Source organism: Suncus etruscus, chromosome 9 (assembly GCF_024139225.1).
Source record: "Suncus etruscus isolate mSunEtr1 chromosome 9, mSunEtr1.pri.cur, whole genome shotgun sequence".
Classification (NCBI taxonomy): Eukaryota; Metazoa; Chordata; class Mammalia; order Eulipotyphla; family Soricidae; genus Suncus; species Suncus etruscus.
The window spans coordinates 113,982,612-114,053,227 of NC_064856.1; the positions used below are offsets into that span (position 1 = coordinate 113,982,612).

Below are 70,616 nucleotides of genomic sequence, written 5' to 3' on the forward strand. Positions count from 1 at the left end.
GTGGGTAAAGTGACCCTTTTTTACCTCCTGCCCCTCAGAAATTTATTGAGCAAGAACTATGTACACTGATGTATTGTCCAAATGCCAAAGAGTAAATTAAGGGGCCGGCGAGGTGGCGCTAGAGTTAAGGTGTCTGCCTTGCAAGCGCTAGCCAAGGATCAGGACCTTGGTTCGATCCCCCGGCGTCCCATATGGTCCCCCCAAGCCAGGGGCAATTTCTGAGTGCTTAGCCAGGAGTAACCCCTGAGCATCAAATGGTGTGGCTCGAAAAACCAAAAAAAAAAAAAAAAAAAAAAAAAAAGAAAAGAAAAAGAAAAAAAACAGTAAATTAATAATTAAGCAAAGGAAACATTGGGTTATTTGAAATCAAAGCCAACGAGCTACAAGCAGTTTTAATTTTCTGACTTTAAAGGATCCGAACAAGTAAAAAAAAAAAGTGTAAAAAATATTGTGGTTAGCCTTTTTAGAGAATATTGTTAATTTTGTGAGTGTTTGATATTGTTGAGATAACAAATTTCTAACAGTCGTTAGCAGGTGTTAAATTGAATGTTGGTCATAAGATCTAAAATGCAGAAATGATTTAGATGTCTCTAATAGGTAAAATAGAGGACAATTTGTTCCTGTAAGATCTAAAAAAATCTAGCAACATTTTTCAAAATTAAAAGTTAAAAGTTTGAGTATCTGGATAAAATACACACTTCAGAATTAAAGTGAAGGGCCCGGAGAGATAGCACCGTGGCGTTTGCCTTGCAAGCAGCCAATACAGGACCAAAGGTGGTTGGTTCGAATCCCAGTGTCCCATATGGTCCCCCGTGCCTGCCAGGAGCTATTTCTGAGCAGACAGCCAGGAGTGACCGCTGAGCACCGCTGGGTGTGACCCAAAAACCAAAACCAAACAAACAAAAAGAATTGAAGTGAAATCAGTCTTATGGTGAAATAGTGTGAAGAATTCTCACACTACAAGTGTATCTGCACACAAGGTCGGTCTATGGGTCAGGCTGATATTTTAATCGTGTACTGTACACTATAAACTGTGTTGCTTTGAGTTATATTTGAGTTCCCAATTTGGCGGAGAACAGGAAATCTTTTCTCATTTTTTTAAAGACAAAAAAGCCGGAAATGCTACCCCTGCCAATACCATGTCACTCTTAACTGGCTGGCCAAACCGCACACCGCTGGGAGGGTCTGCAGAGGCAGCTAGGATGGAGGGGGCAGCTAAAGGAGGAGAAATGCACCTGGTGGTGAGGGCCTTTGGATAAAGCATAGTCTCTACTGAAAATTGGACAGACTGCCGGTGGATCCTTTCTCAGCTGTTACCCTGCAACCTATAGACCTGCCAGCCGAAGGGGATGAAGGCACCAGGCTGAGGCAAGAAAGGCCTCACCTCACACTAGGACTCTCTATTTTTTTGTTTTGGGGGGCCACACCTGATGACGCTCAGGGGTTACTCCGGCTATGTGCTCAGAAATCGCTCCTGGCTTGGGGGACCACATGGGATGCTGGGAGACTGAACTGCAGCCTGTCCTAGGCTAGCGCCGGCAAGGCAGATGCCTTACTGCTCCACACCAACGCTCTGGCCCCAGGACTCGCTATACCAACAATTGTAGCAAACGAACCCGAAGAAGTTTCCAGAAAAGGGGCCTCACTCCCTTCTCCCATCTAGGAAGCAGCTCGTGCAGGCTGGGCTGAAGCGGGTCTGGGCCTGCTGGGCACCACGAGGAGCACATGGACCCCGCACCCTGCCTTGCCACCCTCTCCCTGCACCATGCCACAGGTCCGGGCAGTTTCTTATGCTAATACTGAGCTGAAGAACTCCATGAAATAATGGGGTTCCCACTCAGCTCCTGGCAAAGGACTGTCATGGAATTCTAGCTGAGTTGTTAAGCAAGGGTGCCGACAAGCAACACAGTAAGTATAAGGCTGATAAAACAAAGTAAGCTGAACTGGGAAGGGGCATTTAAGAAAGAATTGCCATGATTCATATGCAAAGGTAGGGGAAATTTATTATTATCATGAGCCACAGTGGCTTTGATATTTAACTGTTTAACCGGTAAGGGCTGGGGTCACCAGCTGATCCTGGAAGACGGGTCACTGTGGCCTCACTGTGCTGGCCTGTTGTGTTCACAGGAGGTGGTTTCCTGATTCCACAGTCGTGGCAATTGCTGCCAACAGCTCCTGCCTGGTGGAACAAGAGCAGAAAGGAGGGATGACAGCCTCTCTGAGGCCGCACACCCAGGCACTGGGACCCCTGGAGAGGCTGCTGGGGAGGGAGGGGCACTCACTCATGCCGAATTCCAGGTTGCAGGGCTTCTACGCTGTCTCACTGCTGGTCTGGTCCTTTCGGACCCGTCTCGCAAAACCCGTTGACAACACATTGGCCTGGGCAGCGAGCGAGGGGACAGAGGGAGCCACATCTGATCATCTGAATCCCCGGTACGTGCCGCCCGATCCCTGAAAACTACTCCAGGAGGCCCCCTGGGCCCCAACCCTCTCCTAAGAACATCCCATCCTGAAATCCAAACGTGGCCCACAGATGGAGATGGGCCTCATCTCAAGCCACCACATCCTGCTTGTGGAGGTGGAGGTGCTGCAGTGGGTCCCCTGGGTGCATGGACACGAAGTCCCTGGACAGTGGGGTGGGGGACGTCTGCAGAGCCGAGGCCTCGCTTACCACCACCAGGCCCATGGGGGCACTCGGCATCATCCTCCACTTCTGTGTGTCCTTGGAGCCCGGAGGTTGTCCTCGCCCGCTTCAAGCAGAGGGACGAGCTTCAGCCCAGATCCAAGGGCGGGTCCGGCCTTATCGGGGTCCAGGCCGAAGGGGGACCGGCCCTTGCAGAGACCCACAGAGCAGGGGCGCCCACTCTCTCCAAGGCAGGTGCCCATTCCTCTCCGAGCCACTGTTGGGGGCGCAGAGGTGGGACTGGCTCCGGGCTGCAGGGCCTGGGGGTCGCCTGCCGGAACTGGGGTGCAGGACCACGGGCAGGCAGACAGACACATGCCCGCCCTGCTGCCCTGGGCCCCATTGCGGCCACCCCCTGGCCCGGCTCACCGGGGTCAGCAGCGCCATGTGCAGCTGCAGGACCAGGAGCAGGAACAGAAACAGGGCCCTGGAATACAACATCCTGCCATCCATCGAACGAGCCATCTGAACCATCTCAGCGCCGGAGGGTTTGGAACCCACTTCGCACCCGTTGGCGGTGGCGGGAACTGGCCTCAGAGGCGCGCTGGCCGCCTTTTATACCGGCCACGCCCCCTCGAAACGTTCAGCCAATCATGGCCCAGCACGGGTTCGGAGCACGCATGCGCCCTCAGTGCCCCAGATCAGTGACCCTGGGTCTCGCGAGATCGGCTGGCCGCCTTTTCTACTGGCCACGCCCTCCCCGAATGCTCGGCCAATTGTGGACCAGCGCTGGCTCTGATCACGCCCCCTCACGCCTCAGCCAGGAGAAGCACATGCGCCCTCAGTGCCCCACAGCAGACCCTGCCTCTGGTTGACATGGGATATGGGGTCACTCTGTACTTCTCTCCTATGGTATTCTTTTTTTTTATTTATTTTTTTTTTGGTTTTTGGGCCACACCCGTTTGACGCTCAGGGGTTACTCCTGGCTATGTGCTCAGAAATCGCCCCTGGCTTGGGGGGGCCATATGGGACGCCGGGGATCAAACCGCAGTCCGTTCCTTGGTAGCGCTTACAAGGCAGACACCTTATCTCCAGCACCACCTTCCCGGCCCCATCCTACGGTATTCTTGATTCAGACAAAGGTTGATAAAGAGGGGTGGGAGCCCCCACTTGAGCCCTTTCGAGGCACAGAGGGGAAGGGTGGCAAGGCCTCATCTGTGTGCAGGGTTTGGCCTAGCCACCAGGGCGCTGTGGCACCATGGCAAGAAGTCTTGGGGATATTGGGTTGGGGGGTTTCTCTTCTGGCTGTCCACAGTGACTCTGAATGGCAGGGACAGGGATGGGGACAGACAGGGTGTGCTTGTGTCCCAGATCTGCACCTGCTCCCCCCCCCCCCCCCCGGAGGTGTTCCTGGCCCTGAATGGGGCCTGAACTCAGGTAGCATCTTTCCACACAGAGAGGTGGAGCCCTCATGGAGTCCCCAGCAGCCAGGAAGTGGGTGCACCCACCCAGAGCCTCTCACCATAGAACCCAGATCTGGCTGTGAAGCTGCCACTGAGGAGAAAGTTGTCCTTGCGTTTCTGATGAGGAAGGATGACACGGGCAAGTGGAACACCTTTCAGCAAGGGGCTCCTGGTGACCATGTGGGGTGAGTTGTGGGGCCTTTCCTACCCCATGCCCTGGACTCCGGCACCCCCTGGGCGCCCCAACACACAGCCCGTCTTCTTCCCGGCTGCAGCCACCCTGTTCCTGGAGGGCTGGAAGCTGAAGAGGGCCCGAATGATTCTGAACTGGGGCCTTTACGACTGGGACAAGGTCCAGGTGAGGAAGAGATTCCCAGCTGTCCACGGAGAGGGCAGCCAGGACAGGGAAATGCACCAAGCAAAGCCTGTTATGTATGAAACATGTGTGTATGTATGTAAGTATGTATGTATGAGGCATGTGCCCATGTATGAGGCATGTGTCCTGTGAGGTGTGCACCCATCTGAGGCAAATATAATGAATTTGCCTGTGTATGAAATGTGTGCCTATGTAGGAGGCATGTGTCCATATATGAGGTATGTGTCCTGTGAGGCATGTGCTATATAGGATGCAAGTCCCTCCATTGAGTCATTTACCTATGTCTGAAATGTTTTCCTGTGAGGCCTGTGCTTGTCTGATTCATGTTTCCATGTGAGGCACATGCCTTGTATGATGCATGTACACCCACAGAGGTATGCACCTGTCTGAGGTGTGTATCTTGTGTTGAGGCACATCTGTGGCATGTTCCCATTTCTTAAGCATATATATCCTGTGCCTGAGCACATGACCATGTTTGTGGTATATGTGCCATACACGGAACATGTATCCCATATGTGAAGAATATGGCATGCATGATGCCAGTGACCTGTGTCACTGTCTGAACCTCCCTGCTGCCCTGCAGGAGGAAAAAACCCTGCCCTGACTACAAGTCGAGGAAACATGGACACTCATTCCTGTACAACTCCATCATCCTGCTGGTGGTTCTGTTCATGGTATGGTGGCTCCATCATTCTGCTGCTGGCAGGCAATGCTCATGGTACTGGGGACTCAGTCATCCTGCTGTTAGCTAAGCTCATAGTACTGGGGGATTCCATCATTCTGCTGATGACCCTGATGATTGTACTGGGGGCTCCATCATCCTGCTGTTAACTCTGCTCGGTGCAGGGTGGGGTCGGCCAACTAAGGCCCCATGTCCACCATGCCGGCAGATCTGCATCTTGATTGGCACGGCCTACGTCATGGTGGTCTACCGCATCATGGCTGCCGCCGCCTTTGGCTACTTGGCTTTGCCTTTCCTGGAGGACCAGGTGATCACGGCTGTGGTGGTGACCGGGGCCGTGGTGCACTACCTGATGATCATCATCATGACCAAGGTATGTGTGGGTCAATCAGTATGTAGCCCTGAAACTCTGTGAGTTAGGTGAGTGGCATGGAGGTCCCAGTTGGGGGAGTTTCGGGCTGGAGACAGATGGGAAGATGGGGGGCTGGCAGGGCCTAGACAGTCAGGAGGCAGCCGACCCATGCGTGTGTTTACAGAGGATTAGAGGACCTACTCAGAGAAGGAGAGGAAGTTCACCATCGAGTTCTTCACGCTGCAGTTCTGCGTCCATTTTTCCTCCCTCATCTATGTCGCCTTCATCTGGGCAGGTGAGGGCCACATCTGAAGGTAACTCCTGCTCTCATGACTTTGCAGGAAACTTGTGTGAGAACTAAAGAAACAAGACATGCGCACGAAGGTAGCGAATGTGAAGTGGGTATGCACAGCCAGATAGAAAAGCTGGTGTGGGGACCAGAGCAGTAGCATGGCAGGGAGGGCGTTTGCTTTGCACGTAGCATCGCATAAAGTCTCTCGAGCCTGTCAGGAATGATTTCTGAGCACAGAGCCAGGGATAACCCCTGAGCACCGCAGGTATGGCCCCAAAACTAAAACAAACAAGCAAACAAAAAAGAGGCTGACTGTCCCGGGGGGACCCTCACCCAGGCCATACTCCGCTTTCACCCTGAGAATCCCCATCTGACAGCTTCAGCCCAGGCTCCCCTTTTGATGAGAGTCAGGACTGGTCAGTTGCTTCCCCCAGGACCCTGTTGAGTGCATCACAACATGGCCCCGTGATCATGTGCATGTGCAGAGGGTGCGTGTGAGTGTGAAGGCATGTGTGTGAGCACAGGGTGCACACGTGTGCGTACAAATAGGAGGTGCCCATGTGTTCATGCGTGTGGTTACAGGTTGCATTGTGTGAATACAGTGCAGCTATGCCTCCATGTTTCCATGTGCTCCAGGTCATGCTGCGCACACAGCTATGGGCTGCGTGTGTGCGAGTGCCTGTGAGCTGCCACGTGTGCGCATCTGTGTGTCCCTGCCTGTGTGAGCCGCGTGTGTGGAGGTTGCACAGGGTAAGCCCTGCTGACAGTGTGCGGAGCCTCCTGCCTGCCTGTCCCTCCCCCCACTTCCCCCACCCCCACCTGTCAGTGCAGCCCCCAAGCTCACTTATCTCCCCAGGATCAACGGTTCCCCTGAGGATTCCGTATGCTTCAAGGGAATGTGGAAGCCAGAAGAGGTCAGTTTTCCCAGGATGCTTCAGGCACCCTTGGCCCTGAGCCTAACCTCTGCTCCCACCCGGCCTTATGCCTGACCCGTCGTCACTCAGCCCCCATCTCCTCAGGGTCTGGCATGGGCCCCCAAGGCCCCCACATTCAGGCCCTGTCTTGGACAAGCGGCCCTGTCTTGGACCAGCACCCCTGCTGCCCACCCCATGCCTGACCTCTCCCCTCACCTGACCTCTGCCCCATGCCTGTCCCCCCAGCCCATGCCTGACTGCGGTCCCCTCGCGCACCCCTGCCTTCCCGCAGTGCCACCTCAGTGGCTGCATGGTGGACCTTTTCACGCAGATGTTCATCATCATGGGCCTGAAGCAGACATTCAGCAACTTAGTCAGTCCCTGAAGCGTGAGGTCCCCCCCAGGGCTGCCCCACCTCCAGGCCCCGGCGCCCCCAGCCTGTCCCTGCAGCCCTGTCTCGCACCCCCCAGGAAGCTGTGCCTCAAGTGGCGTAAGTGTTGGCGTTCCTCGAGGGCCTCTCCAGGCCAAAGCCAACACCCTGTGCTGCAGGACTGGTGGCGGAACTTGCTCCTGAACCCCGTCAACACCTTCAGATTGTTCGACGAGTTCATGAAGATGAGTGAGTCCCATGGGGCGGAATGCAGGGCAGTGGGGGGCTAAGCATGGCCACTTCGGCCTGGTTGTCACTCCCCCTCCTCCAGTGATCCAGTATGGCTTTACCACCATCTTCGTGGCTGCCTTCCCTCTGGCCCCGCTCTTGGCCTGCCTCAGCAACATAGTGGAGATCCGCCTGGACGCCATCAAGATGGTCCGGCTGCACTGGCGCCTGGTGCCACGCAAGACCAAGGACATAGGTCAGGACCCACCGCACAGCCCAGCAAGAGGGCTCCACACAAGGGCAGGGGCGTGGGTGCTCTCAAAGGGACAGGCCACCTGTCAGGGACAGGGACGAGGTCTGGATAGGTTCTGAGTTCCAACAAGAGGCTGGGGACCCATCTTGGACCCCTCACTCGGTGCCAGACCCTGTAGCCCCTTTGGGTGAACCCTGAGAGGAGCAGGGTCAGAGCTGGAGGCCTTGCTGAAGGGTGTGGGGGGAAGACCAGATTATGAGGGAGACCCCAGCCTCGAGACTGTCCCGGGGTGAGGTCGTCAGGAAGTGGTGGTGTCCCAGGGCAGCCTGTTCCCCTCCCATGACTTAAAGCACCATGACCTGGGAGGTGGTCACTGTCCAGCAGCTAACCTGCGCATGGCTCAAGGGCAAGGCCTAGGCAGTGGGTGGTGGGGCGCCTGTGAGCAGGTGGGGAACATAAAGTCCCCGCTGCCTTCCTATGCTCACAGTGTGTCCAGGGCCGTGGCTGCAGGCGCTGGAGATCATCAGGGTGCTGGCCATCATTGTCAACGGCAGGATCATCGCCTTCACGTCTGAGTTCATTCCCCGCATGATGTACAAGTACTACTACGGCCCGTGTGGGCAGAGGGCGGTGCCTGGAGTCGAGTAAGGGGGGCACGATGCCCGGGGTGGGGGGGACAGAAAACAACAGAAGGGGAGCCCCACGTTGGGAAGATGCCTGGCGCCTCTGTAGGAGGGGGGTCTCTGTGCCCATTGTGGCTGCATGTCGTGGCCCCTCCGTGCTGACCTGGCTCCTCTGCTCCCTGAAGCTGTTTCAAAGGTTACACCAACTACAGCCTGTCTGTATTCTACACCAAGGACTTCCCTAATGCCAGCAGCATCCGGGGAACCCAGAACGTGACTGAGTGCAGGTCTGATCCCACAGCGGGTTGGGGTTCACCCTCCACACCTTTCAGCCCAAACCTCATGGCCCCTGCCCACCCAGGTACTGGGACTAGTGCAGTCCCAAGGACTACAGCCTCTCGCAGCAGTTTTGGGTGCTGCTGACCAGCAGGCTGGCTTCCTCATCCTCTTTGAGGTTGGTGGCAGGAGGAAGGGGTGTTCTGAGCCCCTCACTCCTGCCCTCACCCCTCTCCTTGCCCTCACCCTCTGGCCCCTGCCTCCAGCACGTGGCTCTGTGCATCAAGCTCGTGGCAGCCTGGTTTGTTGTCCCTGACGTGTTGGTGAAGAACATGGTTTTGGATCGCAAGTACAAGAAGCTGCTGAAGCAGATTTCTGGGTGGCGGCCAGGACCCCCTCACCCCCTGCGCCCAGCCAGGCCCTCAAGAGCACCTCTGTGTAGGGCGACCCTCGCTGCTGGAGGAGCAGACTTGACCTTCCCACCCCAGACTGTGGAGAGGTTTCTGGGGGCTGGCAGAGAAGCTGGGGGTCAGTATGTGGGTTCCAGGGCACCCTGTCTGTAAGGAGGATATAGCAGGCATTTTTCTTTTTGATGCACCTATGCAAACTATTGCTACTATTTAGTTTAATTTTTCCCTTGTCTTTTTTGGGGGCCTATTTCTTATTTGCTATTTTGTTTCCGTTTTTAGAGAATTAAAAAGGGGAAAAGATGAAGGAAATTGAGGCCTCTGAAATAATTCCTATCAAATAATTTTTATCAAGTATTTCTCACTTGTATCTTAATTACTTTCTGTTGGTCTTGTTTCCCATTGCCTTTAATCTGTTGTTTTTTTTTTTTTTCTCCTCCCTTTGGGGAGGGGCTCGAGTTGGATTTCAACAAAGGGAAGGCAGGGAGCTTACCTGGGGCTGTCATCTTGGTCTGTGGTTCCATGTGGTGGAACCACTAGCTTGGGGGTCAACAGCTTGCAGAGTGAGTTTCCTCGCCTGTTAGATCCTCCAAATCTGTGTGATTACTTATTGCAGAGAATTGTTAACGGACCGGGTAGGGGGTCTGGGATATCCCTCTCCTCTCTGGGAACTTTGGATAACCAAACCTCAACCCAAGACTCAAAGAATGTCTCATTGCACCCTGTCTTCTGTAAACTCTGGGGCCCAGGTCAGGGGCTGGTCACTGGGCACTTGTGACCTCGGGACCCCAGACTGCGGCCCTGCTGGGTGCTCCTGCCCTGAGGAATAAAGGAAATTTGGTGCGACTTCAAGATTATTCTGGGTCAATGCTCTGGACCAAGGGAGGCCGGGCAAAGTCGGAAATGTCCTTGCAGATGGCAGGCCAGTGCACTAGCTCCCTCCTTCTGGCTCTCTAGTCTCCGCCCTCCTCTCCTGGGCGGGCTTCCAGGAAGAGGAGGAGGATAGAGGAGGGAGGAGCGAGGGACTGCAGGAACTGGCAGGGCCCCTGCCCTGGGAGCTCTGCTGGACTATGGGGGTGGAACAGCTGTGTCACAGCTGCGCACCTGGCCCAGGTGACCCACCTGCCCTGACCGTGGTCCTGGCTGCAGGTGAGTGGCCATCTCAGGGAACGGGGGGCGGGTGTGGCCGCCTAGGCTGCAGACGGGCCGGCCAGGGCCTGGCATGTCGGGGGTTCCACAGGAAGGAGGCCCGTGGCACTGGAAGCCAGGCTTGAGCGCTGCCAGGTTTGGCCCAATCACCCCCAATCACCACAGCAAGAGTCCACCCATGGCTTGCCACATCTGAGGGCAACAGAGATATGGGGGTGCCTCCAAACCACAGATTCTGACTCAGGGCAATCAGCTCAGACTCTGGGGTCTCTCACACTACTGCTGGCTGGTCCCTCCCAGTGCTCCAGGGGACCAAAGGCAGAAGCTGGGGGATCCGCAGTTTCTCCAAAATCTAGCTGCAAATTGTGGTGATTTTTCAGGCCTCCAGGTCCTAAGGGGAGCTTCCCCAAAGCTGAACTCTGGGTAGCAGGAAGGCCAAGAGGCAGCTCTTTGAGTAGAACTTCCTGGCTGGGGCCAGACTAGGAGAACGACAACCTTCCCTTCCCCATACACACATTGTTCTCTGAGGATAGCAGGATCACTCAGGGCAGTTTAGTACTGTGATGTGTAGAAAAAAGTGACAAACAGGACAACCTCAGGCAACAGCGGGGGTGGGGGGTGGGGAGGGAGAGGACAAGGAGGAGGAGAAGGAAGAGGACAACTAGGGAAAAAACCAAAAGGGCAGTGGGTGACCAGTTTCCTGAGAGTGTGAGAACCATAGTCCCCTGGATCAAGGTGGTCCTAAGCCCCCAGTAAAGCCACTGTGAAATATTTTCCACTCTGCAAGTTTCATAGATGTTAGCCCAAAGATAAAACTGCAAAATGCGGGAAGGGAAATAAAAACCGCAAAATGTACCCTGTGGAGGGCAAGACCTCCCTGTTCAGCTAAAAAAGAGGAACTAGGCGGGTCCAAATATTCCACCAGATTAAGGACCCCACCAAGTTGACTCAGCAATAAATTGAGAAACTCACCCTAAGCAGGATGTGGTTTTGATGTGATTTCTGTTCAAGTGGATGGAATGCTTGCTTTACTGTATAAGCCAATGAAATGCTAGAGTTGTTGAAGCCTGTAAATCGGGTGGTCAGCTCGGACCCTAACATTTGGGGGCTCATACGGAATTGACTCTCCCTTGGCCTAGATCCTGCCCCATAAAGGGAGGGTAGGGTTAAAAGGCCTGCAGGCAGTGGACCTAGAGATCTAATTGAAAGGGGTGCAGCCCTCTCTGCACTGTCAGGAGGGGTTTCTTCAAATCCCTGACTGAAGGGGTGCAGCTTCTACTTTGCATTGTCAGGGCTGGTCTTTTTTTTAGACCAAGAGGCCTGACTGTCAGGAATTAGTCTTCAGACAGAGAGGCCTGAGTAAAGAGGCCCCCAAACTGGAGCCCCTGTGAGCTCGGCCAACACTCTAGTGAGCTCCAGCAGAGTGCTCAGGGAGACTCCCCTGCATTTTTTGATCAGTGGACTCTGTTCAGTAAGATCAGGAGGGCAGGAAAAGAAAAGAAAGGCCGTGGGTTATCATGCGCGCCATTTGATTGCGTCTGTTCTCTGCTACATGTGAAGGCGAGTTTGTCGGCCCCTTGTCGCCTCCTGTTTGCTATGTGTGACATGGCTCTGACTGCAGCCAAGGAAGCAGCAGAGCCCCCGCCACTTGCTTCCCCCTTTGCACGGGGGTGTGCCTTCTGGGGCAGAGTAGGCAGCCTGGAAAGCCAGACTGGCACTCCAGAGTTGGAGCCCAGTTGTTTGCGGGTTAAAGTGCGCCCGAACCACTGCAGCAGCCTCAGGAAGCAGAAGACAAGCCCCTTCTCTGCTCCCCAAGCCAGCTGCGGGACTGTAAGTGTTTCCAAGGGAATGCAGGCAGCAGGAGGCCTGGCACAGAGAGTGAGCCTGGCCCCTCCAGACTGCCTGTGGGGTACACAAGACCAAATTGCAAATTAAACCGGAAAACGGGGTGCTCTGGGTGGTATAAAATAGTGATTAAAAGATTGGAAATTGGGAGGCTTTCTAAGTTCAGGCCTGTAATAGTTAAAATCTTCCAAAAAATTAAAGAATAAGGTGAAACTTTGAGATTAAAAAAAAAACTAAACTTTCTTTTTTTTTTTTTTTTATTGCTAGCCCCTCAGGAAATAGACTGTCAGAAAAAAAAATTGGTCATTATAAATTCAAGTCAAGTTTGCTACAAAAAAAGTTTTAAAAATTTGGGTCTTGGGATGCCTTGCACGTGATTGGCCCAGGATGGACCTGGGTTCTATTCTCTGCATCCCATATGGTGCCAGGAGCGACTTCTGAGAACAGAGCCAGGAGTAACCCCTGAGCACTGCACCAGGAGTGACCCAACCTAAAACAAAAAAAAAAAATTGGAGTCTTATATTTTTACTGGAGAATAATTTTCTAGCTTTAAAGGTATTTAAAAAAAGAAAATTGTATGGGAAATATTGTGGTTAGCCTTTTTAAATAATATTATTAATTTTGTAAGTGCTTGATATTACTGAGAGAACAATTCCATAACAGTGTTGTCACCAGGCATTGAATGTAATGTTGGTCATAAAAATTAAAATGTGAAAATGATTTAAATGTTTTTAATAAGTATAATGAAGGACCACTTGGTCCTGTAAAATATAAAACATGTCTAGCAACTTGTTTTCAATTTTGGAAGAAAGGAAATTAAAAGTGTGAGTATCTGGATAAAAGACAGACTTTTCAAAACTGGAATCAAATCTGTCTTATTCTATCTTTCCTACACTTTACAACCCACTCTTATGCTTAAATTTCAAAAGCATTTGCTGTCCTCAACATGTCCACTTGGGAACGATTACACAATGCCCATTTTGCTGAAATTGAGTGATTGATCTTGTAGAGTCAAAGTAACTTAGTCATTGGTATTTAAATATATACATATATTGTTATAAATCCTGTAATAAAATTCAGCACTTAGATTTTTATTGGTAAAGGGACTTCGATAGGGTTGTATTGTTTCAACTATTTTAGACATTCTCTTAGCAAACACTAAATGTTAAATGATGTTACTTGTTTGAAAGAAATCACAGATGAAAGCCTCTTATTTGTCTGCTCAGGGCAAGAAGCCACCTCCTGGCTTCAGATCAATATAACATGGTAAACTACCTGCACTCACTAAATTTAACAATCAGTTAAAACACCGAAGCAGCAAAAAAAGAAAAATAAAAAAATAAAAACACCAAATCAGCAAGGAAATATAAAATATGTGGATGTTCTAAGTTATTAGAAAAAGCATACTAACGAATAATGTGTGTGATAAGAACGTTAAGTATTCATGTTTTGTAATGGCCTAAGAATTTTGTATTTAATCTGGCATGCAGAATGTTTGTAGTTGGGTTTAGTCAGTTGACCAGCTCAAATGACCAGGGGTGGAGGGTGGAGTCAGAGACAAAAGTCCCTCTGCAGGTGGACGGTGACAAGAAAGAGAACTTTGGGGACCTTCTTTGTTTAGACCAAAGCAGAATGTAATCTAACAATTCCCCATTCCTGTAAGAAATTGAGGAAGTCTTGCTCTATTATTATTGGAAGAGGTAGAAACCCTCAGAAAAGGAGCTCGAGAAGGGACTGTTAATTTGCATAGTCACAGTTGATGAAAAAAAAAGAATAACCTCCCTGGCAAGGAAGGTGGGAGGAAATTTTCTACTTCCTGGAATCACTGCTCCTGAGGGAAGACTTGGCTGTAAAAGTGTCATTGGTTAAATTGTACATACATCTTTCTCCAAACAAGCACATTTTCCATAATATCTTATTTTTGCTTGTTTGATTTTCAGTCACACCCTGTGATGCTCAGGGGCTACTCCTGGCTATGTGCTTAGAAATCAGTCCTGGCTCGGGGACCATATGAGACACAAGGGGATCGAACCACGGTCCCTCCTAGGCTAGTGCATGTTAAGGCAGATGCCTTAGGCTCGAGCCACTACTCTGGCCCCACCCATAGTATCTTTGTCTTATACATAACGCTAATGTTTTATAGACTTATCTGGACATAAATGTTAGATCCTTTCCACACACAGTTTATTTGAACACAAGTTCCTAAACCTTACACCAAGCACTCTAATGAATCTAGAGCGTCCAAGTTCTTTCTCCATATACAAAATCCTTCTCTAAACAAAATCATAACATTACTGCAAATACATATAGTTTGAAAACATATTAAGACTTTAGTATCTAGGGCCGGAGAGATAGCATGGAAGTAAGGTGTTTGCCTTGCATGCAGAAGGTCGGTGGTTCGAATCCTGGCATCTCATAGGATTCCCTGAACCTGCCAGGAGCGATTTCTGAGCATCGAGCCCAGAGTGGCCCGTGAGCACTACCGGGTGTGACACCCCCACCCCCCCAAAAAATAAAAGACTATAGTATCCAAGATCCTTTTCTATAGACTTCTGTGGCAAAGACATTAGCACATTTTTCTGGGTTGTGCCGCCTACAAAAGGGGTCTGTCCCGAAGAGAGGCGACATCTCACATCTCTCCAATTGGGACTCCTGGTATCTAACTGAGAAGCAGCTGCTGGGTGGATGGAGGATTAGAACTCTCGCCTGGTGTTGGGGGGATGTTGGTGATGGTTGTTTGGAAGCTGGCTGGGTTTTCCTGAATGGATTTGCTGGAAGGAGTGCAGCCTCCCTCTCCTGCCTGTTTCCTCACAGAATCGCTCTCATAGGCCTTCTCAGGGGAAGGATTGGTCGCCATTGACTCTGGGTGAGAGGCCCATTACTTTCCTTCTAGTCACTTCTCTGAACATCTTCTGTGAGCTTTACTTGTGCAGTTTGTCTACAGCTGAATTCCGGCTGAGGCTCATATATTAATCACCGTCACCGAGGGTGGAGGGAGCCATAGCGTATCTATAGGCAGTTTATCTGCAAGCTGCAAACCCAGGACTGACCTGGGTTCAATCCCGGGCATCCCTTATGGTCCCTGAGTGCTGACAGGTGTACCCCGATCATCACAGAAAGAGGCCAAGGGCGGCTTTCCACACCCAAGCGGGGTGCTCCAAAGTGCAGGCTCTAACTGACTCAGGGCAGAAGCTGGACAGAGGCCAGAACTCAGAGCTGAAGACAGATAGACAGACAGACAGACAGAGAGAAGCTCAGACACTTGGGTACCTCAAGTTACTGCTGGCTGGACCTCCCAGTTCTACAGGAGAGCAAGGGCAGAAGCTGGGGGATGGGTTGGGCAGATTCTCAGAAATCCAGCAGCCAACTGTGGGGGTGTCTCAGGTCTTCAGACCCTAAGGGGAACTTCCTCAGAAGCTGAACTCAGAGAGTAGCACAGACCTCTTTGTGGGGACAGAATTAGAGGGCAATGCCCCTCCCACGTCCCCAACACACACACACGGGTCTCTGAGGATAGCAGGACAGGCCACCTTCCCTGCCCAGGAGAGGTGGCTGGCTGCAGCTATGCAGTGAGTTGGGGGGTGCATGGTTTCGAGCCCTCTGCCACCCCAGGCAGTTTGGGACTGTGATGTGTAGGAACAGGTGACCAGCAGGACAACTTCAGGGACCAGCCAGGGAGGAGGAGGAGGAGGAGCTGTAGGACTAGGGAAGAAGCCAAAAGGGCAAGAGGTGACCAGTTTCCTGAGAGGGGACCTTGAAAGCAGGTCCCACAGCACAGTGACATGGGGGAATCTTGACCCAAACTTTCCTTCTCTTTCCATGGGCCCTGTGAATGGCCGCCCCCGTGCTGTTGGTTCACAACTTAGAAGTTGGTTGTGGCCAAAACAAAGATCATCCCTGGTTGGGTTCTGTTGTTTGGTTTTGTTGTTTGGTTTGGGGGCCACACCCAGCTGTGCTCAGGGGTTACCACTGACTCTGCAGGACATGAACCATATGCATGCTGGGGATCAAACCCTGGTCTGTCCTGGGTCAGCTGCGCACCACATGCAAGGCAAAAGCCTTAAGGTTCAGGCCCCCACAGTCCTTCCAAATAGGACTGGGATGTGGTTGTGACACTGCACCTAGGCAGAAGTCGTCCTTGTAGTTATTAACGTGGAAGGCAGACACAAGCGGGTGGTGCAAGCAGAGGGGCCCTGAGTGGCCAATCAGGTGCGCCCAGAGGGAGACCCCATAATAGCCAAGGAATCCCGACCTGCCCCTGCTTTCCAGGTATGCCAGGCAGAGTCCCAGGCTGGCATCTGACCTGAAACAAATCTCGGCTGCCAGAGCACACCAGACACAGCGAGGAGCCTTTTCCTGTTCCTGTTTCACAATATAGAAGTTGTGGCTGTAGCTCTGGGGGTGCAGCTGTGGAAGGTCTCCCCCAGGATGGGTTGCAGGGCCTCTTGATCCCCTGCACGCAATAGCCAAAGAGCTCTTGAGAAATTGGGACCTGGCTACCAAAGTATGTGAAGGCTGGAGAGAAAGGAGGGGTTGCAAGCCTGGCCCAGGAGGAGTCAGGGGGGAGACTCTGACCCTTGGTGGAATGAGAAAGGTCAGACCTTCCCTGGGAGGAGCAAGGAAGGACAGGCCTTCACCAGGTTACCGTAATTTGGAACCTGTTGGGAGCCTGGCTCTACGCCCTCTACCGTTCCTGGTATCCTGGTGATCAGGAGCCTGGACATGGTGAGCAGGGCTGGGCTTGAGAGGATGCAGAGTCCACGCTGGATTCTGCAAGCTCAGTTGTGATGTAACTGTCCATCATGTATCGTTTATTACAAATAACAAGTAAGGGACTGGAGTGTGAGCACAGCGGTATGGCATTTGGCTTTCATGCTGCCAACCCAGAATGGACCCAAATGTAGGGAGCCAGATTCTCCCTCACAGTCTTAGCATAGGCACGGCCATCTTGTAGCAAACTGCCATTTTCTAACAGGCCTGTCCTTTAATTGAGCTATCCATTGTGTACGTGCCAACTGGCCATGAGTTGACACGGATCAAAAGAACCATATTGGTCACACTCTTCTGGCTCAGGAAACTCAGACCTATAGATGGAGCATTTGACTGATAATAGGATGTTCCTCAGGAAACTTGTATTAAATTAACAGGCGCATGCCAAACCTTTTGAACTGCATGACGACAAATGCTTGCTTGACAAATGTTTGTGTTTAGGATCAGTTTCTGCGGCATCGATGATGTCGCGAATGAGGCTCCAGTAAGAGGAGAGAATGTTAGAAATATTGTCATCATGAAGACCCTCCTCTGCAAGGAGGCGATTAATTTTGCAGCCCACTTTTTGCCACGCTAGGCTACTAATCTGGCCTGTTTTCCCGGGACCGCCAATGGAGAACCAAGGACATTTCTTATGAATAAAGAGAAAGAATTCCAAGAGATTTTTCTTTTTAACTCTTATACCTTTATCCCTGAGAGATTGTTTGACGCCAGCTATAAACTGCGCCTCTTTAGACAATTCTTGACCCATTCTTATCGGACACAAAGAAAATTATGTGAGATCTTACCTTCTCTAAGCCTTCTGGAGAGGCCCCTAGGGTACTGTCGGTGTCTAGTGGAGAACCGTTTTCCACGCTGCACGTCGGGTGCCAACTGTGCTGGCCAGCAGCTTCAGTTTATTCGTGATCATGGAAAGGGTCTGCACCTGAAAAGGAAATGGGTGGGGAAAAGGGGGACCACCAAGGATTCTGATTATGGCGTCGATTTATTTTTGAAATGCCATGACTTATATAGCTTTTACCCAAAGGGAGGAGGGGACAATGCAAACATTTGTCGTCATGCAGTTCAAAAGGTTTGGCATGCGCCTGTTAATTTAATACAAGTTTCCTGAGGAACATCCTATTATCAATCAAATGCTCCATCTATACGTCTGAGTTTCCTGAGCCAGAAGAGTGTGATCTTATGGTTCTTTTAATCTGCGTCAACCCATGGCCAGTTGGCACATACACAATGTATAGCTCAATTAAAGGACAGGCCTGTTAGAAAATGGCAGTTTGCTACAAAATGTACTTATGCTAAGACTGTGAGGGAGAATCTGGCTCCCTACACCCGGACATGATCCCCGACTTTCCATAGGGTCTCAAGAGTCTGTTAGGGGGCCCGGAGAGATAGCACAGCAACGTTTGCCTTGCAAGCAGCCGACCCAGGACCTAAGGTGGTTGGTTCGAATCCTGGTGTCCCATATGGTCCCCCGTGCCTGCCAGGAGCTATTTCTGAGCAGATAGCCAGGAGTAACCCCTGAGCATCGCCAGGTGTGGCCCCCCCAAAAAAAACAAAAAATAAATAAAAACAAACAAAAAGAGAGTCTGTCAGGGCGATTACTTAGAGCAGAGCCAGGAGTGATCCCTGAGTACAGGTGGGCGTGGTCCCCCCCAAAAACTGAAAAAGTGAAAACAAAAGTTAAAAGACAACACAAGCTGAATAGGAGCGTATTCACAACACAAACCACAATTTTTCTTCGCTACGGCAGTTGGACATTTGCCTTGCTTGCATCTGACCCAGGACAGACCGTGGTTTGATCCCCAGCTTCCCATATGGTACCCTGAGCCAGGAACGATTTTGATTTCTGAGCACATAGCTGGGAGAAACCCCCGAGTGTCACCAGGTGTGGCCCAAAAAACAAAAATAAATAAAATAAAATAAGTGAAAAAAGGGGGCTGGACACAGCACCGTGGCAGGGCTATGCCTTGCATGATGTCGAGCTGGGATGGACTCAGGTTTAATTCCTGCTTATGGTCCCCTGAGCCTGTCATGAGTGATTTCTGATGGCAAAGCCAGGAGTAATACCTAAGCATCACTGGGTGTGTCCCAAAAAGCAAAAAAAGAAAAAAGAAAAAGAAAAGAAAAAAATGGAAAAGAATTGTGGAGGAACCTCATGTCCCATGATCAGAATATTGGAGACGCATACCTGGAAGCAAATGCCGAAGCAGGAAAGAATTTCACATGGTTAAGGGGATAAAAAGAGGTTCTGTTTGGAGAGGAACTAAAAAAGCAAGACATCCACTCCTAAGCAGATACCTCAGGGAAGGAAAGCCAGGAAAGCCAGAGAGCATTTTTCTTAGACAGGGAGTAGAGACTAGGAGGCTCAGGACCAGGGGTCCTCAAACTTTTTAAACAGAGGGCCAGTTCACTGTCCCTCAGATCATTGGAGGGTCTGACTATATAGTAAAAGCAAAACTTATGAACAAATTCTTATGCACACTGCGTAGATCTTACTTTGCTATGAAGAAACAAAACAGATACAGATACAATATGTGGCCCACGGGCCATAGTTTAAGGACCACTGCTCAGGACCGAAGCCTGGGGTGGAGAATAGGGAGGGAAAGGAGGAGTGGGTCTGGAAACAGAGAAGACCCAGAAATAATCCCCAAAAAGCTGGAAAGATAAAAAAGGGGCTGGGGATCCTTCTTCCACTTGGAGAGAGCGAATCTCTGGAGCCCCAACTTTATTGGGAAGAATAAGACTCCCTCCACGCTTGAGAACACATCGGGGTAGGATGCCTCAGGGAGATGCAGTGAATTGCTCAGAGACACAAGTGCCACCTCGTTGCATCTTTGAAGTGAAACATAGATCCTAATAGATGAGCTTGTTCGACTTGACAATACGTTGTGTTTGGTTTTGGATTTGGGGCCAGACCCAGCAATACTCAGGGGTAGGCTTGGAGTCAGTGTTATGGTTAGGGGCTAATGTTAGGGTCATGAATATGCTTAGCGTTAGGGTTACAGTTAGTTTGACATTTAGGGTGCGCTTGAGGTGCTGGGTGTTAGAATGAGGGGTAAAGTGAAAAATTCTTTTGTGAAGAAGTGCAGTGAGAATGACAGTGTCAGAGTCATATTCCCCTGCAGAGGCACCACAGGCGGCCCTGTCAGTGGGACAGCCACCCAGGGGAGCCAGGAGACCTCCAGCACAGGCAGAGAGGATCGGAAGGGGCTTCAAGGGAGCAGAAATCCTGGGGGGGATGAAAACAGAGCCGAAGCTGTAGTACAGCAGGCAGGGAGGGCGCTTGCCTGAGTCCCAGCAGGAGTTACTCCAGGGCAGAGCTGGGAGTAGATCCTGAGCCCCTGGGGTTGGGGTGACAAGGCCCCAAACCTCCTATCAAAGAAAGACCATTGTGATGGGGCCGGAGAGATAGCATGGAGGTCGGGCATCTGCCTTGCATGCAGTAGGACGGTGGTTCGAATCTCGGCATCCCATAGGATTCCCCAAGCCACACAGTTCTCTGCAAAAGCTCCAGGAACCAAGCTCCCTCTGAAACTTTCTTAATACTGTTCTGACACCAACATGGGCCAGCTTTGATATCTTTTTTTTTTTTTTTTTTTTTTTTTTTTTTTGGTTTTTGGTTTTTGCGCCACACCCGGCGGTGCTCAGGGGTTACTCCTGGCTGTCTGCTCAGAAATAGCTCCTGGCAGGCACGGGGGACCCTATGGGACACCGGGATTGGAACCAACCACCTTTGGTCCTGGATCGGCTGCTTGCAAGGCAAACGCCGCTGTGCTATCTCTCCGGGCCCCAGCTTTGATATCTTAATACAGGATTGTGCAGTTAACTGTTGATCTGAGAATAAAGCACTTTTTCACTTAACAATGTCAAACATCTATTTTTGAAAACTAACAGCCAATTAAAATTTTTAAGTGATATCGCTCCCCACTCCCCTGTTATTGGCCCTGCTCTTGGAGCCGTGGCGAAGCTTCAAGAGAGCCACGTGTGGCTCTGGAGCCGTGGGGTGGGTTGTCGACCCCTGTAGGGGCTTTGTTGGTAAAATCCAAGTGTATTAAAGACCTTTGTGTCATACCTGAAACCATAAGGTATGTAGAATAACATGTAGGTAAAACACTCGCTGACACTGAGACTAAAGGCATCTTTAAGGAGGGAAAAGCACTCTCCAAACGAGTGGAAGCAGAGATCAACAGATGGGAATATATTAGGCTGAGGAGCTTCTGCACCTCCAAGGAAATAACGCCCAGCCAAGAGTGATTTCTGGGCAAAGAAGAGCCAGGAGGAACCGCCGAGTGATGCTGGGTGTGACCCCGAAAGCAGAAAAAGAACGGACGGGCTGCAGCATGCCATGGATGGGAGCTGAGCTGAGTGGGTGAGGCTGTGGGGTGAGGGGGTGGGTGGGGGTCTCAGCTCACTGGAGGAGGGTCCCGAGTGAGTGGATCCCGTGAGGGCCAAGGGAGGACTGGCATGTCCGGCTCCCAACGCCGCTCGTGCCCCTGAGCACCGCCAGGGCCCCCCCAAAGCCCTGGCCGAGGCCCTCAGAGCAGGGCCCAGCCTGAGTCCGACTGAGTCGGCCCGGCCCCCAGCAGCCCCATCGCCGGCCGGTCGAGCCTGAGTGCAGAGGCAGGAGGGAAGCGGGGCGCGCTGTCCGTGGCCCTAAGACCAAGTAAACGTCCTAACTAATATCACAACAACATTAAAGGCGACAGCGCCCCCCTTGCGCTCCTGGGGCTCCCGAGCCGCGGCGCCTCCACCGCGGGCCGGCCTGCGCTGGGAGGCCGCGATGGCAGCAAGTGCGGAGGTGGGCGGAGGGGCGGGCCTTGGGCGGGCGCGTGTCCTAGCGACCGAGCTTCGTTCCGATTGGCCGCGACGTGGCGAGGGAGGGGCGGGGCTTGGCGCCAGCGCCGGCCCGTGATTGGCCGTCGTGTCGTGGGCGTGGCCCCCGGCGGGCAGCGGGAAGCTCGAAGCTTCTAGGCTGCTCCGGCTTAGACTCATGACTATCGCGCGACCGAGGCTCTTTCCGATTGGCCGCGACGTGGCGAGGGAGGGGCGGGGCTTGGCGCCAGCGCCGGCCCGAATTGGCCGTCGTGTCGTGGGCGTGGCCCTCGGCGGGCAGCGGGAAGCTCGAAGCTTCTCGGCTGCTCCGGCTTCGACTCGCGACTCGCGCGCGACCGAGGCTCGTTCTGATTGGCCGCGACGTGGTGAGGGAGGGGCGGGGCTTGGCGCCAGCGCCGGCCCGTGATTGGCCGCCGGGCCGTGGGCGTGGCCCTCGGCGGGCAGCGGGAAGCTCGAAGCTTCTAGGCTGCTCCGGCTTCGACTAGTGACTCTCGCGCGACCGAGACTCGTTCCGATTGGCCGCGACGTGGCGAGGGAGGGGCGGGGCTTGGCGACAGCGCCGGCCCGTGATTGGCCGCCGGGCCGTGGGCGTGGCCCGCGGCGGGCAGCGGGAGGCTCGAAGCTTCTCGGCTGCTCCGGCTGGAGACTCGCGCGCTACGGGCGGCTGCGCGCTCTCGGGATGGCGCCTGCCCGGCCTCGGCACCTGCTGCTCCTCCTGCTCCTGCTGCAGCTGCTCTGCGCGGTGAGCCGGGCCCGGGGCAGCACCGGGTGGGAGCGTGCCGGGCGGCCCGTCGCTGCGATCCGCTGTCCGGGCTCGGCGCCCTCCCCCCGCGACGCCTCTCGCACCCGAGGCCCGCGCTTGGCTCCGGCGGCCCCTGGCTGCAGATCCGAACCCGCTCCCTTCGGGCCGGTTCTGGGGCGTCTGGGCCTTGGCCGCTGCTCCCCGGACTCCGGCCCCGATTGGTGCTGTTGGTGCTGGAGGAGGATGGGGCCGGGATGGGGTCAGGGCGACGTCCATGCGCCCCCTCCCAGGCCTGGACTCACCGGGCGGTGCCCAGGGCCCGGCCGAGCTCCCTGGGGAGGGGAAGGCTAGGGAAACTCTCTGGAAACTCTTCCCCGGGGTCACAGTGCTCCCCCGGAGTGCATTGGGACCAGTGGGTCTTCCTGCTCGTGCCTGGCGATGTGTCTGGATGGACGCCCCGAGTCTTAGGGATGGACAGAAGGGGGACTCTCAGTCCCATGGTCCTTCTGGGGTCTGTGGGCATTGGGTGGGCTCCACCCTGTTCTGGCTCTGCTCAGGCCTCATCTGGGATTCAGGGCGAGCAGAACTGCATGCAGGACTGGTGGGGTGCCTGACCCAGTGCTGCCCTCTTCAGCCCCTTTTGGGGGGGAGGGGAAGTCTTTGGGGCCACACCCTGCGGTGCTGGGGGGCTCATTCCTGGCTCTGCTCAGGAACCACTCCTGACAGTGTTCAGGAAACTATACGGGATACCAGGGATCCATCCCAGGTCCGCCATATGCAAAGCAACGTCCTCCCCTCTGTACTGTCACTTTGGCCATCCACTGTGTCTACTTGACAGTGTAGACATTGCAAGTACAGGGGTGAAACAGACCCAGACTCCACCCTCTCCCCAGGCCTTGCACCCCTGGTTCTGACTGGTGATGGAGCTGGTCAGTGACCCCCTCCCCGTGCCTTGTTTTCCGAAGCCGGGTCCCACGTCTGCTGCCTGGTCCAAGCCCTGGAGCAGCAGCGAGGAGCTCCAGGGAAAAGGCCCTGTGCCTCGGGGGTTCACACCTGTGAGAGAGAGAGAGGGGGCCTTCTGCTCCATGGGTCTCTGCAGACGAGTAGAGCTGGTCCCTCGTTGGCCTGGACCCCTGTTAAGGCCGGACCCCGCCCTTGGATCTGGGCTAAAGCTCGTCCCTCTGTTTGAAGGTCTCTTTGGCGGCCCTTGGGCTTAAAGGAAATAAAGGAGTGAAGGATGGTGTCGGCTTCATTCAATGTCTGCCTGGTGAGTTCCCCCATGGGCTTGTGGGTGGTAAGCGAGGCCTCGGCTCTGCGGACATCCCCCCACCACTGTCCATGGGGAATTCGTGTCCATGCACCCAAGGGAGCCCACTGCAGTACCACCACCTCCCACAAGCCAGGATGTGGTGGGCGTTGAGATGAGTTCCACATCTCCATTTTTGGGCATGCGTTTGGATCTCACTCTGGAATGTTCTGAGGAGAGAGGGTTGGGAACAGGGGGCCTTTTTGAATAGGTTTCAGGGGTTGGGTGGCATGTACTAGGGAACAAATGTGGTTCCCTCTGTCCCCCTCTGCCCAGGCCAATATTTTGTCAATGGATTTTGTGAGACGTGCCCGAAAGGAACCTACATGGACCATCCCAACAATGCGACAGCGTGCAAGCCCTGTGACATAGAATGCGGCATAAGTGAGTGCTCCTCCCTCCCCAGCAGCCTCTCCAGGGGTACCAGTGCCTGGGTGTGAGGCCTCAGAGAGGGGACAAAGCGCCCCAGTGCCCAGGCCAAGACCCCTGGTGTGTCTGTCTGTCTGTCTATCAGCTCTTACTGTCTTGTTGTCTGGGGAGCTGGGCTTGAGACACTCCAAGGGCCCTCTGGGGTACTCTCTGTACAGTGCTCTAAGTGAAGTTGGAACTGTGCCACGCCAGGAGCAAGCCTGGGCTTCCCGCATGTCCAGAGTGTGCTCGGCCCCGGGAGTTGTTGCCCGGCCATGTCTGTCCTTCCACAGACTAGAGGCTCGTTAACAATTTTTTTAAGATGCTCCTGTCTATGGGGGCCGGAGTGATAGCGCAGCAGTAGGACGTTTGCCTTCCACGTGGCTGATCCAGGATGGACCTCGGTTTGATCCCCTGCATCCCATATGGTTCCCCAAGCCAGGAATGATTTCTGAGATCATAGCCAGGAGAAGTCACCAGGTGTGGCCTCAAAACCAAAAAAAAAAAAAAAAAAAGTACTCCTGTCTAGCCGATACCCTTGAACTTAGAAAAGCCCAGAAAGGTCAGGGCTGAGACATAGCACAGCAGGGAGGACACTGCCTTGCACGCAGCTGACCTGGCTTTGGTTCTCTGCATCTGTTATCATCTCCGGAGTTATCCAGGAGTGATTCTTGAGTGCAGAGACAGATGTCATAAGCCCTGAGCACTGCCAGGTGAGGCCCAATTCACCACCCCCCCCCCAAGAAAAACAGTTTGTTTAATTTAAAAGAAAATGCCAAAAGGTTTGATCTCCAGCTTCATCATGAATACACCCTAACACAACTCTGTTTGGCCCCCAAACAAAACAAACTAATCAGGTCCTCCAGCAGTGTTGTGCAGGAAGTGGCAGGCAGCGTCTGCAAGGAGTTTGGCCTTGATCAATGTGGAAGTGAGCCGGGGAGGGACCTGCTGAAGGCCTGGTTTGTTCCCCGGCACTGCATGCATGGTTCCTGAAGCACCGCTGGTGTGACGTACCCCCACCCACTCAAGAACCAAACCAAAACTAAACCAAAAATGATGGAGGCACTGGAGAAGTAGAACAGCAGAGGAGGGCTTTGGTTTGCAAGCCCACGTCCACTCACGACTCCCCAATCCCCACCAGGAATGATACCTGAGCACCACGGGGTATGGCCTTAAAGACAAAACTACAGAAAAATAAATAAATTAATAAACTGTGCCTGTGACTCAATGGGCCCAGTTCTTCCTCCGCTGAGTGCCGGGAAAGAGCCTTACTGTGGCGTGAACTAGTTTCCCCACCATGGTGGGTGAGGCTGCCCCAGTGCAAAGGAGCCCCCGGGCCTCGTGCCAACCGTCTGGGGATGTTGTCAGAACGGGGTGCAGCTCCCTACGCGCATCGAAGGAGGAGGCAGGGCCAGAGACGGCTCCCATGAGGGGGTGTCTGGAGAGATGGGGAGCACCTCAGGATGTGGGAGCAGGACTTGTCCACAGACTGTGGTGTTCTGTGTCGGAGCACCTAAATGATCCAGGGAGCTGAGGCCCAGATTCCCCAGGGCCTGGCCAGTTCTCTTGCCCCCCTGTCTTTCACAGATGAGCAGCTCGATGATGACTACACTTCGTGCTCCAAGGAAAGGTGTCGGTGCTCTAAGGGGTACTGCAAAGACAGGGATCACCCGGAGGGCTGCTATCTCTGCAGCAGGTACTGCAGCACCGCTGCCCTGGGAAGGGGACCCCGATTCCTGCAGAGGGAGCCCCTGGGTCTCAACCCCCCACTCCCGCACCTGGACCTGGGGTATGGAAGTGAGTGATCAAGTGTGCACACGGAAACATGCCTGCACATGCACCAGCACGCCCCGTGAACACACGTGGGCAGGCAGCATGCATGGCTCTAAAGGGGACTCTCGTGGCTGGAGACCAGATGCACCGACGCCAACCTGTTTGGCCTTGGGATGGAGCCTTCTCCTCTCCCAGCTTTGGGGACCTTCTGGGCTGCTTATTCTCTGCTCCTGGAAGCATCTCTTCAGCCTCTGCTTCTTTCTGTCTCCAAGGCTCCTCAAGCATTCACTGGCTCTCTGGCTTCTCTGCTTTTTGCCACCTGTATGCAAACTTCCCTCCAAAATGAGGCATTCCCTCGGGTTACCCTGATCCAGGCGACTCTGAACACTGTGATACCTGCATGTGGAGGTCTAGGGAGGGCCCTTAGGGCCCTAGATGGGGAGAAGTTTAAGCCAGTTGCTACTAGCTTCCATTTACAAGGTCCATTGGAGGGTCAGATGAACCTCCTGAAGCCTGAGGAAGCCCTGCCTTCACATCTGAATTGATCAGGACTCTCCTCTGATTTCACATTTTCCTCCAGCCTTGGTAGACCTATGTTTGTCAGGCACAGCTAGAGTCAGGAGTTGGGGTAGAGGGGAATCTGAGTTTTTTAGCGATTTCCCAGGCTTTGCCCTGGCTCAGCCAGTCTGGTCCAAATGATCTGGGCAGTGCCCATGCCTGGCAGACCTCTGGGTGCTGGGGCTCATCCCTTCCAGTCCCAGAGCCATGAGTGAAAAGGAGGGTGACTCGGTGGTGGGTGGACAGGCAGGGGGCTCACGGCTTCTTTTCTTTCTTCTTGCTTGTAATAGAAATCACAATGACGGAGTGTCTGGTAATGTGACGAGCCCAGAACCTGGTAAGGTGCTGCCTTGCACCACACGTCAACAGTCACTGCGGGGAGGTCAGATGTGGTGGGTCTAACTCAGGGTGTCATTCCTGCCTGTCTGCTCTTGTCCCACCAAGCAGGAACCAGGGACAGTGGTGGCCATGACCATGTGACCAGGACACCTCCCCCTGTGAACCCGACAGGCCCCCAGAGGGAGACCACAGTGCCCCATCTTCCGGAATTAACTACTGAACCCAGCCCGACTCCCTCCGGTGAGTTCTGCCTGATGGGCATCACCCCCTGTCCCGTCCAGGGTCTGGGGTTCACAGTCCCCACCCCGGCTCTGCTTCCTCTGCTCTCCATGCCCTATGTGACGATTCAGGGTATAGAATTGCTGCCTAGAGCCGTGGGGCCCGTGAAATGTCAGGGGACCTCGCCCAATGTCCGCTCTGGTTTGTGACATCACGGGTGTCTCCACCTCCCTGTCTGGGCTCCCCTGATTACTGGGGTAACTGGGCTTCCCAGTTCCCGAGCACTGGGCTTCCCCCGGGCAGGCCCATCCTAATTCCCACCGGCTTCCGGTACTTTCAGCCAGGTGAGAGCGTCCAGATTACCAGTTGTCCTGTGGGAAGGACAATCTGTCCTGCTCCTGCTCCAGTGTCACTTGCTCCTAAGCCCAGTGAGCTCCACTGATGCCATGTTCTTGGATTGTCTCCTTCCAGAAAGTGCAGAAAACTGGCAACGGGATCGTTCTATAGGAATAGGGCTACTGTCATACTTGGGGCTGATGCCGTTAGCAGTTCTCTGTTTTAAAAAGAAAGGTAAGGAAGTCCATGTGGCCCTCTGGGACAGGGAAGGAAGGCTGGTCTGCAGAGCTGAGCGGGCCTTGGGACACCCAGCAGTGATGGCGGAAGGGGACACTGATGGGGACAGAGGCCATTACTGTCAGGCCTCAAATCGACTTTCAAATCCTCCTGACTCGACTTGAGGAAGGTCTCAGGGGCTCCACCCCAAAGAAAGTTGGATCCTTGAAACACCTGGACTTGAGAATCGGGTGCAGTCACTGCTGCTGCAGTGCCCCGGAATCCTCAGCCCTGAGCCCCAGATTTGGCGCAGTGTTTAGGCAACTGGCCAGACATGGGGTGTTGGATGCCCTCACCTGGAGGGGATGGGCCTGGGTGTGGGGCGCATCTGACGCTGAGATGCGCTGTGCTCATGGACGCCCCTCTGCCCTTCCAGACCAGCTCCTTGATTGCTGGGTCCGATGCAACTCTTCCTTCCGAGATTGGACACAGCCCCAAGATCAGTGCTTTGCGCCTCCTGCCCCTTCGCCTCCAGGCCGGCATGCTTTCCACCAACTCATTTCATTCTCGTCTTTGTGTTTCAGGACAAGTTCACAATGTGGGCGGCTCTGTGAGTACCCATGCGGTTTCTGCGATGGTGTAGGGTGCCCTGAGGGTAGCACAGTTGTGGAGGGGGAAACCCTCCCAGCGGGACCTTTGTACCACTTGGGCCTTTTGCAGGCACCAGGGATCCCGCCACACCCCTTTCAAGCACCCTGAATTTGGCCAGAATTCTGAGCTGCTGCAGCTCCTGGCCTGAAAACAGCCGAAAAGGTGTGTGTGTGTGTGACATAAACAAATGGTGTGAAAGGGAAGGGGGTCTGTCCCCTCCTGTGAAAGCATGAGAGGCCTGGCTTAGCCCACTGCCTTTGGCACAGACCCCAGTAAAATTTAACATGGTCCCAGGGCTTAGGATCATCTAGGTGGGTGGGTTCCCTATGGATTGGGGCCAGCAGAAAAGCTGAACTCGGGACCACCCATCAGAGGAACCGGAACATTTTCTTGGGGCCTGTCTTTGGGATCTTGATTCCCTGGGAAATGGCCATTTGTGCTTCAGGACCCTAGAAACAGCTTTGCGATGCGAAATGTTCCTGGGGTCACCATGAACGGCCAGTGCAACCCCGAGGAGGCCCACAGTATGCTGTCCGAGGGGAACTCAGATTCCACCATCTCTGTAGTGCCAGAAGAGATGCCCCAGAGCATCCCCCCTGAAACCCCACCGCGTGACCAGGTCACACTGGAGCAGGTACGTAATGTGCAGGCTCCTCTGAGGGTGGCAGTGGTGAGGACATGGGCCCCATGCCCAGCCTGTGACTAGGGCACCAAGCCCCACAGACAGTGTCTCCTTTGCCTCCTCCTCAACTCCTGGCCCCTTTTTCTCTGACCCAGACCTTGGCCACACTACACAGATCGTGCTTATCTGTTGCAAGTCAGCCCTGGGTGGGGTCAACTGATGGAGGGATGGAGGATGAGGTCTTTCCCCTCCAGCTTGGAGCACGAGTCTGCCACCCTGTTCAGCTAGCGGTTCTGAGGTGAAGCGTCAGGTAAACAGCTCGCTGACTGTCAGGCTTGTGGAAATATGAGCTTTATTCGGTGGACAAGACTGAAGTCCAAAGCCTCAGCATCAGTTCCAGGCAAAAGCCCCCACCCCCACCCCGCCTTCCACAGACCCTTGTTTTTATCCCCCAGAATCAGGTACCACCCGATGGTGGAAGCAGAATCAGGTACCACCCTAGGGTGGGGGCAGAATGCCAGGTCACACTCTAGGGTAGGGCACAATCAATGATCAGGGTAGGGTCAGTAACATCATAATCCCCAAAAATGTTTACTTATCTACTGTCTGGATCCCGCGTCCCCAGAGTGATTCTACTTTCTGATTGGCCCCACTTGTTTCAAGTAGCCAATCAGCTACTATATGCTAATAAGATGCAGATTGGCTCACCATTTAGGCTTCAACTGGCCTTTGTTGGGTCTGTAAGAAGAGTTCCTGTCCCTTTTGCAAATGTGGTCTGCAGGATGACCAGTGGGACTCGGGATGCAGATGAGTGTCATGAACTGGCCTCTCAGCCCCTTGGTCCTGAGGATCTGGGTCCCCCTCTGTCCTTTGGCCAGATAAGGTGTTCGTGGACTCGGGGTGATAGGACACCCCAAGGGGCCTCTTGATAGGGCTGCTCATGCTGGCAAAGCTAAGCCCAGGATATTCTACTGCCTGAGCGAGGACAGCTGGGAAAGACAGAGTCTTGCCTGTGCTCACAGACTGCCCGTTTCCTGGGGACCCTTTGGGGATTGATCCTGCCAAGAAGCCCGCTGCACTTGGGATCAGTAGCGCCCATGTGAGACGCTAGATTTGGTCTCATAGCCCTGTTTCCTTTTTCTCCCCAGGAGCCAGGATGCACCTCAGTTGCCAGCAGCCTCTAAGCAGCGGTGAGTGATGGGGCCCTTGGCGAGGCCTGGGGGCCACTGACCCTTGCCTCTGGGCTTGGGGGATATGGGGATGGCTGTGCATTGGAGGCTCACTTCTCATGGTGCAGTCAAGTGCGGACTATGTGAGGTTTTGTGGAGCTCCCGTCATACATTATTGTTTTCTGATTAGATCTGGGGGGCCTCCCAGTGCACAGAGTTTAAATTCGATAAAGGGACCCTCAGGGAGTCGCAGCTCACCCCAGGATCATCCTTGTAGGGTCTCCCTGGTTGACATCTGGGGCATCATCAGTCTAGGCCCCTTGAGCCAGAGGTCTGGCCGAACCACAGTGGCCCGTCCTTGGGGCCCACTTTTCCGTGTTCCTTGGCTGCAACTTCCAGCCTCAAGGGGCCATCACGAGCACCAGGCTTGAAGGGCCTGAAGCAACAGTCCAGCAGTAGGACACGAACCAATCCGGGTTCCATCCCCAACTCCTCATATATCCAAGCCTGCAGAACTATCCTAAGCTCAGAACTAGGAGTAAGCTTAACCATTGCCAGTGTCACCTGAATATTAGAAAGGAAAGAAGTTTCAAAAGGCAGCAGACTGGAGAACCAGCTGGCCCTGGGGTTGCCTTGCAAGCGTCAGTCCCTGGTAGAGGCTGAAGCTGGCCTGGACCAGGTGGGGCTTTAGCAGTGGAGGCAGAGGCGTCGCAGAACACCAAGTCCAGAGCAGCCGCTGCTGGGCCTTCCAGAAGCTAAACAGACTCTCTCTCTTTTTTTTTTTTTTTTTTTGGTTTTTGGGCCACACCCGATGATGCTCAGAGGTTACTCCTGGCTATGTGCTCAGAAGTTGCTCCTGGCTTGGGGGACCATATGGGACACCGGGGGATCGAACCAAGGTCCATCCAAGGCTAGCACAGGCAAGGCAGGCACCTAACCGCTAGCACCACCACCCAGCCCACAGACTCTCTCTTTATTTCCTCAGTCCTCAACAGACTTGACAATACATACTTTTCACTGCTTTGTTTTTGGGTCTGACCCAATGTGCTCAAGGCTCAGGAAACCTGTCTCTGCACTCAGGAATCACTCACTCCCGATGGTGCTCGAGGCCCAGAACTGAAAGCCGGACCCCAACTTTGAGTGCTGTCCCTGCTGTCCTGTCACTTCGGCCCCTATACTGGCCCATTGGAGCTACCAAAAAAGGCTAGTAGACGGAGGGACCATGAGTGAAGTCGACCTTGGGAAGAGAAAAGTAGGAATCATGTGATGGAGCAGTGCCCGAGGATGTTCATGCTGAGGCGACAGCAGGGGAAGATGGCGTCTCTTCAGACCTGGTGGCCATCCAGGGGCCACATCTGTGCTCAAGGTCTGCAGAGCAGCCTGGTGCTAAGATCTGAGGCTTCTCCTGTTCACAGGATGCTGTTACTTTATTTAATTTTATTTTGTTATTTTATTGGAAAATAACTTATTTTTAGTTCGGTAAAGTAGTATGAATACTGTGAACTTGAGTGGAATATTTTTATACTTTGACTTTCTAAGCCACACCCAGCAAAACTCAGGGACTTGGACCTGGTGGTGCCTGGAATGAACCTGGGTGGGTCGTGTGCAAGGCGACACCTCAGCCAGTCGCTCTGGCCCTGAACTGGGACGGGTTTTGTGTACGTCACGCACCATCACCAACACCTCGAAAACCTTTTGTAGAGATACACGGCTACTGGTGCTCCCAAACGGTGCTTGAGGGACCAAAGCCAATGTGCCTGGTACCACAGCATGGTCTCACATGGGAGGCTGTGCCCCAGTGCTTGCATCTCAGCTCCAGTTGCTACTGGAGACCCAGGGTCCCCTGGGGCTGAGCCTTTTGGCAGGATTTCATCAAGTTTCTAGGGGCCATTGGGATCCCTTCCAGGTGCTAGGGATTATTTGCCACAGGTGAGGGCCTGTGACCAGGGTCCCTGGGGCTCCTGCTCCTCACCCCCGGGGACAGAGGCTCTTAGCAGGCTCTTAAATCGCCCAGTGCACAGTGGTCTTTCTTTGTTTTTTGTTTTGTTTTGTTTTGCGGCCACACCCAGTGACGCTTAGCTGTCCAATTCTTGCCCATAAAGTTGGGGCTCCAGAGGATCGCTCTCTCTATGTGGAAGAAAGATCCCTGGCCCCTTTTTTATCTTCCCAGCTGTTCTGGGATTTTTTTTCCCTGGGTCTTTGTTTCCAGACCCACTTCCCTTTTCCCTCCCTACTCTCCACCCAGGCTCTGTTCTGAGCTTCCTAATCTTATCCCCTGGTCTAAGGAAAATGCTCTCTGGCTTTTCCTGGCTTTCCTTCCCTGAGGTATCTGCTTGGGAGTGGAAGGCTTGCTTTATGAGTTCCTCTCCAAACAGAACCTTTGTTTTTTAAATAATAATAATTTTTATTCGACCAAAGTGGATTACACATCTTTCACAGTAATATTTTAGGTACATATTAATATTGAATCAGGGAATTCCCATCACCAAAGTTGTCCTCCCTCCATCCCCGTTCCCAGCTTTCATCCAATATCCCCCTCCCATACCCCCCTCCCCCGGGCTGCTAGTATAAATGGTCCCCTCTGTGTCTACCCTGTTGTAGCTTGGGTATCCATTCTTTTGTAGTTGGCTTTGGATTTGGTGTTTAAGTCCGATCATTTTATTATTACTTAGTGATCATACAACTGTTTGGTCTTGGTACCCTCCATTTTTCCCCCTCAATTTGAGAGGCAGAGCAAGATGGTTCAAGTTATGTGGTTCAAATAGAACCCCTTTTAATCCCCTTAACCGTGTGTGGTGTGACTCTTCCCTGCATCGGCATTTGCTTTGAATTTTTTTGTTGTTGTTGTTGTTTTGGTTTGGTTTTTGTTTTTGGCCATACCCAGCAGTGCTCAGGGGTTACTCCTGGCTGTCTGCTCAGAAATAGCTCCTGGCAGGCACGGGGGGGGGGGGGGGGGACCATTTGGGACACCGGGATTCGAACCAACCACCTCTGCTCCTGGATCAGCTGCTTGCAAGGCAAAAGCCGCTGTGCTATCTTTCCAGGCCCTGCATCAGCATTTGCTTCCAGGCTTGTGTCTCTCCAATATTTTGGTCTGGGGCATGAGATTCCTCCACACTTTCTATTTCTTTTTTCTTTTTTTGTTTTTTTGGGTCACATTCGGTGTCGCTCAGGTGGTACTACTAGCTTTGCACACAGAAATGCTCCTGCCAGGCTCGGGGGACCATATGGGAATCAAACGCCGGGAATCAAACCCGGGTCCGTCCCAGCTCGATATCATGCAAGGCATAGCCCTACCACTGTGTATGTCTCCAGCCCCCTTTTCCATTTCTTTTTTTTTTTTCTTTTTTGGTTTTTGGGTCGCATCCGTGACACTCGGGTTTCTCCCAGCTATGCGCTCAGAAATTGAAAGTGTTCCTGGCTCAGGGGACCATATGGGATACCAACTATCAAAGCATGGTCTATTCTGGGTCAGATGCATGCAAGGCAAATGTCCTACCGCTGTACCACCACTCTGACCCCCCTTATCATTTCTTAATAAACTGTTATAATTTTAAAATCAAGAAAAATTGTGGTTTGTGTTGTGCATATGCTCCTTTTCAGCCGTGTTGTCTTAACTTGATTTGTTTTCACATTTTTGGTTTTTGGGGCGCTATACCTGGCTGCACTCAGGGTTGACTCCTGGCTGTGCTCTAAGTAATTGCCCTGAAACACTCTTGAGACCCTGTGGAAAGTCGGGATTAAGCCTAGGTCCATCCTGGGTCGGCAGCATGCAAGCCAAATCCCATACCGCTGTGCTCACACTCCAGCCCCTAAACTTGTTATTTGTAATGAAAGGTATGTGATGGACAGTCACAACTGAGCTTGAGGCTTCCACTGTGGATATGTCATACTCTCATGCCCAGCCCTGCTCGCCATGTCCAGGCTCCTGATCACCTGGGCACAACAAATATACCAGGAACAGTAGAGCCATGGCTCCTAACATGCTCCATCACGATAGCCTTCCTGGCTCCTCCCAGGGAGGGGTCTGACCTTTCTGATTTCACCAAGTGTCAGAGTCTGTCCCCCCTGACTCCTCCTGGGCAGGCTGTAACCTCTCTTTCTCATCCTTCACATCCCTTGCTGTCCGAGGCCCCAATTTCCCAGAGGGTTTGTTCGTTTGGCCATTGCATGCAAGGATTCAAGAAGCCCTACAACCCCATTCTTGGGGGGACCTTCCACGACTCTGGTTGTACACCAATAGCTACAGCCACACCTATAGAGCAGAATGGGACCAGGCAAGCGCCTCTCACTGAGTCTGGTGTGTCTGGGCAGCCTGGACTCTGCCCATAGTATCTGGAAAGCAGGGTGTGGGTTTCTTGGCGCAGTGCAGTCTCCCTCCTGGCACACCTGCTTGGCCACCCGGGAGCCCCTTGCTGACAGGTGTTCCACTTGCCCGTGTCATCCTTCCTCATCAGAAACAAGGACAACTTTCTCATCAGTGGCAGCTTCACAGCCAGGTCTGGGTTCTATGGTGAGAGGCTCTGGGTGCACCCACTTCCTGGCCGCTGGGGACTCCATAAGGGCTCCACTTCTCTGTGTGGAAAGATGCTACCTGAGTTCAGGCCCCGTTCAGGGCCAGGAACCACTCCAGGGGAGGGGAGAGCAGGTGCAGATCTGGGACACAAGCACACCCTGTCTGTCCCCATCCCTGTCCCTGCCATTCAGAGTCTGTGGACAGCCAGAAGAGAAAACCCCCAACCCAATATCCCCAAGACTTCTTGCCATGGTGCCACAGCGCCCTGGTGGCTAGGCCAAACCCTGCACACTGATGAGGCCTTGCCACCCTTCGCCTCTGTGCCTCGAAAGGGCTCAAGTGGGGGCTCCCACCCCTCTTTATCAACCTTTGTCTGAATCAAGAATACCATAGGAGAGAAGTACAGAGTGACCCCATATCCCCCGAGGCCTTCTCCCCAGGTTTAAGAAGAGAAGCAGGAAGCCCATTCCTGAGGGCTTCTGGAGCAGGGGAGGGTCCTGCTGTGCAGCTCCGAGAGACACCTCATCAGGCCCCAGAGGGCCAGAGACCCGCCCTGGTCACCAGCTGGAGGATTTCAGGGTGCACTTCCAGTAATAGGGTGATTCACTCCACTCCCTCCATCTGTCCTTGCTGAGAACCCATGGTCCTTCCAGGCCAAGCTGCAATTCTGCCACAGACTAAGCATTTTCCTGCGTATAAGAAACTGGCGTATAAGATGACCCCCTAATTTTACAGCTAAAACATAGATTTAGGCCTATATTTGCTGTAAAAGACAGAACGTTCCTGTGCTGCAACTGTATGTACCACAGCGAGCCAATCACAACAAGCAAAGGTTCAAAGGTTCTACTGTCATAGACTTCCTCTCTGACTCTGGCCAATCTGAGCAGGCTTTGGACAGTGTAGATTCGGAGACAGAGCATTGTCTAATTTGCATGCATCAAAAGCCTGCTTGGATTGGCCGCGTTAGAGAGACGGTCCGAGCAGCCTTGCAGTGATTAGTGCAGGATCGAGTTGGAAAATTTGTTTTGTGGCAATATCCAAACATCGAAACTTTTTTCGGGATATATAAGACGACCCCTGATTTTCGGTTGACGTTTTTTGGTTTCAAAAGTCGTCTTATATGCCGGAAAATACAGTAGCTTACCAGGCCCTATGCCTGCTGCAGAGATGAGCTCAGGCCTGGCCGCACACTGTGGCTGCCGCCCTAGAGCTGCTCTCTGGGGCATCTGGCGTCACAATTTCCTGTCGTCAGAGACCGTGGGTTTTTTTGAGGTTCTTGTCTGTGCTTTGTTCAATCCACACCAGTTGGAGGCTCGCAGCACCATGACGGAATGCAGAGAGTCCCCTCAGAGCCTCCTGACCTCACACACTTAACAGTGACTCCTAATCCAGGGCACCTCCTGGGAACAGCTGGTTTGATACTGTTGGACTTCTGACTCCCAGAATCTGAGATAAGGTGGTTCAGATGATTATACAGAACCCACAGGGGACACCCCATCCTTTTGATCTGCCATGCCTCGAAAATAACAGCGAAATTCCTAGTGTAAACCTGAAACTATAGAGCTGCTAATATCAATAATTCTCTGGGTACAAACCCCACGGGTGAACACTGCCCACACTGGGGTTGTACCTAGGCCAGAGTCTCCCCATCCTGAGCTGCCCAGCCTGGGCCCTGTCCCCCAAATTCAGGTAGCCACACAGAGTAAGAGAGCCAAGAAGTTGGGGGGAGGGGCTGGGCCTGGATTTCCATTTATTTTGTGGGTTTTGAGGCCACTCCTGGTGTTCAGAGCTGACTCCTGGCTCTGCCCTCAGGAATCTTTCCTGGTGTTACTCGGGGATCGGTCCCAGGTCAGCCCTGTATTACCCCTCTTCCCTGCTGTGCTGCCTGTCTGGCCCTCTCTGTCCTTTGCCAGATCTCAAGAAAGACCAGGCCAGGCCTGGAGCAAGGGTTTCCACTGGAAATAATCCAAACAAAGCTGAGAGTGAAACTCAGTTGTTACTTGGTCCAGAGACCAGCCCTGACAGGGAAGTAAGGAGAGAAGGTCTATCCAGAGCCAGTCCTGCCCAGGATGGCTTGAGACATGCCAAGTAGGAAAATCTGTTTGGGGTAAGACCAAGTTGCAAACAAACAGAAAGAAACCAGTAAAAATATAAGAAGACCCTAATTATTTTGATTTGTTTGTTTTTGGGTCACTCCCGGCAGCAACCCAGGTCCATCCTGGGTCGGTCATGTGCAAGGCAGATGCCCTTCCTCTGTACTAAATTTTCAGCCCCACACCCACATTTTTAAAACTTATTTTTGGTAGCAACTTGGCTTGAATTTAAACTGACCAAAATTTTTTCGACAGTTTGTATTTAGAGGGGCTGGCAGTAAAAAATAAAAATATAAAATATAAATTAAAAAAAGGATGTTCGGTTTTTTATATTTTTTTTAATCTCAAAGTTTTAGCTTTTTTTGGGAGGATTTTAACTATTACAGGCCTGTACTTAGAAAGTCTCCCAATTTCCAGGGTCTTAATCAGGACTTTATACCACCCAGAGCACCCTTTTTCCGGTTTAATCAGCAATTTGGTTTTATGTACCCTACAGTTGGGAGGGAAGAGGCTAGTTCTCTGTGCCAGTCCTGCCTCCCGCTGCCTGTGTCCCCTTGGAAACACTTATGGTCCCGTAGCTGGCTTGGGGAGCAGAGAAGGGGCATGTCTCATCCTTCTAATGGTCTGGCTGCGGCTGCTGCAGTGGTCCGAATGCACTTTCGCCCAAGAACGACCCACTCCCCACTCTGTAGTACCAGACCCCACTTGGCAGCAGAACCCCCCACCCCATGGAAAGGGGGAAGCAGGGGGCGGGCGCTCTGCTCCTGCTCAGGAGCTCTGGTACTTCCCTTGCTCACATGTTGGGGTGGGGTCGCCAGACAGAAAGTTCTACCCAAAGAGCTGCCTCTTGGCCTCCGTGCTAAGCAGAATTCAGCTTCTGGGGAAGCTCCCCTTAGGGCCTGAGGCCTGAAAAATCTCCACAATTTGCAGCTGGATTTTGGAGAATCCATCCCATCCCCAGCTTCTGCCTTTGCTCCCCTGGAGCACTGGGAGGGACCAGCCGGCAGAAGTGTGAGAGACCCCAGAGTCTGAGCTTCTGTCTGGCTCAGACTGCCCGAGTCAGAATCTGTGGTTTGGAGGCACCCCGTTATCTCTGTTGCCTTCGGATGTGGCAAGCCACGGGTGGACTCTTGTGGTGGTGATTGGGCCAAACCTGGCAGCGCTCAGAGCGATTCCTGATCTGTGCTCAGAAATCATTCCTGGCAGGGTTTGGGGAGCCTACGTGGTGCCGGAGATCAAAAGGAGATTGATCTCTTGCAAGGCAAACCTCCTCCGGGTTCAGCTTTTGCTGTAGGTGATTGAGGGTCCCGAGTGAGTGAATGAGGATGTGGGGTGAGTGGGTCAGGGTCTGGGTTAACTGGGGAGTGTCCCGGGTGAATGGGTGAGGGTCCCGATGGGTGGGCGATGGGCCCAGGGTGAGTAGGGGAGCATCCTGAGTGAGTGGGACCCTGCGTAGGGTCGAGGCACTGGCCTGTTTGATTCCAACAGCGCAGGTGGCCCCTGGAGCACTGGCCGGTCCCCCCAGAAAGCCGAAGGCCTCAGAGCACGGGCCCAGCCTGAGTTCAACCTGAGTCTGATTCCTGTCCCCCACGAGGCCCCGTTGCCCACAGGGTGGATCCCTGAGTGCAGAAGCCTCGAGGAAACCTGGAGCGCCATGACCCCAACAAATAAACATAATCATGAATAAGAAGAACAACAACAATAATGTCAACCAGAGGCAGGGTCTGCTATGGGGCACTGAGGGCGCATGCATTTCGGCTGGCCGAGGCGTGAGGGGGCGTGATCAGATCCAGCACTGGTCCACGATAGGCCAAGCGTTTGGGGGGGCGTGGCCAGTAGAAAAGGTGGCCAGTCTATCTCCCGAGACCCAGGTCACTGCTCTGGGGCACTGAGGGCGCATGCGTGGTCCGATCCCGCGCTGGCCCGTGATTGGCTGAACGTTTCGAGGGGGCGTGGCCGGTATAAAAGGCAGCCCGTGTGCCTCCGAGGCCAGTTCCCGCCACCGCCAACGGGTGCCAAGTGGGTTCCAAACCCTCCCGAGCTCAGATGGTCCAGATGGATCGCTCTACGGATGGCAGGATGTTGTATTCCACGGCCCTGTTTCTGTTCCTGGTCCTGGTCCTGCAGCTGCACATGGCGCTGCTGACCCCGGTGAGCCGGCCCGGGGGTGGCGGCGATGGGGCCCAGGGCAGCAGGGCGGGCGCGTGTCTGCCTCCTGCCCGTGGTCCTGCACCCCAGTTCCGGCAGGCGACCCCCAGGCCCTGCAGCCCGGAGCCAGCCCCACCTCTGCGCACCCCACAGTGGCTCGGAGAGGAATGAGCACCCGCCTTGAGAGAGAGTGGGCGCCCCTGCTCTGTGGGTCTCTGCAAGGGCCGGTCCCCCTTCGGCCTGGACCCCGATAAGGCCGGACCCGCCCTTGGATCTGGGCTGAAGCTCGTCCCTCTGCTTGAAGCAGGTGAGGACAACCTCCGGGCTCCAGGAGCACACCGAAGTGGAGGATGATGCCGAGTGCCCCCATGGGCCTGGTGGTGGTAAGCGAGGCCTCGGCTCTGCGGTCGTCCCCCCACCACTGTCCAGGGGGACTTCGTGTCCATGCACCCAGGGGACCCCACTGCAGCACCTCCACCTCCCACAAGCCAGGATATGGTGGCTTGAGATGAGGCACATCTCCATCTGTGGGCACACGTTTGGATTTCAGGATGGGATGTTCTTAGGAGAGGGTTGGGGCCCAGGGGCCTCCTTGAGTACTTTTCAGGGATCGGGCGGCATGTACCGGGAGATCAGATGATCAGATGTGGCTCCCTCTGTCCCCCCGCTGGCTGCCCAGGCCAATTTGTTGTCAACGGGTTTTGCAAGACGGGCCCGAAAGGACCAGACCAACAGTGAGACAGCGTAGAAGCCCTGGAACCTGGAATTCGGCATGAGTGAGTGCCCCTCCCTCCCCAGCAGCCTCTCCAGGGGTCCCAGTGCCTGGTGTGAGGCCTCAGAGAGGCTGTCATCCTCCTTTCTGCTCTTGTTCCACCAGCCAGGAGCTGTTGGCAGCGATTGCCATGACTATGAAATCGGGAAACCACCTCCTATGAACACAACAGGCCAGCAGAGTGAGGCCACAGTGACCGTCTTCCAGGATCAGCTGGTGACCCCAGCCCTTACCGGTTAAACAATTAAAAATCAAAGCCACTGTGGCTCATGATAATAATAAATCTCCCCTACCTTTGCATATGAATCATGGCAATTCTTTCTTAAATGCCCCTTCCCAGTTCAGCTTACTTTGTTTTATCACCCTTATACTTACTGTTTTGCTTGTCTGCACCCTTGCTCAACAACTCAGCTAGAATTCCATGACAGTCCTTTGCCAGGAGCTGAGTGGGAACCCCATTATTTCATGTAGTTCTTCAGCTCAGTATTAGCCTAAGAAACTGCCCGGACCTGTGGCATGGTGCGGGGAGAGGGGGGCAGGGCAGGGTGCGGGGTCCATGTGCTCCTCGTGGTGCCCAGCAGGCCCAGACCCGCTTCAGCCCAGCCTGCACGAGGCTGCTTCCTAGAAGGGAAAAGGGAGTGAGGCCCCTTTTCTGGAAACTTCTTCTGGTTCGTTTGCTACAATTGTCGCTATAGCGAGTCCCGGGGCCAGAGCGGTGGTGTGGAGCGAGCAGTAAGGCATCTGCCTTGGTGGCGCTAGCCTAGGACAGACTGCACTTCACTCCTCTAGCTTCCCATGTGGTCCCCCAAGCCAGAAGCGATTTCTGAGCACATAGCCAGGAGTAACCCCCGAGCGTCACCGGGTGTGGCCCCCAAAAACAAAAAAATAGAGAGTCCTAGTGTGAGGTGAGGCCTTTCTTGCCTCAGCCCGGCGCCTTCATCCCCTTCGGCTGGCAGGTCTATAGGTTGCAGGGTAACAGCTGAGAAAGGATCCACCGGCAGTCTGTCGAAGTTTTAGGAGAGACCATGCTATATCTCAAGGCCCTCACAACCAGGTGCATTTCTCCTCCTTGAGCTGCCCCCTCCATCCTAGCTGCCTCTGCAGCCCCTCCCAGTGGTGTGTGGGTTGGCCATCAAGGTAAGAGTAACATGGTATTGTCAGGGGTAGCATTTCCGGCTTTTTTACTTAAAAAAAATGAGAAAAGATTTCCTGTTCTCCGCCAAATTGGGAACTCAAATATAACTCAAAGCAACACAGTATATAGTGTACAGTACACGATTAAAATATCAGTCTGACCCATAGACGGACCTTGTGTGCAGATACACTTGTAGTTCGAGAATTCTTCGCACTATTTCACCATAAGACTGATTTTACTTCAATTTCGAAGTGTGTATTTTATTCAGATATTCAACCTTTTTTTTTTTTTTTTTTTTTTTTTGGTTTTTGGTTTTTGGGTCACACCCGGCATGTAGCTCTATGCTCTGAAAATACTCCTGGCAGGCTCAGGGGACCATATGGGATGCCAGGATTCAAACCACTGTCCTGGATGCAAGGCAAATACCTTACCTCCATGCTATTCTCTCCGTCCCCCAGATACTCAATCTTTTAACTTCTTCTAGTTTTGAAAAATGTTGCTTTTGGCATTGGATGGGCTCTACCCAGCAGTGCTCAGCAGCTGTTCTGGCTCTGCTCCTGGGCCTGATTCTGGATTCTGGTATGTGGGACTCCACACAGGAATGATGGGGTGTCAGGCCAGTGCTCTGACCCCCCTGCCCTCTTCAACACCAAGTGTGCTTTCTTTTTTTGGGGAAGGGAGAGCTTCAGGGCCACCCCCAGCGTTGCTCTGGGACCACTCCCGTCTCCTGGATCTGGCTCGGGATGGAGACCATCAGTAACCCCCATGCCTTGGGATCAGGCCCCGGATCCCACATGTTTTCTGCTCCAAGTACCTGAGACAGCAACACAGAGCTTCAAAGAAAGGGCCCCGTGCCGTGGATATTCACACCCATGAAAAAGTGATGCCCTCTGCTCTGTGGGTCTCTGCAGACGGCACCTTCACGCTGGCTTCCTCAAGAACTGATTGTCCCCTCTGCCTGGATCCATGCTAAGGTCTGACCCCTCCCATAGATTTTGGCTGAAGTTCGTCCCTCTGTTTAAAGGTGCCCTTGGCAGCCTTTGGGCAAAATAAGTGAAGATTGGCATCTGTTGGGAGCTCTGTCCAGCTGGTGAGTTCCTGTGGAACTGTGGGTAGTAAGCAACCTCCGTTCTACAGATTCCAGCCCACCGCTGTCCTGCCAGGGAAGCCTTGTCCCAACTTGCAGGTAACCAGTCACAGACCCAGCATCTCCTGCAAACCACAATGTGGGAGAGGGACGTCAAGGAAAGACCTACATCTCCATCTCCGTTTTGGACTCACTTGGGTTGACTTCATTCCCAAACCTTCAGAGGAGAGTGTGGGGGCCACGGTGCCTTCTTGAGTGGGGTCTTGGAGAGCGGGTGGCACATGGCAGGTGGCACAGGCCCATTCCCTTCTTTCTTCCACCCAGGCCAACCTGTCGTCGACGGTTGCATCTGCCAGCGGTGCCCAGAGGGAACATTTTTGGGCCACCCTGACCGGGAGCGGCTATGTAGGCCATGTGCACTGAAGTGCAGCCTCCTGCCAGCACTCAGTGCCCAAGGCAAGAACCAGATACCATCTCTCTGTCTGTCAGCACTTCTGGTCTAGGGGCTTGGGGTTTGAGACTATGTCTACGGGTGCTCTTAGTGGATTCAGGGGACCGTGTGGTGCCAAGGAGTGAATCTGGGCCTCCTGGACCAGGTCACCTCACAACAGGCCCCCACAATGAGGCCACAGTGACCTGTCTTCTGGGATCAGCTGGTGACCCAAGCCCGACTCCCTGAGGTGAATCCCACCTATAGGGCATTACCCCCTGCCCTGACCAGGGTCTGAGGTCCCCCCGGCTATGCTTCCTCTGCCCTCCGGGCCCCTTGTGAGGATCCGAGAGTACATATATATTATATCATAAAAGGTAAGATAGCCACCCATGGCCAAGGGGGCAGGGAAGGAAGGCTGGTCAGGCAGAGCCAAGCAGGGCTTGGGGACACCAGGTAGTGGTGGCTGAAGGGGACAGGGATAGGGGCGGGAGGCCTGTCCTGGTCAGCGACAGGAGTTATGTTTTTATTTTTGACTTTTATTTTTTGGGTTTTGGGTCACATCCAGAGGGGCTCAGGGTTTACTCCTGGCTCTATGTTCAGATATCAGGGGACGCTATGGGATACTGAGGATCGAACGACCTTCAGTCATGGGTTGGCCATGTGCAAGGCAAACTTCCTACCACTGTGCTCTTTCTCCAGCCGCAGGAATTGAGTTTTAAGTGTTCCTATAAGTCAACCTGAGGAAGAACTGGGGGTTCTCCCCTGGAGAAAAAGGGGTCTTGTGGCGCCACAGATTGGGGGCAGAGAAAGTTCTCTGCTTGCCTGGCTGTTGAGGTTCTCCAAGACCTGGGCATAAACTTGAACACAGTCACTGCTGCTGCTGCTGCAGGACCTCGGGAGCCTCAGCCTGGAGACCCAGACTCTGCTCAGTATCGGGGCAACTGGCCAAACAAGGGGTGTTGGGTGCCCTTAGCTGGAGGCGGGTGGGCCTGGATTGGGGCAATCAGGCCTAAGCTGGGCAGTGCTGATGGACGCTCCTCTGCTCTCCCAGAAAAGATTCACACTCTGTGGGTCCGATGCATCTCACATCCAGTCCCTGTCCCACAGTCACTTGGTCCTCAGCCCAGTGTGCTCACCTGATGCCACGTTCTTGATTGTCCTTTTCCAGGAAGCTCAGGAAACCCTCTCCAGTGGGTTCTCCCTGGAGCATGTTTGGCACTGGTGGGGATGGTGGCACTTTACCTGTGCCTTACCAGGAAAGGTAAGGAAGCCACTCCCGGCCCAAGGAACAGGGAAGGAAGGCTGGCCTGCAGAGCTCAGCGGGTTGGGGACACCTGAGAGTGGTATCTGAACGGGATACTGATAGGGCCTAGGGGCCATCACAGTCAGTGCCATGAGTCAAGTTTGAAATCCTCCTCAGGGCTCAACCCAAGGGAGGTTCCCGATGGTTCTGTCCTGGAGAAAACCGGGTCCTTGTGGCCCCATAGAGTGGGTGTGGGGGTACATATTTAGCGCCTGGGCCTTAGACAAAGGCACGGTCATTGCTGATGTGGGACCTTGAAAACGCAGCCAGGAGCCCTAGACTTGTCGCAGTGTCGGGGCAGCTGGCCACACATGGGGTGTTGGGTGCCCTCAGCTGGAGGTGGGTGGGCCTGGATGTGGAGCGTCCAGGGCTGGGCCGGGCTGTGCAGATGGATGCCCTCTGCCCTCCCAGAAAAGCTCCATGCTCTGTGGGACCGATGTGTCTCTTTTATCCAGCCCCTGTCCACATCCAATGTCCCTCGCTCCTAAGCCCAATGTGCTCGCCTGATGCACGTTCTCGATGGTCTCCTTCTAGGCTCACAGAAATATTTTATCAAGTGGCTTCAAGAAGAGCTGTGGAGAACGGTGCTGCTGTTCATGGCCAGTTCCATATATCATAATACCAAGAGAGGTAAGGAATCCGCCTGTGGCCCAGGAGGACAGAGAAGGAGGGCTGGTCTGCAGAGCTGCCTATGGCTTGGGACATCCAGAAATGGTGGCAGAAGGGGACACTGATAGGGGCGGGAGGCCGATCCTGGACAGCGACAGAAGTCGAGCTTTAAATGCTCCTTAGGAGTCAACCTGAGATGTCTGGGTTTTGCCCTGGAGGAAACGGGTCCTGTGACACTGCAGACTGGGGGGCGGGGAGGGTCTCCCTGCCTGTTGAGGTTCTCCATCCTGGGCATAGACTCAGGCTCAGTCACTGCTGCTATGGTACTTGGGAGCCTCAGCCAAGAAGCCCAACTCAGTTTCAGGGCAGCTGGCCAGACATGGGGTGTTGGGTGCTCTCAGCTGGAGGTGGGTGGGCCTGTATGTGGAGCGTCCAGGGCTGGGCCGGGCTGTGCAGATGGATGCCCTCTGCCCTCCCAGAAAAGCTCCATGCTCTGTGGGACCGATGCGTCTCTTTTATCCAGTCCCTGTCCACACCCAATGTCCCTTGCTCCTAAGCCCAATGTGCTCGCTTGATGCATGTTCTCGATGGTCTCCTTCCAGGCTCACGGAGATCATTTATGAAGTGGCTGAGGCAAGAGATCTATAAAACAGTGCTGCTATTCATGGCCAGCTACATATATTACAACACCAAGAGAGGTAAAGAATCCACCTGTGGCCCAGGAGGACAGAGAAGGAGGACTGGTCTGCAGAGCTGATCATGGCTTGGGACACTCGGAAATGGTGGCAGAAGGGGACTCTGATTGGGGCTGGAGGCCCATCCTGGTCATCGACAGGAGTCAACTTTTAAATGCTCCTTAGGAGTCAACCTGATTTTGCCCTGGGGAAAATGGGTCCTGTGACACTGCAGATTGGGGGCGGGGATGGTCTCCCTGCCTGTTGAGGTTCTCCAGGGGTCTGGACATAGACTCAGGCACAGTCCCTAATGCAGTGGTGCCTCGGAAGCTTCAGCCAAAAACCCCAAGCTCGTTGCAGTGTCTGGGCAGCTGGCCAAACATGGGGTGCTGGGTGTCCTCAGCTGGAGGTGATTGAGTCTGGATATGGGGTGTGCAGGGCTGGGCTGGGCTGTGCTGATGGACACCCCTCTGCCCTCCCAGATCAGCTCCGTTCTCCTTGGGTCCCATGCGTCTATTCCATCCAGTCCTGGTCTCTGTCCCAGTGTCACTTGTTCCTAAGCCCAGTGTGCTGTCCTGATGCCGCTTTCTTGCTTGTGTCCTTCCAGGCAGCACACAAAAACAGTTTCTCAAGTGGCTCACGCTGGAGTTGGTGAAGATACTCGTGAAGTTTCTGGCCAATCACATTTTTCACATCAAGAGAGGTAAGTTAGACACCCATGGACCAGGGAGAAAGGGAAGAAAGAGTATTCTGCAGAGCTGAGTGCAGTTTGGGGACACTGATAGCGACTGCTAAGAGATAGGAGTCAAGTTTTCAATGCTCCTCAGAAGTCAACCTGAGGAAGAACCCAGGGCTCTGTCTGAGAAAACCGGGTCTTTGTGGCACCTCAGAATGGGGCCGGGGGAGGGTCTTCTGGTCTATTGAGGTTTTCCAGGTGACTGGGCCAAGGCTCAGGTATGGTCTCTGCTGCTGTGATGCCTCGGGAGCCTCAGCCGTCGCCCCAGGTTTGTTGTAGTGTTGTGGTAGCTGGCCAGATGTGGCGTGTTGGGTGCCTTTCACCTGAGGTGGGTGGGCCTGGATGTGGGCCATTCAGCGCTGCCGAGCCTTCCAGAAAAGCTCCTTGCTCTGTAGTCCATCCAATGCATCTCTGACTTCCAGTCCCCGTCCTAGTGTCACTTGTCCTAAGCTCAGTGTCCTAATCTCATCACCTGATGCCTCACTCTCGATTGCCTCCTTCCAGGCAGCACAGGGCAAGATCTTGCATATTGGCCAGTCCAGGAGGTCTGCAAAATGGTGCTGCTCTATGTGGCACAGTCCCTGTTTCCAATGAAGAAAGGTAAGGAAGCCACTTGTGGCCCACAGGGAAAGGGAAGGAAGGCTGGTCAGCAGCGCTGTCCAGTCTTGGAGACACCCGTCTAGTAACTGAAGGGGACACTGATGGGGGAGGGGAAGGTCAGTCCTGGTCAACACCGGGAGTTGAGTTCTTTTGTTTTGTACTGGTGGGCTCAGGGATTCCTCATGGCTCTGTGCTCATCAATTACTCCTGGCAGGCTAGGGGGGACCATATGAGATGCCAGGGATCGAACACAGGTCTGGCCATGGTTGGCTGCATGCAAGACAGGCTCCTTACCACTGTGCTATCACTCCAGCCCCCAGTAGTCGAGTTTTAAATGCTCCTTAGGAGTCAACCTGAGAAAGATGCCTGGGTTTTGCCCTGGAGAAAAGAGGTCCTGTGACTCTGTAGATTGGGGGGGTGGGTGCGAGAGGGTCTCCTTGCCTGTTGAGGTTCTCCAGCCTGGGCATAGACTCAGGCTCAGTCACTGCTACTGCAATGCCTCAGGAGCCTCAGCCAAGAACCCCAAGTCATCGCAGTGTCAGGGCAGTTGGCCAGGCATGGAGTGTTGGGTGCCCTTCAGCTGGAGGTGGGTGGGCCTGGATGTGCTGATGGATGCCCCCTGCCCTCCCAGAAAACTTCGGTGCTCTGCGGTCCAATGCATCTCTGACATCCAGTCCTGGCCCTGTTCCAGTGTCACTTGGTCGTAAGCCTAGTGTGCTCCCTTGATGCCACGTTCTCGGTTTTCTCCTTCAGGCAGCACACGATACAGTGTCCGTAATTGGATAATACGGATGACGCACAACATCTTAGTCCTGTTCGTGATGCGTTGCATCCTTCGCACATGGAGAGGCAAGTCCTGAGGCCCAAGGGGACAGGGAAGGAAGGCTGGTCTGCAGAGCTGGGCGAGGCTTGGGGACCCCTGGATGGTGGCAGAAGGGGACACTGATGTTGGTGGAGGTCTGTCCTGGGAGTCGAGTTTTAAATCCTCATGAGTCAACCTGACGAAGATACCGGAGCTCTGCCCTGGAGGAAACAGGGTCCTGGTAACACCACACTGTGGGGGTGGGAAGGGTCTCTGGAGGGGCCTGGGCTTTAGACACGGGCATGTTACTGCTGATGCAGGAGCTCGGGAGCCTCAGCTAGCAGCCCCAGGCTTGGAGCAGTGTCAGGGCCAGACATGGCGTGTTGGGTGCCCTTCAGCTGGAGTGGGGCTTCCAGGGCTGGAGTGGGCTGTGTGATGGACGCCCCTCTGCCCTCCCAGAACAGCTCCTTGCTCTGCGAGTTCTGTGCATCTCCTAAATCCAGTCCCTGTTCCGTCAATGTCACTTCTTCTATGCCCAGTGTGCTCACCTGATGCCATGTTCTCAAATTTGTCTCCTTGCAGGAAACATCATTCTGAGATGCATTATATCAGTGGTTTGTGCGATGCTGGAGTTCAAGGGGTTGGTGGCGATTTACATATATATAGCAAAAGGAGAGGTAAGGAAGCCCCCCGTGGTTCTCGGGGACAGGGAAGGAAGGCTGGTCTGCAGAGCTAGCGGGCCTTGGGGACACTCAGCAGTTGTCGTGGAGATGGGGGCTGGAGGTTGACTCCTCATGAGTCAAGAACCCTTGACTCTGCAGGACCAAACTAGATCCTGTTGCCACAGACTTAGTGGAATGCAAGGATCTCCTGGGCTGTTGAAGTCATCCCCTGCATCTTTACATCCAAGATCAGACCCAGCCCCTAGGTCAGTGCCCATTGCCACCTGCCTCATTGCTGCCCAACCGCCTTTTCCTGTCAACCCATTTCTCTTTCATTTTGGATTTCAGGATCAGCAAAGGAGTGTGCCAGCCCTGTGAGTACTCCGGCGCTTGTGCTGTAGTGCAGAGGCCCTGAGGGTGGGTAGCACAGAAGGGGTGTGTGTAATGCCAACTGATGGGTGTGAAAGGAAGGAGGTCTGTCCCCTTCTGCGAATGCACGAGATGCGTGACTCAGCCCACTGTCCTTCTCGCAGACCCAGAATTATTTCACATGGTCTCAGGGCTTAGGGTCATCTTAAGGAGGCGGGATCCCTCTGCCTTGGGGCCAGCAGGAAAGCTCAATTCGGTCTTCCCTTAATGGGCACCACCCAGTACCCATCTTGGTGCCTATCTGGTGGAGTCCTGGCTCCATGGGAAACGGCTGTTGTGCTTCAGAGTCCTAGAAATGGCTCTAAGAGGCAACCTGATCTCTTGGACCCCCTAGAAAGTTCATGGCTACTATAAGAAATCCACAAACTGCTGTCTGGAGTGTTCTCAGGCTCCTCTCCGGTGGTGGTAGTGCCAGTGATGCCCCAGATCGAGCCTCCCAAAACCCCCCCTCCTGCTCAGTGCCCCCTGGAGTGGGACAGTGGTTGCAGGCTGCTCTGAGGGTAGCAGTGGTGAGGACATGGAACCATGTCCATTCATGAGATCAGGGCACCAAGGCCCCCAGACAGTGTCTCCTTTGCCTCCTCCTCAACTCCTGGTCCCTCCTGAACACCTGCCACTGACCCAGACCTCTGGCCACACTGCAGAGATCGTGACCTATATAAGGTTTGCATCCAGCCTCCCCGTAGTCTTTCTGCCATATGATTGGTCCCACTTGATTGGAGCAGCCACTCAGCTTCTATATGCTACTAAGAAGAAGATGTGGGCTCACCATTTAGTTTTCACTTGCATTTTGTTAGGTTTAGAAGATGAGTTCCTGCCCATTATGCAAATTCAGTCTGTAGATGACCAATGGGGTTGAGTATGCAGAGGAGGTTGATGAACTGACCAATATGTGTTTCGGTCCTGTTCCCTTCTCCATCCTTCTCCATTCTGACCTCCTTGTAACTGGGGTGCCCCCTGAGGATCTTGGTCTTGCTCTGCCCTTTGACCAGGGCCAGCTGTTCCGACAAAACCCAGGTGTTGAAGGACATAGGACCCCCCAAGGGGCTACCCTCCAAGGGCTGCCTCCTGATGAGAAAGCTAAGCCCAGGAATTCCTCTGCCTGAGCAGGGACAGTGGGGCAAGACAGGGTCACTGACCTTTGCCCGCAGACTCAGTTCTCCTGGGGGACGCTCCGTGGGTTGATTCCACCCAGACACACGCTGGACTTGGGTCGGTAGAGCAATTGTGAGGCATCAGGTTTGGTCTCATGGTCCCGTTTCCTTTTTCTCTCCATGAACCCGGATACACCTCTATTGCCATCATCGTCTGAACACTGATGATGATGGGGCCCTTGGCAAGGCCCAGGGTGCTGCTGGCGATTGTTTGTCGCAGTTCTCAGGGACGGATGTGCATTGGTGGCTCCATTCCCACGGTGCTGGCAAGTGGTTTCATGGGGTTTCCATCCCATGTTCCTGTTTTCTGTTGAGATCTGGGAGGTCTCCCAGTATGCTGGGTTTAAAACTCGACAAAGGAACGCTCAGGGAGTGTCAGCTTGCCCTAAGGTCATCCTTAGAGGGTCTCTCGGCTGACAGAAGGGGCATCCTCCGCCCAGGTCCCCATGAATCCTAGGTCTGGCTAAACCGCAATGGCCCATCCACAGGGTCCACCTCCTGTGTTTCTTTGCTGCGACTACCAGCTTCAAGGGCCATCATGAGTACTGGGCTTGAAGGGGCTGGAGCGGTAGTCCAATGTGGCTGTCTGATAGCTATTTGCTCTTGTCTCAAGAAAGTCTTAAAGCAAGCAACTGGCTTCTTAGATATAGCTAACGATAATCATGAAAAGGGGCCACCAGCTCGGTGTCCAGCCCCCTCCATTTCCCAACGGCTTCCCCCCCCTCCAGCCTGCTGTCAACTGCCTCAACTGACGCCAGGCCAAGCCCCGCCCACTTTTTTCTTTTACATGTCAACAGCTCCCCTACCGGTCGTAGGCGGAACAGCAGGCAGACCTTTCATATAAAACAGTAAGTGGGACACTTAGCTTGCAAACACGAACCAATCCAGGTTCCACATATGTCCCCAGCCCTGCTTTGAGTGGTTCCTGAGCACAGAGCTAGCAGTAAACTTAAAAATCGCCAGGTGTGCCCACCCCCCAATCCTCCCCCCCCAAAAAAAAAAACCAAGCATAAACATTTTAAAAGGCAGCAGGCTGGAGAACCAATTGGGCCCCGGGGGTGCCTGTGCATCCCTCAGTCCTCTGGAGAGGCTGAAGCTGGTCTGGACATGGTGGGGTGCTAGCGGTGGAGGCAGAGGAGTCGCAGAGCAGAGAGGTCAGAGGAGCCGCTGCTGGCCTTCCAGGAGCTGAACAGACTCTTCCTCTCTCAGCCCTGAAGAGATTGACAACACGTATTTTTCTTACTTTGTGTCAGGTCAGCCCCGGTGGTCTCAAGGCTCAGGGATCCTGGGCTCTGCCTGCACTCTGCAGCCAGTCCTGACGGTGTTCAAGGCCCAGAACTCAAAGCTGGCATCGAACCAGAGTGGGTCACTCTGGGCCTCCTGGAGCTTCTTTGGCCTAAAGAGGCTCGAAAATGGAGGGACCGTGAGTGAGATGGAATGTTGGAAGGAGAGAAGCAGGAAGCGCGTGACGAAGCAGCACCCACTCACGCTTGTTTCAAGGTGACACTGGGGGAAGGCGGCGTCTCTTCAGGCCTGGTGGCCGCCCAGGAGCCAGGTCTGTGCTTATGGTCTGCATACCAGCCTGGTGCTAAGATCTTAGCCCTCCTGCACCCAGACCTGGGGTGGGGAAGTAGCATGCATGAACACATGGACAAATGCCTGTTTGCTCATGCTCTGACACGCTCCATAAGCACATGTGGGCATTCATGTGTGTTGCTCTAAAACTGGTTTTCACAGTCAAGCCCAGTAGCCCAGACACCGGATGTGATGGGCCCTGGGACGGAGCCTTCTCTCCCAGCTTTGGGAACCTTCTAGACTGCTCATTCTCGGCTTCTGGAAGTGTCTCCTCAGGCTCTGTTTCTATCTCCGAGTCTCCTCACGAGCATCCTGGCTCTCTTAACTTCTCTGCTTTTTGCTGCCTGTGCAGATTTCCCTCCAAAGCATGACCCTGGATGTTTCATGTGCCTTTTGGACATTTGTATTTCTTTTTTATCAAAGCATCTATTCATTTCTTCTCCCATTTTTGATGGGATTAGATTTTTTTTTCTTATAAAGTTCTGTCAGTGCCCTGTATATTTTGGATATTAGCCCCTTATCTGATGGGTGTTGGGTGAATAGTTTCTCCCACTCAGTGGGTGGCTCTTGTATCTGGGCACTATTTCTTTTGAGGTGTAGAAGCTTCTCAGTTTAATGTATTCCCATCTGTTGATCTCTGCTTCCACTTGTTTGGAAAGTGCAGTTTTCTCCTTGAAGATACCTTTAGTCTCAGTGTCATGGAGTGTTTTATCTATGTGTTGTTCTATATACCTTATGATATCAGGTCTGATATAAAGGTCTTTAATCCATTTGGATTTTACCTTCGTACATGATGTTAAGTGAGGGTCTATGTTCACTTTTTTGCAAGTGGCTAACCAGTTCTGCCAGCACCACTTGTTGAAGAGGTTTATCCTGCTCCACTTAGGATTTCTTGCTCCTTTGTCAAAAATTAAGTGCTTGTATGTCTGGGGAACATTGTCTGAGAACTCAAGCTTATTCCACTGATCTGAGGGTCTGTCTTTATTCCAATACCATGCTGTTTTAATAACTATTACTTTGTAGTACAGTTTAAAGTTGGGGAAAGTAATGCCTCCCATTTTCCTTTTCCCAAGGAGTGCTTTAGCTATTCGAGGGTGTTTATTGTTCCAGATGAACTTCATAAGTGTTTGATCCACTTTGAAGAATGTCATGGGTATTTTTAAGGGGATCGCATTAAATCTCTATAATGCCTTGGGGAGTATTGCCATTTTAATGATGTTAATCCTGCCAATCCATGAGCAGGGTATGTGTTTCCATTTCCGTGTGTCCTCTCTTATTTCTTGGAGCAGGGCTTTATAGTTTCCTTTGTATAGGTCCTTCACATCTTTGGTCAAATTGACTCTAAGATATTTGAGTTTGTGTGGCAATAATGTGAATGGGATTGCCTTCTTGACTTCCTTCTCTTCCCTATCATTGTTGGTGTATAAAAAGGCCATTGATTTTTGTGTGTTAATTTTGTAGCCTGCCACCTTGCTATATGAGTCTATTGTTTCTAGAAGCTTTTTGGTAGAGTCTTTAGGGTTTTCTAAGTAGAGTATCATGTCATCTACAAACAATGAGAGCTTGACTTCTTCCTTTCCTATCTGGATTCCCTTGATACCTTTTTCTTGCCTGATCACTATAACAAGAACTTCCAGTACTATGTTGAAGAGGAGTGGTGACAGTGGACAGCCTTGTCTTGTACCTGAATTTAGAGGAAAGGCTTTTAGCCTTTTTTCATTGAGCCATTGGCTTGTGCTAGATGGCTTCAACTAGATTGAGAAAGGTTCCTTCCATTTCCATTTTGCTGAGAGTTTTGATCAAGACTGGGTGTTAGACATTATCAAATGATTTCTCTGCATTTATTGATCATGTGATTTTTATTTTTCTTGTTGTTGATGTTGTGAATGACGTTGATAGATTTACAGATGTTAAACCATCCTTGCATTCCTGGGATGAAACCTACTTGGTCGTAGTGTATGATCTTCTTGATGATGCTTTGGATCCTATTTGCCAGAATTTTGTGAAGATCTTTGCATCAGCATTCATCAGGGATATTGGTCTGTAATTTTCTTTTTTGGCAGCATCTCTGTCTGGTTTTGGTATCAAGGTGATGTTGACTTCATAAAAGCTGTTTGGGAGTGTTCCCGTTTTTTCAGTTTCATGGAAGAGCCTGGCTAGGATTGGTAGTAGCTCCTCTTGAAAGATTTGAAAAAATTCATTAGGAAATCCATCTGGACCTGGGCTTTTCTTTTTGGGCAGATGCTTGATTACAGTTTCAATTTCCTCCATAGTGATGGGGGTGTTTAGATATGCTACATCCTCCTTACTTAAATGTGGAAGGTTATAAGTGTCCAAGAATTTTTCCATTTCTCCTAGGTTATCATGTTTAGTAGCATAAAGTTTCTCAAAGTAGTCTCTGATTACCTTTAGGATCTCTGCAATATCTGTCGTGATCTCCCCCTTTTCATTTCTAATATGGGTTATCAGATTTCTCTCTCTTTCTTTATGAGTTTTGCCAATGGTCTATCGGTCTTGTTTATTTTTTCAAAGAACCAACTTCTGCTTTCGTTGACCTTTCGGATTGTTTTTTGGTTTTCCACTTCATTGATTTCTGCTTTCAGCTTTATTGTTTCCTTCTGTCTCCCTATTTTTGGTTCCTTTTGTTAGTCATTTCCTAATTTTTTGAGCTGCGTCATTAAGTTATTCAGGTATGCCCCTTCTTCCTTCGTGATGTGTGCTTATAGAGCTATACATTTTCCTCTCAGGACTGCTTTTGCTGAGTTCCATAGATTCTGGCAGTTTATGTCTTTATTATCATTTGTTTCCAGGAAAGTTTTGATTTCCTTTTTTATTTCATCTTGGACCCACTGGTTGTTCAGTAGCAGGGTGTTTAATTTCTAATTGTTAATTTTTTTCTTCTGTGTGCCTTTGTAGTTCACATCTAATTTCAGAATCTTGTGGTCAGCAAAGGTAGACTGCAAGATTTCTATCCTCTTGATTTTATGGAGGTATGTTTTATGTGTCAGCATGTAGTCTATCCTGGAGAATGAACCATGTAAATTGGACAAGAATGTGTATCCAGGTTTTTGGGATGGAGTGTCCTATATATATCTACTAGTCCTCTTTCTTCCATTACTCTTTTCAGGGCTAGTATGTTTTTGTTGGGTTTCAGTCTGGTTGACCTATCCAGTGTTGATAGGGCCGTGTTGAGGTCTCTCACAATTATTGTGTTATTATTGATTTCTTCTTTCAGATTTGTCAGTAACTGTATTAGATAATTTGCTGGTCTCTCATTGGGTGCATATATGTTTAATAGTCTGATTTCTTTCTGTTGTACATATCCCTTGATTAGCACATAGTGTTCATCTTTGTCCCTTACCACTTTTCTGGTGTCATCAGATATTAATATGGTGTCATCAGATATTAATATGGCCACCCTAGCTTTTTTGAGGGTGTTGTTTGCTTGGATGATTTTCTTCCAACCTTTGATTTTGAGTCTATGTTTGTTCTGACTATTCAGATGTGTTTCTTGTAGGCAGCAGAAGGTTGGATTCATCTTTTTGACCCATTTTGCTACTCTGTGTCTTTTAATTGGTGAATTTAGTCCATTGACATTGAGGGTGATGATTGTCATAGGATTTAATGTCATCTTTGTAGAAAAGTTTGCTATGTTTGTTGGTCTCTCTTGTCTTAGAGTAGACCTGTCAGTTTTTCCTTTAAGGCTGGTTTATCATCTGTGAAGTTTCTGAGCTGTTGTTTATCCGTGAAGCTATGTATCCTTCCTTCAAACCTGAACATGAGTCGGGCTGGGTGCAGTATTCTTGGGGAGGCATTCATTTCATTCAGTCTTGTCACAATATCCCACCACTGTCTTCTGGCCTTGAGAGTTTCTTGTGACATGTCTGCTGTAACTCTTAGGGATGCTCCTTTGAATGTAATTTCCCTTTTTGATCTTGCTGCTTTCAGTATTCTATCCCTATCTATGGGATTTGTCATTGTAACGAGGATATGTCTTGGGGTGTTTTTCTTTGGGTCTCTTTTAGCTGGTACTCTTCGGGCATGCAGGATTTGATTGCATGTAGTGTTTAACTCTGGGAGTATCTCTTTGATGATGTCTTTGACAGTTGATTCTTCCTGGAGATCTCCTACCTGGATCTCTGGGACTCCAATGATTCTTATGTTGTTTCTTTCTGTTGAGTTTATCAAAGACTTCTATTTTCATCTGTTCGTGTCCCTTGAGTACTTTTTCCATTGCCTGTTAGTTTGTCTTAAGGTTCTTTTCCAATTTCTTCTGCTGTGTTGAGTTTTTCTGCATCACATCATCCAGTACTCTGATTCTTTCCTCAGCTGCTGTTACCCTGCTGGTGAGGCCATCCATTGAGGTTTTCAGTTGAGCTACCATGTTTTCAAGATCTGTTATTTCAGTTTGGAGTTTTCTGATTTCTGTCTTTATGTTCTGTTCAGATCGATCTATGCTTTCTTTGAGTTCTACAAACATCTTCCATATTGCTATTTTAAGTTTCTTATTTGAGAGGTTAATCAGGTGGTTGGAATTTATTAGGTCGTCTGAGCTTTCGTCTTCATTCTCTGTGCATGGTGTTTGCCTGCGAGGTTTCCCCATTGTCACGCTTGTAGTGTGGTTTTTCCTGCGTATTGTGGTGGGGTTCATGGGTTAGAAAGAATGCGTGACCACGAAGCAGAGTGGCTGCGCTCTTCTGCGGCCTCTAGATGACAGTTTTTTTTTTTTTGGGGGGGGGGTGCGCTTCCTAGGCCTCTGAGTAGAACTTCAAGTATTCAGGGAAGACAGACAAGCAAAGCAAAGAGTTCCCTTCAAGTCCTCAGGGTCATCCAAGGCACAGCAGGAGGGCGAGCCAGCCAAGAACTCTCTGTAGTAGGCAGGATCGCCCGAAGAAAAGCTGATGAAATCCAGTCTCAGGCGGCTGGAAGCACTATAGCCCAAGATGGCTTCTGCACCCTTCTGACACCCATCAGAAACCAGCAGGGATCGGTGTGTGTACGTCCCGACCCACCTCTGAAGCAGGAAGGATCACCAGCAGGAACGCAGATGAAATCCTGTCTCAGGCAGCTGAAAACAGCATGACCCAAGATGGCTTCTGCACCCTTCTGACTCCTGGCAGAAACCAGCAGGAATCAGTGTGTGTACGTCCCAACCCACCTCTGAAGCAGGCAGGATCACCGGCAGGAACGCAGATGAAATCCAGTCTCAGGTTGCTCTGAAGCAAGCAGGATCACCAGGAGGAACGCTGATGAAATTCCGGCAGCTGGAAATCTCGTGGCTCAAGATGGCTTCTGCGCTCTACTTGGGAGTCGAATTTTAAATCCTCCTCTGACTCAACCCGAGGGAGGTCCAGGGGACTCTTTCCTGATGAAAATCGGATCCTGTGGCACTACAAGCAGGGGACGGGGGAGGTTCTCCAGAGGGGCTGGGTTTTAGACTTGGGCTTCGTCACTGCTGCTGAGGTGTTCAAAAGTCTCATCCAGGAGCTCTGGGCTCAGCGCAGTGTCAGGATAGCTGACTAGACATGGGGTGTTGGGTACCCTTAATTGGAGATGGCTGGGCCTGGTTTGTGGCGTCCAGGGCTGGGCTGGGCAGTGCTGATGGATGCCCCTCTGCTCTCCCAGAAAAGATCTGTACTCTGTGGGTCTGATGCATCTCACATCCAGTCCCTGTCCCACAGTCACTTGGTCCTAAGTCCAGTGTGCTCACCTGATGCCATGTTCTTGATCATCTCTTTCCAGGAAGCTCAGGAAACATTATGCAGTGGCTTCTACCTGGAATGAGTGTGGTACTGGTGGGGATGCTGGCACTTTACCGTACCTTATCAAAAAAGGTAAGGAAGCCACTCTCGGCCCAAGGGGACAGGAAAGGAAGGCTGGCCTGCAGAGCTGAATGGGCTTGGGGACACCTAGAAGTGGTATCTGAACAGGATCACTGATGGGGCCTAGGAGCATATCACAGTCAGCGCCATGAGTCAAGTTTTAAATCCTCCTCATAGCTCAACACAAGGGAGGTTCCTGATGGTTCTGTTCTGGAGAAAACCGGGTCCTTGTGGCACCATAGAGTGGGTGTGGGGGTACATATCTAGTGCCTGGGCCTTAGACAGCTGGCCATACATGGAGTGTATGGTGCCCTTAAGCTGTAGGTGGGTGAGCCTGGATGTGGAGCATCCAGGGCTGGGCTGGATGCCCCTCTGCCCTCCCAGACTAGCTCCATGCTCTGTGGGACCAATGCGTCTCTTACATCCAGTCCCCGTCCACATCCAATGTCCCTCGCTCCTAAGCCCAATGTGCTCGCCTGATGCACGTTCTCGATGGTCTCCTTCCAGGCTCACAGAAATATTTCAAGTGGCTTCAAAAAGAGCTGTGCAAAACGGTGCTGCTGTTCATGGCCAGTTCCATATATCATAATACCAAGAGAGGTAAGGAATCCACCTGTGGCCCAGGAGGACAGAGAAGGAGGGCTGGTCTGCAGAGCTGCTCACGGCTTGGGACATCCGGAAATGGGGGCAGAAGGGGACACTGATAGGGGCAGGAGGCCGATCCTGGACAGGGACAGAAGGCGAGCTTTAAATGCTCCTTAGGAGTCAACCTGAGAAAGATGTCTGGGTTTTGCCCTGGAGGAAACGGGTTCTGTGACACTGCAGACTGGGGGCGGGGAGGGTCTCTCTGCCTGTTGAGGTTCTCCATCCTGGGCATAGGCTCAGGCTCAGTCACTGCTGCTATGGTACCTTGGGAGACTCAGCCAAGAAGCCCAACTCAGTTTTAGGGCAGCTGGCCAGACATGGGGTGTTGGGTGCCCTCAGCTGGAGGTGGGTGAGTCTGGATGTGGGGCGTGCAGGGCTGGGCCGCATTGTGCTCATGGACGCCACTCTGCCCTGCAGAAAAGTTCCGTGCTCTGTGGTCAATGCATCTCAAATCCAGTCCCTGCCCCACTGTCACTTGCTCCTAAGCCGGTATGCTCAGCTGAGGCCACGTTCTCGACTGTCTCCTTCCAGGACCCACGGGAAACCTGTGGTTGCTTCTACTGGTCGTGAGCGCGGTGCTAGCGAGGATGCTGGTGCTTTACCTCTGCCATGCATGGTAACATAAGGACGGCACTGTGGCTCAAGAGGACAGGGAAGGAGGACTGGTCTGCAGAGCTCAGCAGGCTCAGGGACTCTCAGCGATGATGGCAGAAGGGGAAATGATGGGGCCCAAGGGCCTGTCACAGTGTGTAGTCGAGTTTGAATCCTCCTCATGACTCAACCCAAGGAGGGCCACCACAGAGCAGGTATAGGGGTCCAGACTCAGGCCCTGTACACTTTAGACCAGTGCTTCTCAATAATTTTCTGTCATGCCCGCCCCCAGGAAGAAGAAAATATTTCCGCACCCCCTCGCTACTGTTAATAGGATCTTTATTTTTAAAAAACTTAAATCTGCAAAACAAAAATATATACATTTGAGTTGATATTTTAATCAGAGGTGATGTCTGGATTAATGGCTCCAATGAGCACGTTTTGCAATGCATACTTTTTCGAAGCGGGGTTTGAAGCAGGACACAGCAACTCTCAGCTCCAGAGACATGCAGAGAGAGAAACAGGGGGCTTAGTTTGTTATGACAGTGTTTGCCGAGGTGAACGCGCCCCTCTTTAAGGAGCCTCACGCCCCACCTGGGGGATGCCCCACTGTTTGAGAAGCACTGCTTTAGACTGATGCAGGACCTCGGGAGTCTCAGCCAAAAGGCCCACGGTCCTCGTCCTGGGGCAGCTGGCCAGACGTGGGGTGTTGGGTGCCCTTCAGCTGGAGGTGCTTGGGCCTGGATGTGGGCATTCAGGTTTGTGCTGCTGGGCGCCCCTCTGCCCTCCCAGAGCAGCTCCGTTCTCCTTGGGTCCCATGCGTCTCTTCCATCCAGTCCTGGCCCTGGCCCAGTGTCACTTGGTCCTACCTTCTTGTCTCTTCCAGGCAGCACACAAAAGCAATTTTTAAGGTGGCTCATGCTGGAGCTGCTGAAGATCCTCCTGAAGTTTCTGGCCAATCACATTTTTGACATCAAGAGAGGTAAGTAAGGCACCCATGGACCAGGAAGACAGGGAAGGCAGACTATTCTTCGGAGCTGAGTGCGGCTTGGGGACACTTCTACGGGTGGGAGGCCCGTCCTGCTCAGAGATGGGAGTCCAGTTTTCAATGCTCCTCAGAAGTCAACCGGAGGAAGAACCCAGGGCTCTGCTCTGGAGAGAACCGAGTCGTCGTGGCATCTCAGACTGGGGCCAGGGGAGGTCTGCTGGGCTACTGAGGTTTTCCAGGGGACTGGGCATAGGCTTGGGCAAGGTCGCTGCTGCTGCCGTGCCTCAGGAGCCTCAGCCAATCGTCCCAGGTTTTTTTTATTTTTGGTGCTGTGATAGCTGGCCAGATGTGGGGTGGTGGATGCCCTCCTCCGGCCCCAGTGTCCTCCCCAGGCTGCCGAGCTGTGCTGATGGATGCCCCTCTAAGCTACCAGAAAAGCTCGTGCTCTGCTGTCTGATGCATCTCTGACATCCAATCTCCGTCCTACTGTCACTTGGTCCTGAGCTCAGTGTCCTAAGCTCATCACCTGATGCCTCACTCTCGATTGCCTCTTTCCAGGAAGCACAGGGCAAGGTCTTCTACATTGGCCAGTCCAGGAGATCTGCAAAATGGTGCTCCAGTATGTGGCACAGTACCTGTTCCCTATGAAGGAAGGTAAGGAAGCCACCCGTGGCCCATGGGGAAAGGGAAGGAAGGCTGGTCGGCAGAGCTGCGCAGGCCTTGGAGACATCTGTGTGGTAGCTGAGGGACACACTGATGGGGGGGGAGGTCAGTCCTGGTCAGCACGGGAGTTGAGTTCTTTTGTTTGTTTTGTACTGGTGGGTTCAGGGATTCCTCATGGCTCTGTGCTCATCAATCGCTCCTGGCAGGGTCAGGGGACCATATGAGATGTCAGAGATCGAACACTGGTCTGGCCATGGTTGGCTGCATGCAAGATAGGTTCCTTACTGCTGTGTTATCACTCTGGCCTTCAGGAGTCAAGGTTTAAATGTTCTTAGGAGTGAACCCGAGGAAGATGCCTGGGTTTTGCCCTGGAGAAAACGGGTCCTGTGACTGCAGATTGGGGGGTGGGGGAGGGTCTCCCTGCCTGTTGACATTCTCCAGGGGCCTGGGCATAGAGACTCAGGCATGGTCACTGCTGCTGCGGTGCCTCGGGAGCCTCAGCCAAGAACCCAATTCATCGCAGTGTCAGGGCAGTTGGCCAGGCATGGAGTGTGGGGTGCCCTTCAGCTGGAGGTGGGTGGGCCTGGATGTGCTGATGGATGCCCCCTGCCCTCCCAGAAAAGTTCGGTGCTCTGTGGTCCAATGCATCTCTGACATCCAGTCCTGGCCCTGTCCCAGTGTCACTTGGTCATAAGCCTAGTGTGCTCCCTTGATGCCACGTTCTCGGTTTTCTCCTTCAGGCAGCACACGATACAGTCTTCGTAACTGGATAATACAGATGATGCACAAGATCTTGGTCCTGTTTTCGTGTCGCGTTGCATCCTTCGCACATGGAGAGGCAAGTCCCAAGGCCCAAGGGGACAGGGAAGGAAGGCTGGTCTGCAGAGCTGGGCGAGGCTTGGGGACCCCTGGATGGTGGCAGAAGGGGACACTGATGTTGGTGGAGGTCTGTCCTGGGAGTCGAGTTTTAAATCCTCATGAGTCAACCTGAGGAAGATACCAGGGCTCTTCCCTGGAGGAAACAGGGTCCTGGTAACACTGGGGTGGGAAGGGTCTCCTGAGGGGCCTGGATTTTGGATGCGAGCATGGCTACTGCTGATGCAGGAGCTCGGGAGCCTCAGCTCAGAGGTGGGTGGGCCTGAATGTGAGACTTCCAGGCTGGAGTGGGCTATGCTATGGACGCCCCTCTGCCCTCCCAGACCCACTCCTTGTTAAGTAGGTCTGATGCGTCTCTTAAATCCAGTCCCCGTCCCATCCAGTGTCACTTCTTCTATGCCCAGTGTGCATCCACATTCTCAGATTGTCTCCTTACAAGAAACATCATTCTGAGATGCATTACATCAGTGATTTTTGCGATCCTGGAGTTCGAGGGGCTGGTGGCGATTTACATATATTGCAAAAGAAGATGTATGGAAGTCCCCCATGGCCCTCAGCGACAAGGAAGGAAGGCTCGTCTGCAGAAGAAGCGGGCCTTGAGGACACTCGGCAGTGGTTGTGTAGGGGTACACTGATGCGGTTGGGAGGTTGACTCCTCATGAGTCAACCTGAGGAAGACACCCTTGAGTCTGCAGGACCAGGACAAAACCAGGTCCCGTTGCCACAGACTTGGTGGCAGGCAAGGATCTCCTGGGCTCTTGAGGTCATCCCCTGCATCTCTTACATCCGAGATCAGATACAACCCCAAGGTCAGTGCCCATGGCCACCTGCCCCATTGCCCGCCCAACTACCTTTTTCTGCTGATCCATTTCTCTCTCATTTTGGATTTCAGGATCAGCAAAGGAGTGTGCCAGCCCTGTGAGTACTCCTGGGCTTGTGCTGTGGTGCAGGGGCCCTGAGGGTGGGTAGCACAGAGCAGGGGTGTGTGTAATGCCGGCAGATGGGTATGAGAGGAAGGTCTGTCCCCTTCTGCGAAAGCACGAGATGCTTGACTCAGCCCGCCGTCCTCCTCGCAGACCCAGAATTATTTCGCATGGTCTCATGGCTTAGGTCCTCTTAAGGGGCTGGGGTCCCTCGGCCTTGGGGCCAGCAGGAAAGCTCAACTTGGTCTTCCCTTAATGGGTATCACCCAGTACCCACCTTGGGGCCTCTCTGGTGGGGTCCTGGCTCCCTGGGAAACAGCTGTTGTGCTTCAGAGTCCTAGAAATGGCTCTAAGATGCAACCTGATCTCTTAGACCCCTAGAAAGTTCATGGCTACTATGAGGAATCCACAAACTGCTGCCTGGAAGGTTCTCAGGCTCCTCTCCGGTGTTGGTAGTGCCAGTGATGCACCAGATAGAGCCTTCCAAAACCCCATGTCCTGCTCAGTGCCCCCTGGAGTGGGACAGTGGTGTGCAGGCTGCTCTGAGGGTAGCAGTGGTGACGACATGGAACCATGTCCAGTCATGAGATCAGGGCACCAAGACCCCCGGACAGTGTCTTCTTTGGCTCCTCCTCAACTCCTGGTGCCCCCTGAACACCTACCACTGCTCCTCTTCCTCTGACCAAGACCTCTGTCACACTGCAGAGACCGTGGCTTATATAAGGTTTGCATCCCGCCTTCCTGTAATGTTTCTACCATATGATTGATCCCACCTGATCGGAGTAGCCAGTCAGCTATGCTACTAGGAGGAAGATGTGGGCTCACCATTTAGTTTTCACTTGCATTTTGTTGGGTTTAGAAGATGAGTTCCTGCACATTATGAAAATTCAGTCTGCTAAGGCCAGAGGAAGCCCTGCCTTCAGGTCTGGATTGACCAGGGCTCTCCTCTGGTTCTACTTTTTCATCCAGCATGACAGAGATGTGTTTGTCAGGCACAGCTGGAGTCAGGAGTCTGGGGGAATGGGGTGGGGATTCTAAATTTTAGTGATTTCCCAGGCTTTGCCTTGGCTCAGACATTCTGGTCCAGATGACCTAGGCAATGCCCAATGCCTGGCAAATCTCTAGGCGCTGGGGCTCGTCCCTTCCAGTCCCAGAGCCGTGAGTGGAAAGGAGGGCGACATGGGCAGTGGGTGGACAGGCAGGCGGCTCACAGCTTCTTTTCTTTCTCCTTGTGCTGTGAAAATCAAACCATCAAAACTGAATTCGATCCACGAATGACAGAATGTGGTAATGCAACTAGTCCAGGACCTGGACCACGGGTCAATGGTCACTGCGGGGGTCAGGCATGGCAGATCTCACTTAGGGTGTCATTCCTGCCTGTCTGCTGTTGTCCCACCAAGCAGGAACCATGGACAGTGATGGCCATGACCGTGGGACCAGGAAATCTCCTGTGAACCTGACAGACCAGCAGACTGAAGCCACAGACACCTTGTCTCCACCACCAGCTAGAGCCACAGGCAGCTTTAGCCAGGACCCTAGCCGCAGGACACCACACCCTGAGAACATGACAGGCCTCCACAGTGAGGCCACAGTGACCCATCTTCCAGGATCGGCTGGTGACCCCAGCCTGACTCCCCAAGGTGAATCCTGCCTGTTGGACATCAACCCTTCCTTGACCAGGGTATGGGGTCCCCCCCCCCCCGGCTCTGCTTCCTCTGCCCTCGGGGCCCCTTGTAACGATCCGAAGATGCAGAAGTGCTGATTGGAGGCTTTGGGCCTGTGATATGTCAGGGGGCCTCGCACGTTGTCCTCTCTGGCCTGCAGCATCACATGGACCCCTCCATCTTGCTCTCTGGGTTCCCCTGAGCTGCAGGCGTCATTGTCCGAGCACATGTTGGGGAGTCCGATCGAATCATGGCTCCTCCAGGCAAACTCGTCCCCACCTTCCTGCCTGTTCCCATGTCCACCTGGGGGCATGTCCAGCTGAAAGGTGTCTTTAGGAAGGCCAGTCCCCACCTGAATCTGTGTCCCTTGCTTTTAAGGCCATTGTTCTCACCTGATGCCACATTCTCGCATTGTCTTCCTCCAGGAAGTACAGGCAACGCTCTTCCAAAGTGGCTTCTGTCAGTCAGGGTGGTGGTGTTTGCGTTGCTGTTGATGTTGCTGTTGATGTTGCTGGTGGTGTTTTACCTTTGTCATAAATATCACGGTAAGGAAACCACCATGGCCCTCAGGGACAAGGAAGGAAGGCTGGCTTTCAGAGCTGAGCGGAAGTGGCAGAAGGGGACACTGATGGGGGAAGAAGGTTCAACCCGAGGGAGGTCCAGGGGATTCTACCCTGAAGAAAATCGGGTCTTGTGGCACTACAAGGCAGGGGACAGGTGAGTGTCTCCAGAGGGGCCTGGGTTTTAGATTTGGGCTCCGTCACTGCTGCTGAGGGGTTCAGAAGTCTCAGCCAGGAGCTCTGGGCTCAGCGCAGTGTCAGGGCAGCTGGCTAGACATGGGGTGTTGGGTGCACTTCAGCTAGAGGTGGGTGGGCCTGCATGTGGGCCTCCAGGGCTGGGCCGAACTGTGCTGATGGACACCCCTCTGCCTTCCCAGACAAGCTTCCTCTGATGTTGAGACAAGCGTCTCTTTCTACCTCAATGTCAGCAAGTCAACGATCTCTAGTTTTTGGCTGCCTCAGCGCAGATCGAAGATCTGTTGCCCCAGCATAAGAAAGCAGAGAATCTCTGGCTGCCTTGGAGCCTCTGTGTCAGAAAGCGGACAATTTCGGGCTGCCTCAATGTCTCAGTGTCTGCAGTCCACCATCTCCTGTTGCCTCAGCGTTGTAAAACAGGCGAGCTTTGGCTGCCTCGCATTGGACAGCAGATGATCTCTGACTGCCTCAGCACTTGCAAACTGATAATCTCTGGTTTCCTCAGTGTCCAGAGAGTGGACAATCTCAAGCTGCCTCAGTGGCCACATATCGATGATCTCTGGCATTCTCAGCATCAGAAAGCTGACAATTAGGGGCTGGAGTGGTGGCACCGCAGTTTGCCTTGCATGTGGCTGACCTAAGACAGACTTCGGTTCCATGTCCTGGCATCCCATATGGTCCCCCAAGCCAGGAGCGGTTTCTGAGCGCATGGTCAGGAGCAACCCCTGAGCATCACCAGATGTGGCCCAAGAAACAAAAATAAATGAATAAATAAAAATTAAAAAGGGCAGCCATCATCAGGCTACCATGATCTCAGAGCATGTTGGATCCAGACCTGGTCCATACTGTGCCACTGCAGCCCATAGCCAGGACCTGGCAGGGCAGGGCTGGACTTGAGGTGGTGGAGAATGCAGCTTGCACCTCCGGCCACCTGAGACTCCACTGGGACTTTGCACATCATGGCACCTTCGTCAAAATCAAGTGAAAAGTCAACACGTTTGAGAGATAGCACAGCGGGAGGGCATTTGCCTTGCACACAGCTGACACAGAACAGATGGTGGTCTGATTCCCGGCACCCCATATGCTCCCCCATGCCAATACAGAGTGATTTCTAAGTGCAGAGCCAGGAGTAACCCATTTGTGCTGCCAGGTTTGACCCAAAAACCGGAAGAAAAATAGCATGGAGGTAAGGCGTTTATCTTGCATGCAGAACGCCGGTGGTTTTGAATCCCGGCATCCCATATGGTCCCCGAGCCTGCCAGGGGCGATTTCTGAGCGTAGAGCCAGGAGAAACCCCTGAGCAATGCCATGTGACTCCCCCCACACCCCAAAAAAAAAAAAAAACGGCAAAAATAGGGTAAGGAGAAGAGAGAGAGAAAGCACATGCCAGGGAGAGGGCAGCTCAAGAGTTGAAGAGGAAAAAACATTTCAGGAGGGAGATGTAGATAATCCCTCATTCCCCAATACTGAGGGGAAATGAGAAGCATTCCTGGACCCAAAAAATAATCCAAACCAAGCTGGAAAAAAGGAAACGGTGCGGGGATCCTTCTGCCAAATGGAGAGAGATCCTCTGGAGACCCCAATACTTTATTGGGAAAAATAGGAGCACCCCATGTTTGAGAATCCTGGGGTTAGGTTTCATCAGGGAGATGTGGGCGAGTTGCTCAGATACCCAATGTCACCTTGCTACATATAGTGATATAAACATATACATAGGATCTATACATATCCCATGTTTGTTCAACTTGACAATATATTGTGTTTGGTTTTGGATTTGGGGCCACACCAAATGATGCTCGGGACCATTTAGGATGATGGGGATGGAAAACAGGTCGGCAAGCTTCCTGCCTGTTCTCTCCAGCCCCAAAGATGAACAATTTGTTTGTTCCTTTTTGTTGTTGTTCTTGACGTTCTAATTAAGGTACGTTAGGCATAGATGAGGGTTAGGTTTTGGTTGAAACTTTGGGTTAGTGGCCAATTAGAGTGATTGCACAGTGGTAGGGCATTTGCCTTGCACCAGGCTGACCTGGAATGGACCAGAGTTCGATCCCATCTGATCCCCCAAGCCTGCTAGGAGCAACTTCTGAGTCGGAGCCAGGAGAAACACCTGAGCACCACCCAGTGTGCCCCAAAAATAAAATAACAAACAAAAAATAAAGTTTGGATTAGAATTAGGGTTGGGGTAAGGTGAACCATTCTTTGAAAGTGAAGGAGAAAAAGCCAGTATGATAGTCTCTGAGCAGTGTTCACTTGAAGAGGCAACCACAGGGAGTCCTGCCAGTAGGACAGCCACCCAGGGGGAGCAAGGAGATCTCCAGCACAGGCAGCCAGAGGGAATGGAAGGGGATCCAAGGGAGCAGAAATACTGGGGGAATCAAAAAGAGCCAGAGGTCCACTAAAGGAGGCAGGGAGGGCGCTTGCTGAGTCCCAGCAGGAGTTACTCCAGAGCAGAGCTGGGCTTAGATCCTGGCTGCCAAGCTCCCCAAGGCCTTATCACAGACCACCATGCACTGGGCAAATAAAAGCCTGCTAAGTGGCTCTGTCCCCCTGAGGGAGGGAGAAACCATTGTCACAGCCCCTCCCCTGTAACAAGAGATCTTAGGAAGGGATCCCTCCACCCCTTAGAAACTTGGTCTCAATTGTGCAAATAGGCCCAGTCCCAGAGACCATGAGTTTCTGGCCGGAACCGGAACTGAGAGATGGGGGGAGCAGGGCAAAGGCTCTGCGTGTGAGGTTTCTGCTGTCATGCCTGGCACCTAGTTTTGGTCCCTCGAGCATCGTGGGGGAGCACCATTAGAGGTTTTGCACAGAAAGTGTCCTCGGTGCTAGTGATGGTTCTGTGACATACACAAAACTGCCACAGTTTCATGCCAGCGTGAGAGGACAGTGACTAAGGTGCTTGTCTTGTATGCGACTTACCTAGGTTCGGTTCCCGGCACCACCAAGAGTGATTGATCACTGAGTCCAACTAAGCCAAGTAAATTTTCTTGTGTGGGGCCCAGATTGGCCCCCCTAAAAAAAAGAAATCCACCCAAGTTCACAGTATAATTGCTACTTTACCTGACGAAAAATAATTTTTATTTTTGTTTTGTTTTTGAGGCCACAACCTGGCTAAGCGCTCAGAAATTGCCCCTGGCTTGGGGGGACCATATGGGACGCCAGGGGATCGAACCATGGTCCTTCCTTGGCTAGCGCTTGCAAGGCAGACACCTTACCTCTAGCGCCACCTCACCGCCCCCCCCCAAATAATTTATTTTTAAATAAAATAACAAAATTATATACAGTAACACAGCATCTGGTAAAGGGAGAGGAAGCATCAGATCTTAGCATCAGGCTGTTCTGCAGAGCTGAGCACAGACCCGGCTCCTAGACCTGCCTTCGTCTCAGGTGCTGCTCCGTCGCATGCTTCCTGCTGCCCTCCTTCAACAGTCCTGTCACCATCGGTTTCTCCATCCCCGTGCATCAGCTCAGCTCCAACGGCCCGGTAGAGGTGTCCAGTAGGGGGGTCCCAGTAGAGGGGTCCCAGAGAGGTGTCAGAGCGATGGACAGCAGAAGGGCTCTCGCCTTGCACAGGACCGATGCTCCGGGAGTGATTCCTGAATGCAGAGCCGGGATCAGGGTGTGGCCCAAAGACAAAGTAAGAAATACAACCATTGGGCCCGGAGAGATAGCACAGTGGCCTTTGCCTTGCAAGCAGCCGATCCAGGACCCAAAGTTGGTTTGAATCCCGGTGTCCCACATGGTCCCTCGTGCCTGCCAAGAGCTATTTCTGAGCAGACAGCCAGGAGTAACCCCTGAGCACCGCTGGGTGTGACCCCCCAACAAAAAAAAAAAAAAGAAAAGAAATTCAACCATTATTATGTTGGTAGATGGTTGAGGAGAGAAGCACAGGACGGAAGTCTGTTCAGCTTCCGGGAGACCAGCAGAGGCTGCTCTGATCGCTCTGCTCGCTCTCTCTGCTCGTCTCCAATGCACAGCCCCTCCGTGGTCCGGGCCACCTTCGCCCCCTCAAGAAACTCATGCTTGCGCAGGCACCCCAGGCCAGCTGGTTCTCCAGCCTGCTGCCTTTTAACACTTTTCTGCTTGTCTATTGTCAGGCCACACCTGGTGATGCTTGATCTTACTCCTAGCTCTGTGCTCAGGAATCCCTCTCTGCAGGGTTGGGGACACCTGAGGAGCTGGGCACGGAACCCGGATTGGTTTATGCAAACTAAGTCACTCCAGTCCCATGGAACCTGCCGCTCTTGATGGCCCCATGAGGCTGGAAGCAGCAGCCGAGGAACAGGCTCGAGGGGGCCAGGACTGAGGATGCTCCTTATGTCAGCTGGGGAGACCCTATGAGGATAAACCCGGGGCAAGTTGACAACTCCCTGAGGGCCCTTTTGAGTTTTAAACCCTGTGCACTGGGAGGGTGGGAGGGTGGGAGGGCCCCTCCCCAGATCTATACAGGAAACAGGAATTGTGATAGAGAACCCCAAGAAACCTCATAGTCCCCACTTGACTGTGCCATGAGAAGTGAGCCTCCAACACACAATTGTCCCAGAGCCAAGAGCCAGTCCACCACCACCCCCACTTTCAAGGGCACCTTCACTCCCTGCCCTGCAGGCGCTGCTGGAAACTTATGGGCATCTGGGTTCCCAGAGAGAAAAAGGAAAGGGGACATTGAGACCAAACCTGGTGTCTCACATGGGCTCTGCTGTCCCCAAGGCCAAGGGGTGTCTGGCCAGGATCAACCCACAGAGTGTCTCCCGGGCAAGGGACAGTGACCCTCATGCCCCGCTGTCCCTGCTTAGGCAGTGGAAAGTCCTGGGCTTAATATTCCCAGCAGCCTGCTGGCTTTGGAGGGCGGCCCCTTAGGATGTCCTATGCTCCACCAGCCACCAGAATCCTGGGCCTGGCCAAAGGACAGAGTGGGACCCAGATCCTCAGAGGGACCCCGAGTGATGAGGAGGTCAGGATGGAGAAGGATGGAGAAGGATGAAGGATAGAGGAGGGGACACGACCAGGCGCTGATGGGTCAGTTCATGACCCTCATCTGCATATGCAACTCCAATGGTCCTCCTACGGACCTAATTTGCATCAGGGACTGGAACTCATCTTACAAGGCCAACTAAGGGCCGGCGAAGGAAACCCGAGTGGTCAGCCCCACACCACAGGGGATGGGGTCTGTCCAGCAGATAAGCCCCGGTCTCTGCAGTGTGGCCAGAGGTCTGGGTCAGAGGGAGAGGCAGAGTGGCTGGTGGTGTGGGGACGCCAGGACATGAGGCGGCGGTACCCCACTGCCTACCCCGGTCACACAGGAGCAGGTATGGGATGTGCAGGCTGCTCTGAGGTGCCCGTGGTGAGGATGTGGAACAGCGCCCAGCCATGCCCAGGGCACCAAGTCACACAGAGTCTCCTTTTCCGCCGCCTCATGTCCTGGCGTCCCCACACCACACTGGCCACACTGCTTTTAAGGGATGGGGCTTGTGCCCAAGAAGCTATGCCCCCAGAATGCGATGCCCCCAGGGGTGAAAGCTTCTTTCTTGATGCCACTACCCCAAGGCTGGAGTTTGCAATGCGATTGCTGCCCAGGTCTCACCCCTAAATTCAACCCCCATGGGGTCTCCCGTCCGGCCCATCCACAAGATTCTCCTGGAGCTTTTACCCAACAGGACCGTGGATGATTGGCTGGGTTGGTTCCAGCATGTGAGGATGCCCAGTGGTCCTGGGGAGCCAGGTCCTTCCACATCGTGCCCAAGCATCTGTGAAACCCTAGTTGGATGTGGTCTCCCACTCTGCGGAGCTCAGCACAGCCCTAGAGCCAGACATACATGCTGACAGCCCAAGTCTTCACCCGCTTTCAGCCCAGCCCTGCCCAGGGCCCAGGAAACGCTATAGTGACAACACACCTTCTCTTTCCACAGGAAGATGAGAGCTTCCGGGTCTTGATGGGCCCCAGAGGAGAAAGTTTCCCACTTGTAGGAGCCAAGATTCAACAGTAATGTGTATGTACACATTCACGTGAGTACCATGCCTGCACATGTAAGATACACACGTGCATATGGATCTACCACATACTGTACACACACATTCCTTCCTTCCACTCATTCCCCATATCCTGCCTCAAGCCCAGTTCTGGTCTGTCCCTTCCCAGAGCCCTGAGCCATGCGACTGCATCCTAGTGGCTGACAGGAGCACCCAGGAGGATCTCAGGAAGCTGAGGAAGCAGCGGCAGCTCCAGGAGGATCTGGAAGCTAAGGGCTTCCATGTGCAGGTGTATGTGGGGGGGGGGGGAGGTACGGGAAAGGGTCTGGTAGGGGGCCTGAGGTGGACCTTGGGGTTGAGCTGTGAGAGGTGGCACTGAGGTGGGCTGTGGAGGCCCGGAATGAGAGTACAGTGGGAAGGATGTTTGCCTTGCAAGCGGCCGGTCCAGGTTGGATCCCCGGCATCCCATAGGGTCCCCTGAGCACCAGCAAAAGTAGTTCCTCAGCACAGAGACACCTGAGCACCAGGTGTGGCCCCTCCAAAAGAAGTCAAGGGCCACTGCACTGGCAGAGCTGAGGTGACCGTGGGGTCGTGCGGTGCCGCCACAGGTGGTGGAAGACCAGGACGAGGTGTTCTGCGGCATCCGTGCAGATGACAGCATCTTCGAGCAGCACCGAAAGCTCCTCATGGAGCCTGATGAAGCCACCCACACAGCAGAATTGGCCAGCCCAGCCTCTGTGCCTGTCACCTCCCGGTGAGACACCAGCCTGGACTGGGCCAGGGGCCCCGGATCACATTGGGCAGACTGGAGGGGGGGTCCCCAATGTCCTCTCTTGTACCTCACAGACAAATGCCTCCCTAACAGCCTGAGCCTTTGACACCCCCCCCCAAAGGCAGAGAAGCTGGGGGGGGGGTGATGAAATGAAGATACACACAATCCAGGGGGCTGGCAAAGGGTTCTGGGGAGCTGGGGCTGGACATGGGCCCTGGGAGGACAGAGGTCGCTGGAGAGACCCGTCTGGACCCAGTGGAAGTGGCTTCTGGGCTGTAGACCCGTAGGGCTCCAAGTGCAGACCATCCTGGGTTCTCTTTCAGAATCCGCATCATCAACTTCATCCTGGAAACAATGTCAGGTGAGAAGGACAGGTGGGAATGGAGGGGAAGGGAGGGGTTTGGGGGGGACAGGTCAGGAGTTATCC

General features: G+C 53.0%; 1 long non-coding RNA gene and 1 pseudogene across 1 annotated transcript; both read left to right on the plus strand.

Annotated features, from left to right (window-relative positions):
• The first annotated feature begins 4,297 nt into the window (after nt 1–4,297).
• LOC126018815 (anoctamin-9-like) lies at nt 4,298–21,235 on the plus strand (annotated as a pseudogene).
• Nucleotides 21,236–23,307: 2,072 nt separating this feature from the next.
• Nucleotides 23,308–25,620, plus strand: LOC126019111 (uncharacterized). Its single transcript, XR_007498925.1, has 3 exons — nt 23,308–23,465; nt 23,781–23,888; nt 25,500–25,620. It is a non-coding gene; the product is annotated as an uncharacterized LOC126019111 (long non-coding RNA).
• Nucleotides 25,621–70,616: the final 44,996 nt, after the last annotated feature.